The 68,703-nt window shown below is 42.8% G+C and overlaps 2 protein-coding genes across 3 annotated transcripts in view; one reads left to right on the top strand and one right to left on the bottom strand.

Annotated features, from left to right (window-relative positions):
• The first annotated feature begins 15,142 nt into the window (after positions 1-15,142).
• Positions 15,143-64,648, top strand: EDC3 (enhancer of mRNA decapping 3). Of its 2 annotated transcripts, none has more exons than XM_082841410.1 (7): positions 15,143-15,234; positions 31,472-31,682; positions 34,655-34,971; positions 44,104-44,439; positions 57,516-57,669; positions 61,299-61,516; positions 64,029-64,648. In XM_082841410.1, exons 2-7 carry the CDS (start codon positions 31,519-31,521, stop codon positions 64,361-64,363), a joined length of 1,524 nt encoding a protein of 507 aa, XP_082697536.1. In that variant the 5' UTR covers positions 15,143-15,234; positions 31,472-31,518; the 3' UTR covers positions 64,364-64,648. The 2 variants fall into 2 exon arrangements, with proteins under 2 accessions (XP_082697536.1, XP_082697537.1); XM_082841411.1 differs by lacking the exon at positions 15,143-15,234 and adding an exon at positions 15,906-16,042.
• Positions 64,649-66,811: 2,163 nt separating this feature from the next.
• Positions 66,812-68,703, bottom strand: part of CLK3 (CDC like kinase 3) — a 14,294-nt gene continuing 12,402 nt past the window's right edge. Inside the window, exons 11-13 of the mRNA XM_082833997.1 lie at positions 68,231-68,310; positions 67,949-68,039; positions 66,812-67,281 (exon numbers count right to left, since the gene is read on the bottom strand). Of these exons, the coding sequence (XP_082690123.1) occupies positions 67,105-67,281; positions 67,949-68,039; positions 68,231-68,310 (348 nt within the window). The 3' untranslated portion in view covers positions 66,812-67,104. The remainder of the gene's footprint in view (positions 67,282-67,948; positions 68,040-68,230; positions 68,311-68,703) is intronic.

The following is a 68,703-nucleotide window of genomic DNA, read 5'->3' as shown; positions in this document are numbered from 1 at the left end:
CTGCCTCTTACTATGCTCCTAGGGTTTTTTAAAATAAAGCAACAAGGATTCTTCACTTCAGGAAGGACTAAAATTCTTAATGATTATCATGTAAACTTTTATTATGTTTATTTTAAATATCATTATTATCATTCTGATTAATGAGGTAACGAAGATAACAACTTATTCCTTGCTCTTGTGGCTAATCTGTTCTAACAACATTTTTGAGATTGCCTTTCCAAAATTCAAGATAATGAAATATTAAGTCTTTGGGATAGTGATTGATGATTATAAAACATTGTGAATGCACTTAACGCCATTTAATTGAACCCTTAAAAAAGGCTAAAATGGTAGACTTCATGTTATATATATTTTACCACAATTTAAAAAAGAACAAGAGTCTTTCCTATCTAAACTGACTTTGACGTTTCCCAGATGGTCACTGGGGAACCACAGAGATTTGCTTCTTCTCATGAAAGGAGGAATAATAGGTTTTTTGGGTTGTTGCTAATTTCCATATTTTATTTAATTCAACATAGTGAGAAAATTCTTTTGTTTTCCATAACCATGATGAAAAGAAATTAAAATCCGACACATCAGAAGTTCAGTTTTGATATTAATATAAATATGTTCACGGACTATGTACTTTTTAGTTTGAGAATAGGCATTTTCATGTTCACCTACAACAACTGAAACAATAACTGTACACAAATTAATGAACAATTTTTGTTTCTAAGTTTAAATACCTGTTTCTATTGGGAACAATCATAAAGACACTTGATGCTATAAATGACTGGTGAAAGCTTTATAGATTGATGTGTATTATTCTCAACAGAGAGTCCACTTTCCTCATTGTATTGTATTACTAGTTTTGTTATTATTAAAATAAGTTAGCCAAAGTCATTCAGTCTTGCTGTGAGGCATGCGGGATCTTAGTTCCCCAACCAGGGACCAAGCCCGTGCCCCCTGCAGTGTAGTCCAGAGGCAGGGACTTCATGGAAGTGGACAGCTCAACTCCAAGACTTTTCAATCGAGATCATGCCTATGAGTAGGTCTACTGATCTACCTTTTAATTCTTTTAACTATTTTTAATTTTTCTGACCATCCTGATTCTAGGCCTAACTTTTTATATAGAAACAGCTCACTTTTTAGATTCAATACTAGCTAGCTCAGGAAATTTAACTCACTGTTGGATTTCCCATTTGGGTATCCAAGAATACTGGTGAGATCTCTTCTGTTAGTGTATTCTACTAAAGTTGCCACCAGCTGCAATTATGATTAGGCTCATTCATTGAAATTAATTTCTGTTTCAGATTGGTGCACAATTAATAACTTTAATGTAAAAAGAAGTACGTCATACAGGTTGATTAAATTGAGGAAATAAAACTAGTTATAATAGTTCAACAAATATTTCAGATACATTGCTTGTATTAAGCAGTCACTCCCCATTCCTTGTTGAAAATCAATTGACTATAGATATATGGACTTATTTCTGGATTCTCAATTATATTTCATTGACCTATATGCCTGTCTTTATGGCAGCACCACACTGTTTTGATTATTGTGGTTTTGTAGTAAGTGTTGAAATTGGAAAGTGTAATTCCTCCAACTTTATTCTTTTTTCTCCCCGATATGAGTTAAACAGCAAGTTTCTCAGGGTCTTACTATTTAAAAGAACAGTATTCCTTAGCACTGTCCTTGATGTTGGTATGATTTCAATGAACATGATTCCTAATATTATGCCCTTGATACATATAACAGAAGAAGCACCCTGTTTGTCCTTTTTAAAATCTACCCTCCACACACTTTTTTTTGGCCACATGTGGCTTGTGGGATCTTAGTTCCCTGACCAGGGATCAAACCCGGGCCTCTGGCAATGGAAGCTCAGAGTCCTAACCACTGGACTGCCAGGGAATTCCCTTAAAATCTCCCTTTTGATCTTTTTAAATCTAACATAAGAAAAGAACACAATCTTCTTTTTTTAAATAAGTTTTTTTCTTTTATTTATTTATTTATTTATGGCTGTGTTGGGTCTTCGTTGCTGCGCACAGGCTTTCTCTAGTTGCGGCGAGCAGGGGCTACTCTTCGTTGTGGTGCGTGGGCTTCTCATTGTGGTGGCTTCTCTTGTTGCAGAGCACGGGCTCTAGGCACTCGGGCTTCAGTAGTTGTGGTGTGTGGGCTCAGTAGTTGTGGCTCGTGGGCTCTAGAGCACAGGCTCAGTAGTTGTGGCGCACAGGCTTAGTTACTCCACGGCACGTGGGATCTTCCCTGACGAGGGATCAAACCTGTGTCTCCTGCATTGGCAGGTGGATTCTTAACCACTGCACCACCAGGGAACACAGTATTCTGATTCATGTTCCCAGATCTTCACAGCACTGTATATTCCTTCTTTCTGTCCCGGTGATCATCAGGTGTTTAAATTGACTTGATGCCATAACTGATCCATTTGCTTTCTCTGCAATGTCATTTGATGAATCAGTTTTCAAAATAGTGGCTGTACAGTAGCTTTCAAGACCCTGAGGTAAAAATACCAATTAGAACTATAATGAGGGTGTGAAAAGCACCTCTAAACCATAATTTAAGGTTTTTCCAAGACCTAACCATGAGAATTGAGTTCAAACCTCAGCTCCTTCATTTACTATATGATCCTCAGTAAGTGACATGAGCTCCTTCAGTTCACATTTTCTTAATTATAAAATGAGGTATTTCTTCTTACCTATTCTAAGAATGTACATACTGGATATAGAATGGTAAAGTTGGTGAGGCCACAGGAGGAATCAAGAATAAGGCTTGAAAGAAATGTTTTTTTCCCCCATGGTCCCAGAGAGGGGGTCACTGCATGCCATGCAAGGCCACAGGGGAGGTGCCAGGTTTTGGTCAGGTGCAGAAGACAGAAACAAGAGAAAAGCCTAGGCCAGAGGCTTTATTTTTGTTTCCAGGGAAAAGACAAGTCAGGACAAGGTAAACATCTTAGGAATGCCTAGTTTGAATAATTCTGGCAGGCTCTGAGGCATAGAGTGTTCTCCAGTTGCCTAGTACCTGGTCCTGGGATGCTTTAAGGCTGGAGAAATACTTGCTTGGTGTGTGAGAGTTAGATAAGGAGTTGGTTGTGGGATATAGACTCTGGATTTGTTGGTTTGTATGTAAAAAGTGTGCTTTGGTCAAGCCCTTTGCTATCTGGAAGAATTGACTAGCCCTGGGAGGGGCAGTATTTCCCAGGGTCTGTAAGGCTCATAAATGTCAGAGCATAAAGGATACGAAAAAATAAGAAAATATAGTTATTGTAATTAACCAATAGAAAGATACAGCATCTAAGAAAACACAGAACAATCGACTCTGTGGCTATTCGGCATCATTTTAAGGGAACTTTTCAGTAATGATAATAGAGACTTTTAGATAGCAGGGCATGAGTTGCCCTAAGCAGCATAGAAAGCCTTTTATTATGGGGATAAGAAAAGAGGAACACAAATAGAAGTGTAAGGAATCCTTGTAGGCTGGCCATAACTAAGTTTCCCATTTGTATGACATTAGCCAAGAAAATAGATCTGAAATTTTTGGAGTTTCTAACAATATCTTGGTGGAATTATAGAGTGTGTTAGAACTATGCTCAGTTCAAGGTGGTAGGTCTGGCAGTTATGTTGTTGGAGGATATGAACTCATAAGTTAGAAAGGAAACATAAAGATTAGTGGTATTGTGTGTAACCAGGGGATGGAGTAGTTGTGATGGCTGTGGTGGAAAAGTTGTGGTCGAAAGCTGGAGGAGAGTAGTAGGAGAAGGCACTGCAGAGGGAGTAGTCCTCTTCCCAGGGAGGCCCTGGGGTTGACTGACCGAAGGCAGATGCCTCCATAATGTCCACTAAGTTTTAGAATGGCACAGATAGTATTAACTTCTACCAGATTTCTCTTTCATCTTGAGAGTTGTAGGGGTGTGTTTTGGCAAGGAATATACCAGGATCATGGGCTAAGCAGACAGAAAGCTTGGGAATATAATAGCGTCTCTAATATCAAAGGAAGAAAACCAGAAATGTCCTGTGTCCAATATGAATTTTAGGAGAAGCAGTCCATAAGCTTTGCTGGGGTGGAGGTTTTAGTGTCTGGGGTGAAGTTGTCTCTGGCACAGGAGGTGAAGACATCTCCAACTTTGAGGTCTTGGACTGGGGCAATGTCACCTCCAGCAGTGAGCTCTCGAGCTCACTGGGATGTAGAGCTTGGAGTATCCTTTCCAAGTGGGTGCCCCCTTGAAAAGTAGGTGTTAGCATTTTAACAAATTTGACTGAAACAATGGCTTAGTTGGCTGTTTTGGGCGTCTGGGTTATAAATCAATAAAAGCACCCAGACAATAGCAATAAGACCCTATGGGCATAATAGTGAAGCTGCACATGAGTGGTTGCTACTTTGACTTCTGACTAGAAGCCATGTCCAGGTCTAGGCCTGGGACCTGGTAAACTTTCCCCAGCACAGAGTAGCCCTTAGCCATTTACTGTTTTGTTTTGCTTGTTACTTCTTATGAGTTTTCAGTTAACAGTGGTCCGATTTTTCTTTCCTTCCTATATCTATTTCCCTTACGAAGTGACTTTATACAACTCCTCCTGTAAAGAGATATAGTCTATTTCTGCAGCCCTTGAATCTAGGCTGGTCTGTGACCAGCTTTGGTCAACAGAATGCATTGGAAGTGATACCCAGGCCTCAAGAAACCTTGCACACTTCTGTCCTCTCTTGGAATCCTGTCACCACCATGAGAACAAATCCGGGTTAGCCTGCTAGAGGATAAAAGACCATATGAAACAGAAAGCAGTTAACCAAGTCAAGGTCACCTTAAAGCAGCCAGACCCTAGTCAACCTTCCTTGAGTGAGTCCAGCCAAGATCAGCCAGGCCTAGCCCAACTAGCAGAACGATCCAACTAATCCAGAGAGTAATGAGCTAAATAAGTGCTTGTTATTTTAAGTCACTAAATTTTGGGAGAGTTTGTTACACAGCAATAAAAAAATTGATACACTGTGTTAATTTGGTTTCCCTGGATGAACAGTAACGGCAGGCCTATTTCTTTGTTGCCTCCATCCCATCTTCTAGCACTGGGGCTGAGCACATGGTTGGCATACCATAAATACTTGTTGATTAATCAGGCCTTCCCTAATAACTTTATGGGTGACTTGGAGCATCTCGTTTGCCTCTCTGGGCTTACTTTTCTCTTGTTCACACCTCTGTCTGATCTTTCCAAAGGATCTGATGATTAGTAAATAAAGATATGTTTACCTGTTGGGATTTTTCCTGAACATCTCTTAGTGGGTCCTCCATAGAGTACTCTGAATCTATTAAAAAACAGAAGAAGAAGAAGAAGAAGAAGAAGAAGAAGAAGAGGAAGAAGAGGAAGAAGAAGGAGAAGAAGAAAATGCACACTTGCAAAACAGCCCAAAGCATTCTTGGGTTTATCACTTTGTTTAAATGTTTTTACACTGTATGTGAAATTATTCATTTACTTCCCACTTTTCCCAGCACTTCTCTTTTTTTAAAAAATAAATTTATTTATTTATTTGTTTTTATTTTTGGCTGCATTAGGTCTTCATTGCTGCGCACGGGCTTTCTCTAGTTGTGGCGAGCGGGAGCTACTCTTCGTTGTGGTCACGGGCTTCTCATTGCGGTGGCTTCTCTTGTTGCGGAGCACGGGCTCTAGGCGCGTGGGTTTCAGTAGTTGTGGCACGCAGCCTCAGTAGTTGTGGGTCACGGGCTTAGTTGCTCTGCGGCACGTGGGATCTTCCCAGACTAGGGCTCAAACCTGCGTCCCCTGCATTGGCAGTCGGATTCTTAACCACTGCGCCACTAGGAAAGCCCTCAGCACTTCTCTTGCAGGGGGAACATCGGATATGTCAGGATGTGGCTCTAAGGTGAGTGGTAGTGTAGGAGGAGAGCAAGGGAGCAAGGAGAGATCCAGCTTGCAGTATTCACTTAATTGGGCCGTGGGGAACATGCACAAGTGTCCTGAACTCCTAAACATTTTGCACAGTAGTCTGACCCTTGAGATATGCTTGGGGAGGACACCTAGCTTCCAAGCCCCCAGGAGCACACTGCACCTGGAAGAGAGCCCAGGCTCTGGGCTATTAGCCATGGTGAGCTAGGAGGCTTTCCCATCCAATCCTCTCCCCACCAACATCGGGGCTTCTGTTTGGTCCACCTATGTGTCTGCACAGTGAGATCACCTCTCCTGAACACTTTAATAGCTAGCTTGCAGGTCCAGCTGAGGAAAATCAGGAGCTTCTGTGTCTGCACGCAACCCTTAAGGCTTGCCTGGGAACCTGAGAGTTGTGACGCTGACATTGCTGAAACTAAAGTCCCAGGACTGGAGTAAGAAGTGGCAACTCAGAGGCAGCATCTGAAAAGCCTAATTGTTGCTGAACCGGTTTCTCTCTGAGTATCCGAGGGGAAGGAGAGGGAGGACACCAAGGCTGAGCGGCTGGAGCTGGGAGAGGCCTCACACCTGAGGCAAGTCTACTGCCACGCCAGTGACAGTTGTCGTCTGTTCTCTCCTTGGACATCTTTTCAGACAGGCAACACACCCTCCCCTATTACCCAGCACAGTTCTAGGTGCCCTTTGTTCTTTGCTCAATATCTATCCCTGCCCCATTTTAAAAATTAAGATAATTCTCTCTAGTTTAGACACTGGGAAAGAAGCTTGAAAGAGAAAACCAAGGACGTGGTAAAGATTACAGGGTGTGGGGGGAGAGGTATAAGAGAAGAGAGGACATTGCATTGAGGGAGAGAGGTTTGTTGCTGTGGCTGGGTGGACCACAGACTCCTTGGGATGACCCTTCAAGTCCAACCTCATCTGCAGTGATTCAGGAGCCCTGCTTACTGCACAGACTACGGTTTCATGCCTAAGTTGATTTCACCAAAATGAGATACAAAGGGAAGGCAATTCTCAGATGATTTCAGTCAAAAATGCAAAGCTATCCCTTGACAAATCTGGGTTCGTTTCTTTGGAAATTTCTTGTTTAATGGGATGAGAAAACTGCAACAAGTTTGATGGCAAGGCAAGATTCTATGAGATAAATCCATTTCCCCATTAACTTCCATGATAAAATTGATGGTGTCTATCAAGTACTTTGCCCATTTTTAAATTCAGTTGTTCATCTTCTTGTTGTTGAGGTGTGAGTTCTTTATTCTGGATACTAGATCCTTATCAGATATATGATTTGCAAATATTTTCTCCCATTCTATGGGTCATCTTTTACTTTCTTGATATGTCCTTTGAAGGCCCCAGATTTTTCATTTTGACGAAGTACAATTTATTTTTTCTTCTGTTGCTCGTGTTTTTCGTGTCATATTTAAGAAACTCTTGCCTAATCCAAGGTTATTACTATTTTTAATCCTGACCTTGGTTTAGCATTTTATAGTCTGGGACCTGCTTTCATGTACGTTACCTCTCATAGAATGACATGTAAGAGTTTAAGACACATAAACCTTTGAGATCACATAAAAGAAAAATAAATAAATAAAAGCAGGTGATAATAATTACTATGAGTAACAGGTGTGAACTGGGACTGTTTTAGGAAAACTGGGACATATGTTCTCTCTACATATAAGTAATGGAGACCTGAGTCCCAGTGTTGAATCCACCATTAATTTGCTAAGCCCTCACCCATACAATGGGACGTGAAATACATAATTTCGTTATTTTTTTTATTTTTAAATTTTTTTATACAGCAGGTTCTTATTAGTCATCAATTTTATACACATCAGTGTATACATGTCAATCCCAATCACCCAATTCATCATACCACCATCCATCCCCACCCCACGCGGCTTTCCCCCCTTGGTGTCCATACGTTTGTTCTCTATATCTGTGTCTCAACTTCTGCCCTGCAAACCGGTTCATCTGTACCATTTTTCTAGGTTCCACATACATGCGTTAATATACGATATTTGTTTTTCTCTTTCTGACTTACCTCACTCTGTATGACAGTCTCTAGACCCATCCACGCCTCAACAAATGACTCAATTTCCTTCCTTTTTATAGCTAATATTCCATTGTATATATGTACCACATTTTCTTTATCCATTCGTCTGTCGATGGGCATTTAGGTTGCTTCCATGACCTGGCTGTTGTAAATAATGCTGCAATGAATATTGGGGTGCATGTGTCTTTTTGAATTATGGTTTTCTCTGGGTATATGCCCAGTAGTGGGATTGCTGGATATGGTAATTCTAGTTTTCGTTTTTTAAGGAACCTCCATACTGTTCTCCATAGTGGCTGTATCAATTTACATTCCCACCAACAGTGCAAGAGGGTTCCCTTTTCTCCACACCCTCTCCAGCATTTGTTGTTTCTAGATTTTCTGATAATGCCCATTCTAACTGGTGTGAGGTGATACCTCATTGCAGTTTTGATTTGCATTTCTCTAATAATTAGTGATGTTGAGCAGCTTTTCATGTGCTTCTTGGCCATCTGTATGTCTTCTTTGGAGAAATGTCTATTTAGGTCTTCTGCCCATTTTTGGATTGGGTTGTTTGTTTCTTTACTATTGAGCTGCATGAGCTGTTTATATATTTTGGAGATTAATCCTTTGTCCATTGATTCATTTGCAAATATTTTCTCCCATTCTGAGGATTGTCTCTTCATCTTGTTTATGGTTTCCTTTGCTGTGCAAAAGCTTTGAAGTTTCATTAGGTCCCATTTGTCTATTTTTGTTTTTATTTCCATTACTCTAGGAGGTGGATCAAAAAAGATCTTGCTGTGATTTATGTCAAAGAGTCTTCTTCCTATGTTTTCCTCTAAGAGTTTTATAGTGTCCGGTCTTACATTTAGGTCTCTAATCCACTTTGAGTTTATTTTTGTGTATGGTGTTAGGGAGTGTTCTAATTTCATTCTTTTACATGTAGCTGTCCAGTTTTCCCAGCACCACTTATTGAAGAGACTGTCTTTTCTCCACTGTATATCCTTGCCTCCTTTGTCATAGGTCAGTTGACCGTAGGTGCGTGGGTTTATCTCTGGGCTTTCTATCCTGTTCCATTGATCTATGTTTCTGTTTTTGTGCCAGTACCAGTCTTGATTACTGTAGCTTTGTAGAATACTCTGAAGTCAGGGAGTCTAATTCTTCCAGCTCCATTTTTTTCCCTCCAGACTGCTTTGGCTATTCAGGGTCTTTTTTGTCTCCATACAAATTTTATGATTATTTTTTCTAGTTTCATAAAAAATGCCATTGGTAATTTGATAGGGATTGCATTGAATCTGTACATTGCTTTGGGTAGTATAGTCATTTTCACAATATTGAGTCTTCCAATCCAAGAACATGGTATATCTCTCCATCTGTTGGTATCATCATTAATTTCTTTCATCAGTGTCTTATAGTTTTCTGCATACAGGTCTTTTGTCTTCCTAGGTAGATTTATTCCTAGGTATTTAATTCTTTTTGTTGCAGTGGTAAATGGGAGTGTTTCCTTAATTTCTCTTTCAGGTTTTTCATCATTAGTGTATAGGAATGCAAGAGATTTCTGTGCATTAATTTTGTATCCTGTAACTTTACCAAATTCATTGATTAGTTCTAGTAGTTTTCTGGTGGCATTTTTAGGATTCTCTATGTATAGTATCATGTCATCTGCAAACAGTGACAACTTTACTTATTCTTTTCTGATTTGGATTCCTTTTATTTCTTTTTCTTCTCTGATTGCTGTGGCTAAAACTTCCAAAACTATGTTGAATAATAGTGGTGAGAGTGGACAACCTTGTCTTGTTCCTGATCTTAGAGGAAATGGTTTCAGTTTTTCACCATTGAGAACGAGGTTGGCTGTGGGTTTGTCATATATGGCCTTTATTATGTTGAGGTAAGTTCCCTCTATGCCTACTTTCTGGAGGGTTTTTATCATAAATGGGTGTTGAATTTTGTCAAAAGTTTTTTCTGCATCTATTGAGATGATCATATGGTCTTTCTCCTTCAGTTTGTTAATATGGTTTATCACATTGATTGATTTGCGTATATTGAAGAATCCTTGCATTCCTGGGATAAACCCCACTTGTTCATGTTATCTGATCCTTTTAATGTGTTGTTGGATTCTGTTTGTTAGTATTTTGTTGAGGATTTTTGCATCTATGTTCATAGTGATATTGGTCTGTAGTTTTCTTTCTTTGTGACATTTTTGTCTGGTTTTGGTATCAGGGTGATGGTGGCCTCGTAGAATGAATTTGGGAGTGTTCCTCCCTCTGCTATGTTTTGGAAGAGTTTGAGAAGGATAGGTGTTAGGTCTTCTCTAAATGTTTGATAGAATTCGCCTGTGAAGCCATCCAGTCCTGGGTTTTTGTTTGTTGGAAGATTTTTAATCACAGTCTCAATTTCAGTGCTTGTGATTGGTCTGTTTATATTTTTTATTCCTTCTTGGTTCAGTCTCAGAACGTTGTGCTTTTCTAAGAATTTGTCCATTTCTTCCAGGTTGTCCATTTTATTGGCATGTAGTTGCTTTTAGTAATCTCTCATGATCCTTTGTATTTCTGCAGTGTCAGTGGTTACTTCTCCTTTTTCATTTCTAATTCTATTGATTTGAGTCTTCTCCATTTTTTTCATAATGAGTCTGGCTAATGGTTTATGAACTTTGTTTATCTTCTCAAAGAACCACCTTTTAGTTTTATTGATCTTTGCTATTGTTTCCTTCATTTCTTTTTCATTTATTTCTGAACCGATCTTTATGATTTCTTTCCTTCTGCTAACTTTGGAGTTTTTTTGTTCATTCTCTAATTGCTTTAGGTGTAATTGCTTTAGGTTATTTATCTGAGATGTTTCTTGAGGTAGGATTGTATTGCTATAAACTTCCCTCTTAGAACTGCTTTTGCTGCATCCCATAGGTTTTGGTTTGTCGTCTTTTCATTGTCATTTGTTTCTAGGTATTTTTAAACTTCCTCTTTGATTTCTTCAGTGACCTCTTGGTTATTTAGTAGTGTATTGTTTAGCCTCCATGTGTTTGTATTTTTTACAGATTTTTTCTGTAATTGATATTTAGTCTCATAGTGTTGTTCGAAAAGATACTTGATACGATTTCAATTTTCTTAAATTTACCAAGGCTTGATTTGTGACCCAAATATGATCTATACTGGAGAATGTTCCATGAGCACTTGAGAAGAAAGTGTATTCTGTTGTTTTTGGATTGAATGTCCTATAAATATCAATTAAGTCCATCTTGTTTAATGTGTCATTTAAAGCTTGTGTTTCCTTATTTATTTTCATTTTGGTTGATCTGTCCATTGGTGAAAGTGGGGTGTTAAAGTCCCCTACTATGATTGTGTTACTGTCAATTTCCCCTTTTATGGCTGTGAGCATTTGCCGTATGTATTGAGGTGCTCCTATGTTGGGTGCATATTTACAATTGTTATATCGTCTTCTTGGATCATTATGTAGTGTCCTTCTTTGTCTCTTGTAATAGTCTCTATTTTAAAGTCTATTTTGTCTGATATGAGAATTGCTACTCCAGCTTTCTTTTGATTTCCATTTGCATGGAATATCTTTTCCCATCCCCTCACTTTCAGTCTGTATGTGTCCCTAGGTCTGAAGTGGGTCTCTTGTAGACAGCATATATACGGGTCTTATTTTTGTATCCATTCAGCCAGTCTATGTCTTTTGGTTGGAGCATTTAATCCATTTACATTTAAGGTAATTATCGATATGTATGTTCCTATTACCATTTTCTTAATTGTTTTGGGTTTGTTATTGTAGGTCTTTTCCTTCCCTTGTGTTTCCTGCCTAGAGAAGTTCCTTTAGCATTTGTTTTAAAGCTGGTTTGGTGGTGCTGAATTCTCTTAGCTTTTGCTTGTCTGTAAAGGTTTTAATTTCTCCATTGAATCTGAATGAGATCCTTGCTGGGCAGAGTAATGTTGGTTGTAGGTTTTTCCCTTTCATCACTTTAAATATGTCCTGCCACTCCCTTCTGGCTTGTAGAGTTCCTGCTGAAAGATCAGCTATTAACCTAATGGGGAGCCCCTTGTGTGTTACTTGTTGTTTTTTCCTTGCTGCTTTTAATATTTTTTCTTTGTATTTAATTTTTGATAGTTTGATTAATATGTCTTGCCATGTTTCTCCTTGGATTTATCCTGTATGGGACTCTCTGCACTTCCTGGACTTGATTGACTATTTCCTTTCCCATATTAGCAAAGTTTTCAACTATAATCTCTTCAAATATTTTCTCAGTCCCTTTCTTTTTCTCCTTTTCTTCTGGGATCCCTATAATTTGAATGTTGGTGCATTTAATGTTGTACCAAGTGTCTCTGAGACTGTCCTCAATTCTTTTCATTCTTTTTTCTTTATTCTGCTCTGCGGTAGTTATTTCCACTATTTTATCTTCCAGGTCACTTATCCGTTCTTCTGCCTCAGTTATTCTGCTATTGATTCCTTCTAGAGAACTTTTAATTTCATTTACTGTGTTGTTCATCATTGTTTGTTTGCTCTTTGGTTCTTCTAGGTCCTTGTTAAACGTTTCTTGAATTTTCCCCATTCTATTCCCAAGATTTTGGATCATCTTTACTATCATTATTCTGAATTCTTTTTCAGGTAGACTGCCTATTTACTCTTCATTTGTTTGGTCTGGTGGATTTTTACCTTGTTCCTTCATCTGCTGTGTGTTTCTCTGTCTTCTCATTTTGCTTAACTTACTGTGTTTGGGGGTCTCCTTTTTGCAGGCAGCAGGTTCGTAGTTCCTGTTGTTTTTGGTGTCTGCACCCAGTGGCTAAGGTTGGTTCAGTGGGTTGTGTAGGCTTCCTGGTGGAGGGAAGTAGTGCCTGTATTCTGATGGATGAGGCTGGATCTTGTCTTTCTGGTCAGCAGGACTGCGTCCGGTGGTGTGTTTTGGGGTGTCTGTGACCTTATTATGATTTTAGGCAACCTCTCTGCTAATGGATGGGGTTGTGTTCCTGTCTTTCTAGTTGTCTGGCATAAGGTGTCCAGCACTGTAGCTTGCTGGTCCTTGAGTGGAGCTGGGTCTTAGCGTTGAGATGGTGATCTCTGGGAGAGATTTTGCCTTTTGATATTACTTGAGCCAGGAGGTCTCTGGTGGACCAATGTCCTGAACTTGGCTCTCCCACCTCAGAGGCACAGGCCTGACACCCGGCCAGAGCACCAAGACCTTGTCAGCCACATGGCTCATAAGAAAAGGGAGAAAAAAAGAAAGAAAGACAGAAAAAGAAAATATAGTTATTAAAATAAAAAATTATTAAAAATTAATAAAAAAAAAGAAGAGGGCAACCAAACAAATCCACCAATGATAACTGTAAGGCCAACTGGTCCGAGGCAGGGGAACGCAATCAGATACACAGGTTGCATCAGACCGAAACTTTCCGGACCACCCAGTTCCAGAAACTGACCTGGAGACTTTCCACCCGGCCCAGCCTTCCCGCCTTTTGAGGGGTGGGACTAACGGTCCCAAGACTGATGCAACCGGCACCGGATATTGCCACGATACCCGAAGAGACCACCAAATAAGGAATAACCTGCGCCCTCCCGGATTCACCACACCCCTTTCCCTTCTTCCCCTATAAATTTTGTTCGCGCCCACACCCGGGTGCGACTTCTCTGGCCCCTTTTTCTCGGACCGGTGAACCTCGCCTGGGAGTGTTCCCAAATAAAGCTTGTTTAAGCTCTCCTCCGTTTCTTGGTGCCGTTCCTTACAATAACAAGCGCTAAAAACTGTACTAAAAAAAAAAAAGACAGAACCCTAGGACATATGGTAAAAGCAAAGCTATACAGACAATCACACAGAGAAGCATACACATACACACTCAGAAAAAGAGAAAAAGGAAAAATATATATATCTTTTGGGAAGTCTGAGGTCTTCCACCAGCGTTTAGTAGGTGTTCTGTAGGAGTTGTTCCACATGTAGGTATATTTCTTATGTATTTGTGGGGAGGAAGGTCATCTCCACGTCTTACTCCTCTGCCATCTTGAAGATCTCCAATCTCTCCTGTGAGTTTAAAAAATCATTTGGAGTGGACTATAGAACCATAGAACCAAAGGGAGGCGTAAGAGAATTAACCACCTTTTTTTTGGACTATCAATCATGCTCAGGTGCACATTATCTCATTTAATTTCACAGCAACTTTGTTAGCTATTATCTCCAGAGTTGCACAGCTCGTTTGTAAAATAATAACTAAAAAGAAAAGGTAGAGCAAGGATTCAACTCTGAGTCTGATACACCAATGGTTCCCAAACCTGGGGTGTGCTAAGAATTGACTGGAAGGAACCTTTAAAATAATAGATGCCACGCCCCCGCCCCCCCCCCCCCCCCCGACCTACTAAAATGGAATCTCTACTGATGGAGGAAGGGAAGGGAGAGTTCCTGAAAAGAGAAAAAAATTTTAAAGTTCTTAAACTGATTTTGCAGAGCCAGATTTGGAACCACGGCCTTACTCTATGCTGCCTGACCAAGCCGGGGTTCCTAAACCAGGTGTCAGGCTTCAAGATAACCTTGCAACTTGCTTCAAGATAACCTTGCAAACTCAAACTCCAAAATTCCTCATTACACTGTCTTGGCCCTAAACGCCTGCTCTTTTCAAAATCAAGACTACCAAGACTCTAAAATGCCACGGGAAGGAGAGTGGCACTTTCCTGTGTACGGAGTACTGGGGGTGGGGGTGGTGGAATGCAGCCAAGCTCAGACTGGCTGACACTAGGCCAAAAACGAGCTGAAGCTAATAAACTTTGAAGACCAACCACGAAGGGAATTTTTTGTTTCCTTTAATCCATCACGGGGGCCTACTAATTGCACCCCACAGCTGCAACTGATCAATAATGGGGGCCACGTGACCAGGCGCCCTCCACGCCGAAGTCTTCCGCTCTGGTTCGGCTATTAGCCCAAGAGGGACTGGAGGGAAAGCCGGAGCTTTTTATCAAGACTACGCGAGAGAGGGGAGCTCCCCAGGAATCTGAGCCGAGGACGGGGGACAGGACTCCAGCTCGAACGCAGACTCCCCCCGATATAAGAAGGCGGGGAATGCAAAATGGAGAGCAGGTGCGGTTCTGGAAGGCCATAGAGTTGACCCTAGTAGCGCTCTTCCCAAACTCTCACAATTTCTCAGGCGTCCCGCCCCTCAGCGGCCGGCCCTCCGGTTTCCGAGGCGTCGCGCCGGAAGTGACCTCATGGCGGCGGCGTGGGGTCGCGGGCGCTTCCGGCGGCGGCCGCGGTTGTCGGGGTGGATGTGGAGAAGCCCCGTGGTCTCTGGGTCCTGCGGTGTTTCAGGGCCGTGTTGGTGTGGTGTGCGCAGGAGGCGCAGGCCCGGCGGCGTGGAGGTGGGAGCGAGGGGCAGGCGGGTGACTAGTGGGCGCTCGTGGGAGGGGGCTTCCGGGGTTGCCAGGAGGGTTTGCTTTTAGGCTTCGTGGTTCCAGGCCTTGCAGACCTTTTTAGAGGCGGGCACGAGCTGGGGGCCGCTTCGGGTGCGCAGGGGCCCCATTACTAAGGCTTGCCTCCGGGGTATGGTTTGAGGTGGGAGGCCGAGCGGAGCGGGATTTTAAATAGTAGAGGAATTGTGGGAGGTGTGAGGCATTAGCCGCCTAGCCTCTTAGTTTAGCCTTGCTGATGGTTCCTGCAGCCCGCCCACTCATTGCTCCTTGCTTCAGTTTTCTTTTGCACAATGAAGTACGGTGGCAAGGAAGAGCGCGAGTGCCACATCCATGACTGATAGCTGGAGGACAGAGGTGAACTGGACTCTGAGAGGGAAGGGTGGCTGAGAAATAATGATACCTGCTAGGGTGCAGCTTCTGCTGAATCCTGGGGACTTCCCCTTGATTGTTTACTGCAGTTCGTGTTAAGTCTTAGCTTCTTATTATCGGTAGTCTTTGTGCGATATTAGTTGACTTGATCAGTAATTGACTTGTTGAATGGTTCAAGTTCAAGTGTTTTGGTGTGTGGGAGGCATAGTCTTCACCTGCTTGGCCAGGTGGTTGTCAGTAAACCTCCCAATTCTGGAACTAGGAGTCTTAACAGTCCTCTCCTGTGGTTACAGGTGAGGAACTCGAGACCCAGAATGGTTTTTGTTCTCTTCCCTAGCCACAGGCTAAACTGATTTCAGTCTGCGATCTGTCTCAATCCCATCAAAACGTAAGTGACTGTCCCTGAGCAGGTCACTGTTTCAACTGGAAACCTCAGATGGATTCTAGGCTTTTTTTTATGAATGGCAGATAAAGGGTACTGAACACAGAATTCCTATATTTTGGTTTCTCTGTATAAAACGGAGATGGTTACAAATAACATAACAAAAAAATTTTCTTTTTGAATTTTATTTTATACACCAGGTTCTTATTAGTTATCTATTTTATACATATTAGTGTATGTATGTCAATCCCAATCTCCCAGTTCATCCCCCCCCCCCCACCCAATAACATAACTTTTTAATTGCTAAGAAGTTTCTGGTGGAGCTTTCTTGAGGGGTCAGGGCTGTGGGACTAGCAGAGTATCTCGCAAACTTTTTGACCTGTGACCCACAGTTAATGTATTTTAGATGCTGACCCTGTGTGACCCCTGCATGCACAGAGTGTGTACACACACAGGAAACAAAAGTTTACCCTTTCTATATACGATGCCCTCTGACATTTTCTATTTCATTAAAAGAAAAAAAAAGTTGATTGCAACTCACTAAATTGACTCTGACCTTCTAAAGACCTGTAGTTTGAAAAACATTGGACTAGAAAATGTTTAATTAAGATTCTTGAGATTCCTGAGATTCTGTAAGTAATGCAAGGTGGAAAATATATCATTTTTCTCTTCTTATCAACCAGAGGAGCAGGGTTACTAGAGTTCTTCACCAGAACAACAGGACAGGACATTCATATCGGTATCTCAAAGGAGGGCAGTATCCATAGTGATAATGTGTCCGAATTTTGGCAAGGTGTTTGAGTCTTTTCCGATGACCTGGTGGGTGAGATGGGGGGGGATTTGCCATATAGTGGTAAAATTAGATGACATCATGACTTTGAGCATCTATGTCTGTAGGGATTTGATTTGTGGGCACAACTTACAGCTGGGCTTTTGGTGATCAGTGTTGAGGCTCTGTCACTTTCTTTATACACAGTGTGTATTTGAAGGCTTATCTAGAGAGTGTGCTTATCAATTTGTTGCCTTTATGAAGTGAAGAGAGAAAGTATCATCTGGGTATTCTCAAGATTTGCCCAGTGCAGTCTAATGAAATGGAAGGGTCATCAGAAATTTAAGTAGTTTAAATATTTAATTTTAAATAGTTTAGGATGTAAATTATTTTTTTTTCTTTTTAAAACTTATTTATTTATGGCTGTGTTGGGTCTTTGTTGCTGTGCGTGGGCTTTCTCTAGTTGTGGCGAGTGGGGGCTACTCTTCGTTGTGGTGTGTGGGCTTCTCATTGTGGGGGCTTCTCATTGTGGTGGCTTCTCATTGTGGAGCATGGGCTCTAGGCACGCGGGCTTCAGTAGTTATGACACATGGACTCAGTAGTTGTGGCTTGCAGGCTCTAGAGTGCAGGCTCAGGAGTTGTGGCGTACAGGCTTAGTGCTCTGTGGCATGTGGGATCTTCCCGGACCAGGGATCGAACCCAGCATTGGCAGGCAGATTCTTAACCACTGCACCACCAGTGAAGTCCCTAGGATGTAATTTCTGACAGGTTGTAAATATTGACTTTTTAAAAATAAATACAAAGTTTCTAAATGTAATAGCAAGTTGATGTTTTTAAAATATACAGATATATTTATTTTTTTTAAATATTTATTTATTTGGCTGTGCTGGGTCTTAGTTGCGGCACGCAGGATCTTCATTGCGGCATGCATGATCTTTAGTTGTGGCATGTGGACTCTTGGTTGTGGCATGCGGGATCTAGTTCCCTGACCAGGGATCAAACCCGGGCCCCCTGCATTGGGAGCGTGGAGTCTTAACCACTAGACCACCAGGGAAGTCCTCAGATAACCTTTTTTTATATTAAAAAAGCCCTCTAGGATATGGATATGTATAAATGGTGTCTTACATTACTTGATTTTCAGATGTTAAGCCAATCTTGTGTTCCTGGAATGAATCCCATTGAGTCGTGGTGTATAATACTTTTTATATGTTGCTGAATTCAGTTTGCTAGTATTAAGAATTTTTGTTGCATAGCACAGGGATATCAACTCGGTGCTTTGTGACCTCCTGGAGGGGTGGGATAGGGAGGGTGGGAGGGAGGAAGATGCAAGACGGAAAAGATATGGGAACATATGTATATGTATAACTGATTCACTTTGTTATAAAGCAGAAACTAACACACCATTGTAAAGCAATTATACCCCAATAAAGATGTTAAAAAAAAAAAGAATTTTTGTGAACATCTCTATGTTCATGAGGGATATTGGTCTGAAGTTTCCTTTTCTTATGATATCTTTGGCTGGCCTTAGTATTAGAGTAAAATTACCCTCATAAAGTGAGTTGGGCAATGTTCCTCTTCTTCTATTTTCTAAAAGAGTTTATGTAGAATTGTTAATTATTTATTTCTATGTGTTTTATAGAATTTACCAGTGAAGTCCTCTGGGCCTGGGCTTTTCTTTGTAGGAAGATTTGGAATTACTAAATCAGTGTTTTTACTTGGTATAGGTCTACCGGATTTTCTATTACTTTTTGAGTCAGTTTTGGTAATTATATCCTTCTGGGAATGTCCATTTCATATTTTCCTTTTCCTTTTTGAACTTGTATCCATTCTATTTATCCCACAGAATTTTATCCTAAAACAGGAGTCAGCAAAGTTTTTCTGCAAAGGACCTGGTGGTAGGCTTTGTGGGCCATGTGGTCTCTGTCAGTACTGCTAAGTTCTCCCATTGTAGTGCAAAAACAGCCACAGACCATAAGCAAACAGCTGTGTGGGGTTGTGTTCCAATACAACTTTATTGGTAGTGGGCCAGATTTGGTACGTGGGCCGTAGTTTTCTGACCCCTGTTTTAAAATAATAAATTTGATGCCTGAAAACCTTATTTGATAATCCAGTTATCTAGGCAGATCAGGTTTATGAAAGAGTAAGGTGGAAATGGATTCCCTTGCTTGCATATCTTTGTGTACCCCTAAGGATATGTGTATTCCAATTTGTAGTTTTGTTCAGGTGTGATGGGAGGGGCCCTCACAGTATGATTTTCTAGGACCATAACTCGAATCCCCTATCTGGCCAGTATTCTTTCTGTGAAAAGGAGGTATCTGAGGGACTTCCCTTGGTGGTCCAGTGGTTAAGACTCTGCGCTTCCACTGCAGGGGGCACAGGTTTGATCCCTGGTCAGGGAACTAAGATGCTGCATGCTGCGCCCCCCCCCAAAAAAAACAGAGACATTTGAAATAAAATTTGTTGTATCGTAGAAATTGTATAGATTATTTCATTTAATCTTCACAATGGTTCTGTGAGGTGGTGGTATAATTGGCATACAGTTGACGCTTGAACTATTGGGCCACCAACCCTCTGCAAAGTTGAAAATTCGAGTATAATCTATAGTTGGCCCTCCATATACCTGGTTCTTCTGTATCTGCGGTTCTGCATCTCAGATTCAACCAACCGCCCATCGTGTAGTACTGTAGTATTTAGTAAAGAAAATTGGCGTTTAAGTGGCCTTGTGCCATTCAAGCCCATGTTGTTCAGGGTCAACTGTAATTCCCATTTTATAGTTGAGACGATTGAGACTCAGATTAGGATAATTTGCTTGTAATTCTGGCCTGTAATGTCTGACTTCAGAAGTCCGTGCCCTTTTCACTATGTTGCCTTTTGTGGAAGATAGGGGCCTAGTACTAGGGTTGTACTAGATGTTTTCTTTTCAGATCTCTGCCATTCCCAAGCTTTTGATTCTACAAACACCTTTCTACATAGATGTGTGGAAAAATACCTAGTTTTTCAGAAATCCATAACTAACCACTCATCCGTAACTGTTGATTTAATTGTCCTTAGCAGACCAAGGGATTGCTTCTTGGATCTGAGTGCTGTGAGTTCTGTGTGATGTGGCAGATGAGATGGAAGTTTGTAGGTCTGTTATGGGCAAGTTGTCTTTGAATCATTTTGGCAACTACCTCAGTTGCATAATGGGTGGAAGACCATTTAGGTCTACCTGACTTATGTTACAAGAGAAATGATTCAGTAAAGTCTCATAGTGTGGCATTCGGTAGTCTGGAAATCCTGATAGCATTTGAGCAAAATCATCCCATATCTACTTCTGTGTGTGGTATGCCCAGCATAAATGGGTACATTTGTCCACCACAAAGACATATACAAAAATGTTTAATTTTTTATTCATAATAGCCCCCAAACTGGAAATAATCCAACTGTCTATCAGCAGTAGAATGGATAAATATACTGAGGCATAGTTATATAATAGAATACTACATGGTGATGAATCTCACAGATGTAATATTGAGCAAAAGAATCCAGACACTTTAAAAGAGAACCTTTATGATTCCATTTGTATGAAGTTCAAAAACAGGCTAAATGAATCTTTTGTGGTAGATATCAGAATAATGGCTGCCTTTGTGGGAACACAGTGGAATCTTCTGGAGTGTTCAAAATATTGTGTCTTGATTGAGTGGTGGTTATTTGGGTAAATTAATATGTAAAAATTCATTGAGCTGTAAACTTAAAATATGTAGACTTACTATCTGTGTAATACCATGATAGAAAAGTAGAAGATAAAAAACAAAGATTGGTCTGCTTGGGAATTCCCTGGTGGTCCAGTGGTTAGGACTCTGCACTTTAACTGCTGAGGGCGAGGATTCGATCACTGGTCCGGTCACTAAAAATCCGCAAGCCACGCAGTGTGTCCAAAAAAAGAAAAAGATTGGTCTGTTTGTAGCTCCTAGATCATCTTCAGTGGTAGCTCTTCTTTTGACATGAAGGTGTTAGCCCTGTAATTGATGAAGCCTCCTCGCTTAGTGTGTTCATCTGATTAGAAACCCAGATGTTGGCATTCCACTTGTTTTATTTATTTGTTTATATATTCAATTAATTTTTGGCTGTGTTGGGCCTTCACTGCAGAATGCGGGCCTTCTCTAGCTGTGGCAAGCAGGGGCCACTCTTTGCTGCGGTGTGCGAGCTTCTCATTGCAGTGGCCTCTCCCGTTGTGGAGTATGGGCTCTAGGCACGCAAGCTCAGTAGTTGTGGCGCACGGGCCTAGTAGCTCCGTGGCACGTGGTATCTTCCCAGACCAGGGCTCAAACCTGTGTCCCCTGTGTTGGCAGGCAGATTCCCAACCACTGCGCCACCAGGGAAGCCCCTCCACTTGTTTTAGATTTACTGTTTTCATTTAATAAAGGAATTTTCTTTAAAACTATTAAAATTCTATTTAGTTATTATTAACATAATATAAACTTGAATGTTTAATATCAGTGTCTTAAAGATATATGTTGAATGAAGAAGTAAAGAGTCTTTTCACATCTGATTAATTTCTGGTATTTCTAAAATTCTTATTACAGCTCTTCATTCTGCATCTATCTAAAATAAGCATCAGGGACTTCCCTGGCGGTCCAGTGGTTAAGAATCCGCACTTCCACTGCAGCGGGCACGGGTTTGATCCCTGGTGGGGGAACTAAGATCTGGCATGCTGTGAGGTGCGGCCAAAAAAAAGAAAAAGGCAAAAATAAAATAAGCATCAGAGTAGGATTATGATGGAATATAGATGATAGGAAAGGAACTACATACTTTTGAGACATTAAGTAGACAAAGGCCAATCAGGAAGGGGAAAATAAGCATAAAACATGTGTTTTATGTGCCTTTTACCATCATCAGTGTTGAAATTGTGTTGCATTAGAAGTTCACCTGATCTCTTAAATTCTTTGAGATATATTGATAGCTGTTGCAACTCAGTGATGGGTATGTGGGGATCATTATGCTGTTCTGTCTATGTTTGGATATGTTTGAAATTTTCTATAATAAAATGTAAAAAAAAATTGATGGATGAGCCTGCTAATGTATTGTTTCTTTTATTTTCTGTTCTGTCAACACAGTTTTGTGATACTTGCTCAGTTAAATACTACAGAACTACCTGAGTTTGTCTTTAGGTTTTTGTATTTCTAATGAGACATACTTTTTTTTTTAACCACAGGAGTGCCTTTTTTGCTCCTTTAAATATATATATATATATATATATATATATATATATATAGCTATTTTTCCTTTTTTAGACTCTGTTTTCTGTAGGTATATTTCTGAAATTAATATTTGAAAACTGTTTAAAACGCTATTCTATTTCTTTTCTATTTTTCATGGGAAACACTAAGCCAGTGTTTCATTTTATACTTAGTGTTGTATGTTATGTTTATATACTCATCTGCTGTTTGCTGACTTCCTTCTGTGTGTAGGGCAGTGTTAGATTTCATATCTTACATAGGATTTTGCATAGGATATGCTTAGGGATATTGTATTTTTAGAACCATTTCCAAGGAGAGCCAAGGCATTTAAATCTAGAGTATTTAGATACTCTAGATTTTGAGTGATTAACCTCTGTCAGATTTATTATATCTAATTCATTCATTGATTGGATTAATATTTATTGAGTTCCTCTTCCATTCTAGGCAGAACAAAACAGACAAGGTCCCTTGCCCTGGTGGAGCTTACATTCTAGTGGGGTAACACATGCAACATAAACAAATAAAATAATTCATATGGTGAGTCATTTTGGAATCATAACAGAAAGTGTTGGAGAGTGATGGGGAGTAGCTGCATTAAATTGGATAGCCAGGGAAGGCCTCTTTGGGGTGGTGACATTTTAGCAGATACCAGAAAGAAAAGATAGAACTAGCTGTTCACAGAGCTGGGGCAAGAGTGTTCTGAGAATACCTGGTGCAAAGTTTTGGAGGGAACAAACTTGGTATGTTTGAGGAAGAGTAAGAAGGTTAGTGTGTCTGGAGAACAGGGGGAAGGGAGTGGTGAGAGATGAAGCTGTCTGTAGAGGTTAGCAGAAATCAGATCATGTAGGGCCTACAGTCCATGGAAAGGAAGTTATTAAGCAGAATCATGACAAGTGATTTACATTTTAAAATTTGCTCTGGCTGCTTTGTAGAGAAAGAATTGGAGGGGCAGAAGTGGAAGCAGAGATACTAGTTAGAGGTTTCCTGTAATTACGAGATGATGGTGACTTGGACTAGGAAGGTGGTAGTGGAGCTGGAGAGAAATAGACCTATCTTTGAGGTGGTGACAATAGGATTTGTTGATGAATTGAAAGTATGGGATGAAGGACAAGAAAGGAATCAAGGATGACTTCTGACTCTTTTTTATTTCTTTTTTTGCCTAAGCAGTGTAGTGGATATTGGTGCCATTTATTAAGATGGGAAAAGCTTGGGAAGGAACAAATTGGGGGATGTTGAGTGTGGGGCTAAAGAAATCAAAAATTCTATTTTGGGCATTTATGAGATGCCTGACAGACATCTTTGTAGGAACTGTCCAATGTGTGAGTTTTCATCTTTACGTTTATGGAAAACCTTGCTAGGAAGTTAATCTTACTGGAGGAATGGCTAAATATTCTGTGGCATTATATAGTGCTTATGTTGGCTACATATACTTTTCCTCCTTTTTTATTGAGATATGGTTTACATACAATAAAAATGCACAGACGTTAAATGCCCAATTCAGTGAGTTTTGATAGATGTGTACATCCTTGTAACTACTGCATCAGTAAAAACATAGAACATTTTCATTTCAGGAGGCACAGAAAGAGGCCTCTGTGCCTCTTTCTAGTCAGTTTTCCACCCTATAGGCAAACACGTTTGATTTTTCTCACTATAAAGTAGTGCATCTTGTAGAAATTCTTATAAATAGACTCATATAAATGTATCTGTATGACTTCTTTCAGTTTTTGAAAATCATCTGTGTTGTAGCATAAGTAATTTGTTCCTTTTTATTGTCCAGTAGTGTTCTGTTGTATAATTACACCATCATTTGTTTCCTCTCTTCTCCTTGTTTCCAGTTTTCGGATATTGTGATAATGTACTTTGTACATGTGTGTACAAGTCTTTTTGTGAATATATGTTTTTATTTCTCCTGTGTAAATCCTAGGAATGAAGTTTTGGATCACAGGTGTGTGTTTAATATTGTAAAAAACTGCCAAACTTTTCCTAAGTGCTTGTATCATTTTACACGGTCAGCAGTGTAAGAGAGTTCCAGTTGCTTCACATTGTCATACACATTTGGTGCTTTCAATTTTGATCCATACTAGTGGGTGTAGTATCCTCTGTTGGTTTTTTCCCAATTTAATTTTTTTTTATTGTGGTGAAGTATACATAAAATTTATCATTTTAACCATTTTTAAGTGTACAGTTCAGTGACATTAGGTGCACTCACATTGTTATGCAACCATCACCATCATCTGTCTCTAGAACTTTTTCATCATACCTAACTGAAACTCTGTTCCCATTAAATAGTAACACCCCGTTTCCTGCTCCCCCAACCCCTGGCAAACACTGTTCTACTTTCTGTCTCTGTGAGTTTGACTATTCTAAATTCTTCATAAAAGTGGAATCATACAAGATTTGTCCTTTTGTGTCTTATTTCACTTAGTATAATGTCTTCAAGGTTTATCTGTGTTGTAACAGATATCAGAACTAACTTCCTTTTTAAGACTGAATGATATTCCATTTTACGTGTATAGCGTGTTTTGTTTATCCATTGGTCCATCATGGATGTTTGGGTTGTCTCGTGTGTGTGTGTGTGTGTGTGTGTGTGTGTGTTTAATATTTATTTATTTGGCTGCACCAGGTCTTAGTTGTGGCACGCGGGATCTTCATTGCCACGTGCGGGATCTTTAGTTGTGGCTTACGGGATCTTTAGGTGCGGTGTGCGGGAGATCTAGTTTCCTGACCAGGGATCGAACCCAGGTCCCCTGCATTGGGAACACGGAATCTTAACCACTGGACCAGGGAAGTCCCTCATTATATTTTAATTTACATTTCTCTGATAATTAATGATAATTGAACAGCTTTTCATATGTTTATTGGCTATTCATATAACTTCTTTTGCCTACTTTTAAAAAAATGTGGTGTTTCCTTTTTATTCCTGATTTGTAAGCATTCCTTATATATTCTGGATACAAGTTCTTTATCAGATATATCTATTGTGAATATGTTCTCCTTGACTGTGACTTACCTTTTCTTTTTTTTCTTTTCTTGTTTTGGGGTGATTGTAACAGAAGAGGGCAGAAACATCTTTTTGCCATCATAAATTTGAGAGTTTTCTTGAAATGCTTGGCTGCCAGGGAGGTAGCCTTCATTGGAATGATTTTGAGATGGGGCTAGATTATATGGAATACCTTCCTAAATATTTTATTACAGTACCTTTGTTTTAAATTTATGACTGTCTTAACCCATCCAGAGAATGATTTGGTTTGGAAAAAAGTGGAAAATAATTTGGTTTGAAAAAAAGAGTTTTCTGCTCTGGAGTATTGTAATGAAAGCTAGATGGCTTTACCTTTTGACTGACTGAGGCTCTATCCTGAGAAAATTATTTAAGACAAGCACTGAATGAAATTGATCATTGCTGCACTAACTATAATTGTGAAAAATGGAATTATCTAAATGCCCATTGAGAAAAAAACTGTGATATGTGAATGCAGTTTAATATGTACAGCATGCAAAATATGCCATTGTACTAAGAAGCTGCCTTTATGCTCTGGTTACAAGTATGTAAAATATCCATTATAATCTCTCTGTTGTAAATTCCCCATCTGTAAAATGGAATAGTAAGGTAGCTGCCTCATAGGGTTGTCATGATGATTGAAGGAAAGAATGCCCCTAAAGTTTTAGCTCGTTCCTGAGACATAGTAAGTGTGCAATAAATGCTAGCTGCTGCTGCTCTTACACAATATGATGGTATGTGTATAAAGGCTGTGGGATTATGTGTGTTCCATTCACCTTTTGTTTTCTTAATGGTGATTCCCCCCCCTTTCTGTTACCTACTATATTAAATCATCACCAAATTTAAACCATCACCTATATAGGTTTTGAATCTGTCATCTTCTTTCCATCTTCATTGCTTCTGCCTATGCCAGCTTACCGCCATCTCTTAAATGGGCTGCTCTAGTTGCCTCCCAGCTGGTCTCCTGCATCTTTTTTTACCTCTTCCAACTTGTATTCTTTAATGATGACTCATATATATCCAGTTGTTCTAGCACCGTTTCCTGAAAAATACTTTTTGATTTTTCCATTGATTTATCTTGGTACCTTGATCAGAAGTCAGTTGACCATGTGTGTGTAGGTCTATTTCTGGACTCTGTTCTGTTGATCTAGTTGTCTGTCCTCGCACCAATACCACACTGATTTTCTATAGCTTTATAGTAAAACTTGAAAGAAGACAGTGTAAAACAACTACCTCTGTTTTTCTTTTATATGATTATTTTGGCTACTCTAAGTATTTTGCATTTCCATATAGATTTTAGGACCAGTTTTTCAGTTTCTCCAAAAAGGCCAGCTGGGATTTTTATTAATATTTGTATTTGATCCACAGATCAACTTGGGGAGAATTGACAACTTTAAGCTCTTCAGTCTGTGAATGTGGTACATCTCTCCATTTATTTAGATCTTCTTTTAATTTTTCTCAGCAGTCTTTCAGTTTTTATCATAGAGGTCCTGCCCATTTTTCATTAGATTTATTCCTAAGTATTTTGGTTTTTAATACTATTATAAATAGTATTTTAAAATTTCATTTTCAGTTGTTTGTTGCTATTATATAAAATACCGTTGTTTATTTTATATTGAGCATGTATCCTGTGATCTTGCTAAAGTCATACTAGTAGGATTTGCGGGGGGGGTACATTCCTCAGGGTTTTCTACATGCACAGTCAATAATACAGCTTACAAATAAAGATAACTTTACATCTTCCTTTCCAATATTTATGCTTTTTATTTCTTTTTCTTTTTTTATTTCACTGGCTAGGACCTAAATATAGTGTTGAATAAGAAGCAGAAGTGGCGAGAGTGGACATTCTTGCCTTGTCCCAGTCTTGCGGGGGAAAGAATTCATTGTTTCACCATTAGTATGATGTTAGCTTTAATTGTTTTGTAGATGCCACTGCCCCTTTTTTATATCATGGATGGATGTTGAATTTTGTCAGATTATCTTTCTACATGTATTGACATGACCATCCATGATTTCCCATTTACTTTGTTAATGTGGTAGAAGACGCTGATTTTTTAAAAAAATTGACCTTTTTATTTGAGGTAACTGTAGATTCATATGCACTTGTAAGAAATAATAGAAATTCCATATACCCTACCTGTTTTTCCCCATTGGTGACGTCTTGCAAAACTATAGTACAATATCACTACCAGGATATTGACATTGATATGGTCAAATATAGAATGTTTCCATTACTACAAGGATCCCTCATGTTGCTCATTTATAGTCATCCCTGTTTTCTTCCTGCCTCCCAGCACTTCCCTCACCCCTGGGAACCACTAATCTCTTCTCCATTTCTATAGTTTGTTCTTTCAAGAATATTACACAAATGGAATCATACAGGATGTAATCTTTTGGGGTTGGATTTTTTTCACGTTTTTTCCCTGGCATGAATATACCACAGTTTGTTTCACTATTCACACATGGAAGGTCATCTAGGCTGTTCCAGTTTGAGGCTTTAGGAGTAAACCTGATATGAACATTCATGTACAGGTTTTCATGTGAACTTAAGTCTTCCTTTCTCTGAGATAAATGACCAGTCGTGCAGTTGCTGGGTCACGTAGGAGTTGCATGTTTAGATTTTTTATAAATTGCCAAATTGTTTTCCAGAATGGCTGCACCATTTAGTAGTCCTGTCAGCAATGTGTGAGTGTATGAGTAAACCAGTTTTTCCACATCCTTGCTCGCACTTGGTGTTACTGTTTTTCATTTTAGCCATTCTGGTGGATATGTAGTGATATCTCATTGTGGTTTTAGTTTGTATTTCCCTAATGGTTAATGATGTTGAATATCTTTTCATATATTTATTTACCATCCGTATATCTTCTTTGTTGAAACGTCATTTTGTGTCTTTTACCCATTATGGATTGGATTGTTTGGGGTTTTTTTTACCATTGAGTTTTGAGAGTTCTTTTTTTTAAAATGTTTATTTATTTATTTATTTGGCTGTGCCGGGTCTTAGTTGTGGCACATGGGATCTTTGTTGCAGCATGCGGGATCTTTAGTTGCAGCACGCAGGATATTTAGTTGCGGCATGCAGGATTTTTAGTTGTGGCATGTGGGATCTTTAGTTGCAGCATGAGGGATCTTTAGTTGCAGCATGCGAACTCTTAGTTGTGGCATGTGGGATCTAGTTCCCTGACTAGGGATCGAACCCGGGCCCCCTGCATTGGGAACACGGAGTCTTAGCCACTGGACCATCAGGGAAGTCCTGAGAGTTCTTTATATATTCTAGATACTAGTCATTTGTCCTTGTCAGATAATGCAGTTTGCAAATATTTTCTGCCAGTCTGTAACTTGTCTTTTTTATCCTCCTAACAAGGATCCTCTTGCAGAGCAAAAGTTTTTAATTTTCAAGAAGTCCATCTGATCAGTTTCTCTTTTAATGGATCAAGTTTAAGAACTTTTTGCCTTACCCTAGATCCTGAAGGCTTCTCTTCTGCTTTTCCTAAAAGTTTTATAGTTTGACATTTTACATTTAAGTCCATGACCCATTTTGAGTAAATGTATATATAAATTATGAGATTTAGGTCAGTGTTCATTTTCTACTGAAGGATATCCATTTATTCCATCACTGTTCGTTTGTTTTAACAACAAAAGCAAGGTATAATTGTATTCTTTCACTGGAGGATATGAAGCCTGATATAGTTATTAAATTAAGTATCTATGTTATTTTATTTTAAAAAATATTTATGTTCTGCTGCTTGAGTCATCAAAGAAGATTGTTTAATTCTCTTCTGTTGACTTAAAAAATTATTCTTGAATTTTTTTTTTTTTTTAATTTTTTGGCTGCATTGGGTCTTTGCTGTGTGAGGGCTTTCTCTAGTTGTGGCGAGTGGGGGCTACTCTTTGCTGCAGTCTGTGAGCTTCTCGTGTGGTGGCTTCTCTTGTTGCGGAGCATGGGCTCGAGGTGCGTGAGCTCAGTAGTTGTAGCATGCGGGCTTCAGTAGTTGTGGCACGTGGGCTCAGTAGTTGCAGCATCTGGGCTCTAAGGGCTCACAGCCTTCAGTAGTTGTGGCGTGTGGGCTCAGTAGTTGTGGCTCACAGGCTCTAGAGCTCAGGCTCTAGCAGTTGTGGTGAACAGGCTTAGTTGCTCTGCCAGCTGTGGGATCTTCCCCCGTGTCATGTGGGATCTTCCCAGCCCAGGGATTGAACCCGTGTCCCCTGCATTGGCAGGTGGATTCTTAACCACTGCACCACCAGGGAAGTCCCTATTCTTGCTTTTTTTTTTTTTTTTTTTGCGGTACACGGGCCTCTTGCTGCTGTGGCCTCTCCCGTTGCAGAGCACAGGCTCTGGATGTGCAGGCTTAGAGGCCATGGGCCACGGGCCTAGCCGCTCCGCGGCATGTGGGATCTTCCCGGATCGGGGCACAAACCCGTGTCCCCTGCATCGGCAGGCGGATTCTCAACCACTGCGCCACCAAGGAAGCCCTTGAATATTTTATATACTTGTTTTATAGTCTATTTACCTCTATGGAGAATTATAGTAATATGTATTGTTTGTGAGTTGTACCCTGTATGTATGGACATGAATTAAATAAATCTCTTTCTGTGTTTTTGCCTTAATTTTTAATGTTTTTTTTGTTTTTTTTTTTTTTGTTTTTTGTTTTTTTGCGGTACGCGGGCCTCTCACTGTTGTGGCCTCTTCTGTTGCGGAGCACAGGCTCTGCTCCGCGGCATGTGGGATCTTCCCGGACCGGGGCACGAACCTGTGTCCCCTGCATCGGCAGGCGGACTCTCAACCACTGCGCCATCAGGGAAGCCCTTGCCTTAATTTTTTATGACATTTCTGTTGCAACCCTTTTGTTTCTTTTCTCTTTTTTTTGGCCACGTTGGGTCTTTGTTGCTGCACGCAGGCTTTCTCAGTTGCAGCGAGTGGGGGCTACTCTTCATTGTGGTGCACAGGCTTCTCACTGCGGTGGCTTCTCTTGTTGGGGAGTATGGGTTCTAGGCGTGTGGGCTTCAGTAGTTGTGGCTAATGGGCTCTAGAGCGCAGGCTCAGTAGTTGTGGCACATGGGCTCAGTAGCTCTGCGGCATGTGGGATCTTCCCAGACCAGGGCTCAAACCCGTGTCCCCTTCATTGGCAGGTGGATTCTTAACCACTGCGCCACCAGGGAAGCCCAATCATTGGTTTTAAACCTTTCATCTTTTCTAATATAAGCATTTATATTAGAAATAGATAAATATATAAATTTTCCTTCAAACACTATTTTAAGTGCATCCCATAAATGTTGATATGTTATATTTTCATTTTCATTGAGTTTGAACTGTTTTCTGTTTTTTGGCCACGTGGCATGGCGTACAGGATCTTAGTTCCCCGACAAGGGGTCGAACCCACGCCCCCTGCAGTGGAAGCGCAGAGTCTTAACCACTGGACTGCCAGGGAAGTCCCGAATTTGAACTGTTTTCTAACTGCCCTTTTGATTTCTTCTTTGACCCATAGGTTATTTAGAAATGTCTTGCTTAACTTCCACATATTTTGGGATACTTGAAATATCTTATTATCAACTTCAAATTTAATTCTGTTATGGACAAAGAGCATACTCTGTCTGATTTCAGTCCTTTGAAATGAATTGATACTAGTTTAAGGCCCAGCATGTGTTGGTGGACTTGAAAAGAATGTTATTCTGTAGTTAGGTGTAGTGTTCTCTAATGCCTTCAGTCAGCTTTTTTAAAAAAAAATTTTGTCCACAATTTTTCATTGTCATCAGCAAGAGGGTTAGTCTGATATGAGCTACTGTGACATTACCAACATTATTTTTTTATATATTATTTCTCATTTATTCTCTTTGAAAACATTCTGCTGGCAGATATATTAAAATATAATGTTATATGGGCTTCCCTGGTGGCGCAGTGGTTGAGAGTCCGCCTGCCGATGCAGGGGACACGGGTTCGTGCCCCAGTCTGGGAAGATCCCACATGCCACAGAGCTACTGAGCCATGTGCCACAACTACTGAGCCTGCGCTCTAGAGCCCATTAGCCAGCCCATTAGCCAGTGGCCCATTGGCCACTGAGCCTGCGCGTCTGGAGCCTGTGCTCCGCAACGGGAGAGGCCACAACGGTGAGAGGCCCACGTACCGCAAAAAAAAAAAAAAATATATATATATATATATATATATATATATATATATATATATATATATATATATATAATGTTATAAAACAAGTGATAGTTTTTGTGATATGATGTCCAGGTAAATATCCAGTGCATGTGGTTTAAAGCAGTTGTAAGATCTATATATATAATGGTATTGCTTATTCATTACTCCTACTAAAAAAAAAAGCTTTATTTTTTATGCTTTATTACCTCAATTAAGGATATGATAGAATATATATTATTAAGAACACCTGGTACAGACCTGGTATAATGTTTGGTGAATTTTATTAAAGATTTATCTTTTTCTCAAGGTACACTACATTGTTCCTTCTCTCCACGGTGGTCTCACATCTGAAACATGGCTGCGGATTGGCTGGGCAGTATTGTGTCCATCAACTGTGGAGATAGCTTGGGTGTCTATCAGGGAAGAGTATCAGCAGTGGATCAGGTCAGCCAGACCATTTCTCTCACCCGGCCTTTCCACAATGGAGTGAAGTGCCTTGTGCCAGAAGTCACTTTCAGGTGAGTATCCTGATTCTTCCAAATCCAGTCTGGTGATCTGTGGAGCTTGACCTAGGTCTCACTGCCAATATTCTCTTGCATAGGGCTACTTTTGAGTAGAGTCTTATCAGGGGTGAGATTTTGCAATCTTAGATCTTATAGTTCTACTGTTTCAGCAGAGACTTCGTGTCATAATTAGCTTTCAGCTAATGATTCAGGGTTTGTGAAACATTTTTCTTATCTCTGCCAAACATGCAATATTATATTTAAATGCGTCAAATTCAGAATAATATTTCTGGTTTCAGATTTCCTTTCTCAGTTTTGTATTATTTGTGCTTTCTTACATCTAAGGTCTTTATTGATCCCCCCACCCCACCATGTAACTATCTCTCTTTGTAGATTTATATTATGATTTATCTCCAGAGGCACACTGTAGCCAGTAGCTGAAGTTCTTAGCTACAGGAATGTATTTTTCTTAGTGTTTGCTAACAGATCTCAACCTTAGATGTCTCCACATTCCTCTTTTCACAAGTTTGACAGAAACCTCCCTTTCTTATATATATATATATATATATATATATATATATATATATATATATTTTTTTTTTTTAAAAAGAGACTGTCTGGCAAGAGCTTCCTTGACTTCCTAAACAGCATCCACATGTAACCTTTTCTGTAGATGTATCCATTCTTATTGCTTATCTCCTCTGAAGTCTTCATGGAAGAAATATCCTTTGTGTTCAGGGCTAACCTTATCGCACGTATGCTTTATGTGCTATCCTTTTCTATCTCCTTTGAGGCCCTACTCCTTTTCTTTTGTGTCCTCACTTGCAACCTTTATACTGTCTCTTTTCTCTTTGCTTTCTAACATTCCCAGGCCTCCCCCATAGTAAAAACACTCCCCCCGCCCCCCCTACACACACACCTTGCATTTGCCACTAGGTATTGCCCTGTCATTTCCCTTCTCTTTGTACTCATAATTGTTTTCAGAGCAAAATACAGTTGACCCTTGAAAAATGAGGAGGTTAGGGCGCCAACTGCCTGCGCCATCGACAGTCTGGGTATAACTTTACATTTGACCCTCAGTATCCATGGTTCTGTCTCTGCAGATTCAACCAACCATGGATCATGTGGTACTATAGAATGTGTTTAGTGGGAAAAAAAAATCCATGTATAAGTGGACCTGCACAGTTCAAACTGTTGTTCAAGGGTCAACTGTAGTCTGCTTTCATTCCCTTTATGGCCTAGTCCCTCTAGGCCCTCCCTACTCCACCATTGTCTTTTTTCCAACTTTACCATCTTGCTGAAGTAGCTTTTGCCAAGTGCCAAATTCAGTGGAGTGTCTCAATTCTGATCTTATTCAAATGTGTCCTAACTGTTGGAATGGCCTCTTCTTTTAGTTTCTTTGTCACCCTTTGGGTTTTCTTGCCATGTATTCCTCCATTCCTTTATACACCTTCCCCCACCCGACCCCAGATTCCTTTTCTTCTCAGTTTTTAAGATGGGGTTAGTCAAAGTTCTATCTTTGGTTCTTTTCTGAGTCTGTATTCTCTTTAGACAGTCTTATGGGTATCTTCTTACACATTAGTGAGATCCCAAATCTTTAATTTAGACCCATTATGTGAGTTCCATACACTTTAATTTAATTGTCTACTGGTCATTTCCAGGTGGATATCCCACAGAATATCCTAAATTTAAGATTTTCAAAGCTGAGCTCATTATGTTATCTGCAGATTTCTTCCTCCCAAGGTGTACCCTTAATTAGTGACTAACGACACCTTTCACCCAAGTTAGAAGCTTAGGAGTCATAATAAATTCTTTCTCTTGATCCTCATGTTCAGTTAGTTACCAAATTCTGTGGATTCCAAATGTTATTTGGTTCTGTCCTCCCCTCTCTCTTTGCACTGTCACTTGCCCTGTTCATCCCCTCTTATTTCTTGCCTCATCTCCTAACTGGTGACCCTGTGTCTAGTTTCTCCACCTTCCTTACAGCCACCAGGAAAATCCAGTGTGATTATGATCTGATCCCTAATTTCCTCCACAGCCTTAGCTCCTAATGGCCCTCCATAAGCATTCTACTCTTTAGTAACACTGTGACATTTGCAGGTCCTCAAATGGCCCACATTTTCTCAATCTCTGAGCCTTGGCCTAAGATGCCCCTCTCCCTACCATACTCTGCTTGGCCAACTCTTATTTTCCTTCCCCCACCAGACTTAGCTTAAGTGCTTCATCCATCTCTGCCAGAGTCGCATGTATTTTGCTTTGGGGAGCTCTAGTCCCCTGTACATACCTCTGTCATAGTATTTAACACTTTTGATTACCTACTTGAATTTTCTGCTGACTAGACTGTGAGTTCCTTGTGGGCATGTAATGCTTTTTATAGCTATATACCCCACTCCTAGTACAGGGCTTAACATATAGTAAGTACTCTGTGTATACCTATCGGATGAGCAGGTGAGTGAATGAATGAAAAAAAACTATTAAGCAGTCTAGAAATCTAAGATGTTAATGATAGTTTTGTGATAAACAATAGGTCTCTATATTTTTTACTGAAGTATAGTTGATTTACAATGTTGTGCTAATTTCTGCTGTACAGCAGAGTGACTCGGTTATACATATGTATACATTTTTTTTTATATTCTTCTCCATTATGGTCTATCCCAGGACACTGAATATAGTTCCCTGTGCTTTACAGTAGGACCTTGTCCATACATTCTAATAGTTTGTATCTCCTAACCCCAAACTCCCACTCCATCCCTCCCCCTCCCCAACTCCCCTTTAACAGTAGGTCTCTTTAAAGGCCAGTGCTGTGTCAGTTGAATGTCAGTGGCTGAGCCTTGTGTTTAAGTGCTCTACTACCTTTTCTAGGTTTTGCCTCTGATGACTCATTGAAATGCAGCCCTGCAAAGGTGTAGCTGGTTGCTGTTGATCCCAGTTACATCTCTGTTATCACTATTATAGTGTTGAGACTTGGACTCTTTTGTATATTTCAGGGCAGGTGACATAACGGAATTAAAAATTCTGGAGATACCAGGTCCTGGAGAAAACCAACATTTTGGAGACCTTCATCAGACAGAATTAGGCCCCTCTGGTGTTGGGTGCCAAGTAGGTATCAATCAGAATGGCACGGGCAAGTTGGTCAAGAAGCCAGCCTCTTCCAGCAGTGCCCCTCAGAACATCCCTAAGAGGACAGATGTGAAGAGCCAAGATGTTGCAGTCTCTCCCCAGCAGCAGTGCTCAAAGAGCTATGTGGACAGGCACATGGAATCCTTGACTCAGTCCAAAAGTTTCCGTCGTCGGCACAACTCTTGTAAGTTGGATCAAGTTAATATTTCTTCTTAACCTGATGTTTCCTGTCCACTTATCCACTTCTGTTCTTTAAATAAGTCATCTATTACCCTAATAAAAAAAGGATGCTGGCAGAGCTTCGCAAAAATATAGCATGTTTCTTTTCTTCTGGATCTAGTGCCTCAAGATATTAAAGGGAAAGGAAATGAGCTGTTAGAGACTCACACCAGCTCCCTGCCCTCTCCCGCCACTTCCCTTCCTTCTAAAAAAGTCAGTGATCTGCCTAGAGTTCACATAGACAAAAGTGATGTTGTTTTTAATCTGGTGACTGGTGGTAGTAGTGAAGTCTGGGTTGAACCTGCACTAAAGCTGTTCTGGGGATTCTTGAATAACTTCTCTTTTTGTGATTTGACTCCCATCCTCAGAGGAGAGGAAGGGATGGGCCTAGGCATCTCTGTGATCTTACAGTTTCTGACAGATTGACAGTTTTAAATTTGCTGTGTTCACTGTCCCTGCCGGCACACCAAGGAGGGCATACACTGGTGTGTGTTAATGCCCAGTTTTGTTTGGTACTGACAAATTGTTGAATGTCATTTGCTCATTATAGAACCGTAGTTAATTCACAAGAATCAGGTATGCTCTTTAACATATTGAATATTTACTAGAATAAAGTTATAATAGTGAATTATAGAAGATTCACTAGAATCTGTGTGGCCCTTCAGAAGCCAACATTTTTAAGTTTTGAAAATGCCTGATTCTGTGACTAAACTATTGGAATTTTGAGGGAAAAAAAGGTATTTCAAGGCACTTTTCCTTCAGTGCTTCTTAAATAACTATCTGAATTGACAATGATTGAAGATCTGAGACTGAAATTGAGTTGTTAGTTCTTCTGTATCCTTTGAAAAACTGTAGAATTATTGGATACAAAATGACTTTTTCCATTTAGACTTCAACCTTCTGTACTTTGCTTTATTTTCTCTTTAAGAAAAAAAAAACAAAACCTTTTTTCTAAATAAATAGAAAAGGGGCTTCCCTGGTGGCGCAGTGGTTGAGAGTCCGCCTGCCGATGCAGGGGACGCGGGTTCGTGTCCCGGTCCGGGAGGATCCCACATGCCGCGGAGCGGCTGGGCCCGTGAGCCATGGCTGCTGAGCCTGCGCGTCCGGAGCCTGTGCTCTGCAATGGGAGAGGCCACAACAGTGAGAGGCCCGCGTAATGCAAAAAAAAAAAAAGAAAGGTAGAACCAATGTACTGAGCTTCAAAAGTTGATGTACCTGCCCTTTAAAAAAAAAAAAAACGTTTTTTCTTTACCAAAAAATTGACTCTTTGTTAAGTTTGAATGTTCAAGCAGTTTATAATCTCATGTACTTGTAGATAATCTTCATTAGCAATTTGTAAATTACATTTTTCACACATATTTTCCCCTTTATTAACATCTTAACATTACTATGATACATTTGTTACATTTAATGAACCAGTGTTGATACATTAACCAAAGTCTATATTTTATTCAGATTGCCATAGTTTTTACCTCATGTCCTTGTTACAGGCTGTCATCCAGCATACCACATTACATTTAGTAGTCATGTCTTCTCTTGGCTCTGACGGTTTCTCAGACTTTCATTGTTTTTGATAACCTAGACAGTTTTGATGAGCACTGGTCAGCTGTTTTGTAGAATATTCCTCAATTGGTATTTGATGTTTTTCTCATGATTAGACTGGGGTTGTATGCTTTTGGGAGGAAGACCACAGAGAGAAAGTGTCATTTTCATCACATCATATCAAGAGTACGTACTGCCACCATGGTTTATGACTTTTGATGTTGACCTTGATTGCCTGGCTGAGGTAGTGTGTGTCAGAGTTCTCCTCTGAAGTCAGTATGTACAGCCCACACCTAAGGAGTGGAGACTTATGCAGAGTATCTACATAAGTTACTTGGAATTCTTCTGCACCAGAGATTTGTTTCTTCTCTCTCATTTGTTTTTATCATTTATTTTTATCAGTATGGACTTATAAGTATTTATTTTATACTTTGGCTTATAATTCAATACCACTTTATTTTGGTACTCAGATTGTTTCAGCTTTGGACGCTGAGAGCTCTTCCAGTTGGCTACTGTGTACCTTTGACATGCTCCCATCATTGTGGGTGGGGTTTTTTTTTCCCCCATTACTTCCTTACTTTCTGGCACTACAAGGTGCTCCATGTTTATCTTTTATATTTCCTGCCCCAGCCCTAGAATCAGCCATGTCTCCAAGGAGCCCTGTTTCCTTTTACTGGAGAATGGTATTACAAACCACAGTCTAGCCACTAGATGTGCTCGTTGCTACTGGGTGTCACCCTTCAGCTGACAGAGCAGGAAAATATATATGTGTATACTCAACCAGTGTATGTACACATATCTGTAAATACTTCTTTATGTAACCTTCACTACTATAATATTAAGCTAAATATAAGTTCATACTGATGTGTGCAAGTCTAATCCATTACCACATGGATCATTCTAGCCTCTTCCTTATCTGTAACCTCTCCCTCCAACTGTGAGAAACCCATACCATCTGCCATCCATTGACTTAAATTATTCAATTCCAATATACAGTATCAGAATTACTAACCCTAATCCATACTCCCACCCCCTTCATTGACTTGTTTCATGTATTTGTAACAGATTGTTTCCCTACATTCAGCATTTCATCCTTGGACCCTCCAACCTCCTCAGTGATTTTTTAAAAAATTTGCATGCATTAAGGCTCACTCTTTGTGCTCTAAAGTTCTGTGGGTTTTAACAGGTACATAGTATCTTGTATCTCTCATTACAGTACTCTGCAGAATCCCCTGTGTTTCGCCTATTCAGTCCTTCCCCTTTTCCCTCAGGGACTGCCCACCGCCCCCCTCCCCCAGCAACTACTGATCTTTTTACCCTCCACCTCTGTAGTTTTGCCTTTTCCAGAATATCACATAATTAAAATCACATAGTATGTAGCCTTTTCAGACTAGCTTCTTTCACTTGATACGTATTTAAGATTCATCCATGTCTTTTTGTGGCTTGGTAGCCCATTTCCTTTTATTGCTGAATAATTTTCCATTGTATGGATATATCAGGACATCTTGGTGGCTTCCAGCTTTTGGTGATTATGAATAAAGCTGCTGTAAATATTTGTGTGCAGGTTTTATGTGGACATAAGTTTTTAGGTGAGTTGGGTAAATACCTAGGGGGTGTGATTGCTGGGTGTTGTGATGAGACTGTCAGTTTGTTTCTTTTTCTTTTCTTCTCCCGTTACTAATGATTATAGCAACTCTCTTGGAAGAGTACAGTTAACTTCAAAACAAGTAATTTGTTTGATCTTTAACAAGTCTGATATAGTAAAAAGTGGGGTCAGTCTCAAAAGTATACTCTGGTTGGGCTTCCCTGGTGGTGCAGTGGTTAAGAATCCACCTGCCAATGCAGGGGACACGGGTTCAAGCCCTGGTCCGGGAAGATCCCACATACTGTGGAGTAACTAAGCCCATGCACCACAACTACTGAAGCCTGTGTGCCTCGAGCCCGTGGTCCACAACAAGAGAAGCCACTGCAATGAGAAGCCCGTGCACCGTAACAAAGAGTAGCCCCCGCTCACCGCAACTAGAGAAAGCCCGCGCGTAGCAACGAAGACCCAACGCGGCCATAAAATTAAACTAAAAAGTTTTTTAAAAAAATTTAAAAAAAAAGTGTACTCTGGTTGATGCTTCTTCTGCTTTCGCTGTTTGATCCATTCCCCTTACCTATATTATTAAGTGCATGTAAATAAGGTCATGGACAGTAAACTGTTAGACTCTCTTTTCGAGAATTTCTTTTGAATCCAGATTTGTGTGGAAGATGTCTGTGGCCTGGGAATTGTATGATGTGATGTGGCTCAGAATTGGTTTGTGATAGAAAACAGAGTTACATTTATTTATCTGATCCGTGAACCCTGTAAGATAAGTAGAAAGGTCTGCCGGAGATTGACTGACTTAGCATTTATGTAACATTTTAAGGATTCCAAGGAAGTAGATTGGTTTCTTCCTACCACAGTTGTAATGTAGATTATTAATGTTTGTTTCATGGATAAGTGAGAAATGGAGATTAAGTATTTTTCTTATTAGAGATCTGTAAATCAAATTTTCTCTGGTATATGTACATTGATGTTGAGACTAGTAGATTGATAAAGCTATAGGAATATAATCTCTCGTTGATTCTGGCTTTTAATTGTTCTTTCAGAGTTAGTAATAAGTTGTTGACGGATTTGTTGGTTCTAGTTACCTAATCCAACACTGATGAGAGCTTCAGCACAAGCAGATTTTAATCTCTTCTTTTAGATTGTAAAAGAAGGGGGGGGTGGGAGGGTGGTTATAAAGAGTAGTTCCTGTGACTTTGGTCGTTGAACTGACCACTTAGAATATTTGTCAAGTGGATGAATGGAGCGTCAGTCCCAGGGAGCAGAGGGAAACCTCCTGAGGCCTGTTATATGGTCTGTTTAGTGTAACAGTGATCCCACCATCTGAGGCCTTAAAGTTATTTTTTGCTAAGTTTTCATGATCCTTCTGCGGTTCTAATGTGACTTCTTAACCTCCTTGGATGTGCTTCATTTATCCACCAGACGTGAAAAACCTGGTGCTGCTGCTGGAGCCCAAGAAGTTGACTGATTACCAGGGCCTGGAATTTGGGAATTGAAAAGAAGGTACCAGATACTCTCAGGAACCTGCTCACAAAGCCCATTGAGTCCGACACTAAAACATTTGTAATTTGACCTTCATGTGCCCTTTAGCGTGCTGTAAGTGCAGGACAAAGTTCCCCTTTACAATATGTGTGTGACAAAAACCAATAAATAAGTGGCACTGAGTGTTACACAACAATGGGTTTGTTATAAGTTGTCCTGGCCAAAGGGCCTCTGTGCCAAAGGCTGGCAGCAAAATGGCACAGGAAGGCAGCCAGCCTCTAGTCTTAACACACACTTGGCCCTTGTAATTGAAAGGTAAAGAAATCTGGGAAGCATTGTTTATCTTTTCCAGAGGAAGTGCTTTTCTCTCCTAGTGGCCAAAGGCCAGTTTAATACAGAGCCAGGCCCTTTGGGCTGAATAAGCCAAGTATTGAGACAGCTTATTCACCCAGGACTTCCCAATATTTGTTTTAAAGTATGAGGAAAGGGAAGAATAAGAGACAACTGAGAATTTTAGCCTGCCTTTCATTTACTTTATATTCTCTTACCTTTTTCTTGCTGACCTATGGTGTCAGTATTTCCTCTTGGAAATTTTTTCACTTTCTGCTTTTCCTGACAGTATTTGGAACATAGCTGATCCTTAGTGTATCTTTGTCAAATGAATGAATGGAAGATCTTTAGTCAGAGGGAGCATGAGAAAATGCTTGATACTTTCTAAAGTCAGAACTGTGGGTTTGTAAGTTATGTTTGTAGAGTCTGTGGCCAAGCCAAAAATGATTTCCCGTTTTGCTTCTTTTACTGTCTTCTCTACCATTGATAAACTGCTTGTCTTCATCTGTCATTTTGATAGGTCCAGGATAGTTCATTGTCAGTTCATAATGGACATGACTGAACTGCTTTCCTGTGAAGCCCTTGCCTCATACTGCCTCTTGTATCATTGTTGACTTCATCTTCCTGTCCTTTTCAGTCACGCAACACACTTGGCATAGTTTTTGATGGTTCCCTTTCTTTCTCACAGTCTCAAGTTGTCTTTTTTTTTATAACCTCTTTAGAGGCTTTTGTTGTTTGGGGGTTTTTTGTTTTGTTTTGTTTTTTGGTATGTTTTTTGGTATGTTTTGATTTCATAATTCAGCAGAGATTCTTGTTTACTTATGGTGGACCAGGCATAGTATTGGCTGATAGGTCTGAATGACAAGTGACACACTTAACACCTTGAATAGAACAGAGATTCAAAGAATTCTGGTTACATTCAGTTAATTAAAAAAAATTTTTTTTTATTTTAATGGCAGTCATAGTTGGAGAGAATACCGGTGAGAGGCATGATGTAGAGCAGACTGAGCAAACTTTTTCTGTAAAGGATCAGATATTAAACAGTTTAGGCCTTGCAGGCCATAAGGTCTCTGTTTCAAACATTTAACTGTCTTTGTAGCACATAAGGAGCCTTAGACAATATGTAAACAAATGAATGTAACTGTGTTCCAGTAAAACTTTATTTACAGAAGCAGGCAGTGTTTGGGCTGGATTTGGCCCCAGGGCTATGATGTAGAGTATACACTTAGGGTGAAGTTAATCAGTGGTAGTCCATATGGATTCATGTTTGGAATAACCTTGATTACTTTTTAATTTGGAAGGCTGTCTTCTTAGATCTGATTAGATTACATTTTTAAAACAGTCTGGTTAAAGAAGCCTATAAGAGAAATAGAGGAAGTGTTATGTCTGCCATTCTCTTGTTCACTTATAATTGCATTATCAGTATTATCTTTAATACATAGCTGCTTTTTTTTTAATAGGAATCCTTTAAAGCCACTTACTCATTTTTGTATGCTTTAGTAGTTAAAAATGTATATAGTTGCTTAATGTGAATGTACTTAATGTCATCGAACGGTACACTTAAAAATGGTTTAAATGGTAAATTTATGTTATGTATATTTTACCACAATTTAAAAATTCTGATGTAAATCCACTTGCATGGGCACACTTCTTGTTATGGAACCTCATTCACTCCTCAGATAGTTCAAATACTGGCAGTGACTGGGTGGCATGAAACCTCATAGGGTGCCAATTTCCATCTGTACATTAAGTTCATAAGGCTTAATTTCTTCCTGTTTTTAGTTAAAAGAAAGTAAATAAAATATTCAGTATCTTCTCCCTGCATCCCAGTGGATCATCCTTTGCACTCCTGGGTATGCACACAACCACTGGAGAGAGACCCCTGGGCCAGAGACCTATTTCCTAATAATCTTGATTTAATATTTTTTATTTTTTTTAAAAAATTTATTTATTTGGCTGCGTTGGGTCTTCATTGCTGTGTGTTGGCTTTCTCTAGTTGGGGCAAGCAGGGGCTACCCTTCATTGCGATGCACAGTCTTCTCATTGCGGTGGCTTCTCTTGTTGTGGAGCGTGGGCTCTAGGTGCACGGGCTTCATTAGTTGTGGTACATGGGCTCTAGATCGCAGGCTCAGTAGTTGTGGCGTATGGGCTTAGTTGCTTTGCGGTGTGTGGGATCTTCCCAGACCAGGGCTTGAACCCGTGTCCCCTGCTTTGGCAGGTGGATCCTTAACCACTGCGCCACCAGGGAAGTCCCTGTTGATTTAATATTGAGGCAGTACATTGATAATCCTGCAAACTGGACTTTTTTCTCTAGTTCTTCCCTCGCCTACATACATTGCTAATGGTGTTATCCTGACCTTGTATTTTCATTCTTGCTCTCGCATTCCTAATCCAGCTCTGTTTCTCATCCATATTTCTGTAGCACTTTATATAAACTTCTATTATAATTCTCATTATATTGTATTTTAGTTATTTGCTTATATATCTCTCCTCCTTCCTTTTTGGGTAGCATGTCTTGGTTATGTACTGTATTCCTGGTACCTGGCTATGGCACACAGCATGCTCTCACTAAATGTTTTTATCAAATTATCGGAACTAGAACTTAACCCAGACTTTGACAAGCTTCTCAGTGGTTCGTAATCTCAGCTGTTTATGGTGACTCAGCCAGCTCTTCCTCCCCTTCATAATTTTGGTCAGCCTTAGGTTTTTTTCAGAGGCCTAAATCTCATCCTAACTGCCAGTATAGCCCTTTTCCATACCAATATTTGGCATTAGGAAGACTTAGACATGAGTTATATTTTGCACAGTATACATCTTTCAGAATAATTGTTGTAATTGATCTTGCTGATGTTGACTGATAACATTAAACAAATATTTATTGACTGACTGCTATGTACTAGAAACCCTGCTGGGGGTACCACAGTGATCGTTTTACATACAAGGAAATTGAGAAGTTGGGTGATAGGTATAAGATTATACAGCATGCAAATAGATCCTAGGTCTCGTGACTCACGGTCCATTGGATAGAAGGGAGTTGCTGTGAGTAAAGTTAGAGCAGTATAGTTGGGAAGATATGTGTGAGGGGGTTTGCTCATGATCATTCTAACCTCTTCTTGAGTATTTTCAATAATTGAGGAGCTTGTTCTCACAAAAGGAAGTACATTATGTTTATCCAGACTATGTTGGCAGTTCCATTTACCATACCAGTCACCTGGTCCATCCTTTCAGGATGATCAGATGGGGATCAAACTATTAACTCAGTTCAGGATTCTCTGGGAAGGGATGGTTTGGAGAATTCTGTGGGGTCTTCTGTCTTGGCTGCTAGAGGAGTAGTTGGCTGATATGTGGTGGCCAAATAGAGTTTCAGAGACAGAGAATGACTGACTGCTGTGGTGTTAATATGCATCTTGGTGTGCCCTCTACAGGATCAGGTCAGTATGGTCCTTGTCATCATTTGATGGTTCAGAAATTGCTTACCCAAAAGTGGTAAAATTTTGAGAAAAGAGATCACCTTAACCAAAAGATCTAAAAACAGGCCTGTAAATCAAAATATATCAACTTATAGTGGTAGATGTATATCTGGCTCAAGGTCTGGAATCTGTCTAAACCCAGGGATTCCCTCCTACTGGGGTCTAGCCTGAGACTGAGTTAAAAAATCAGAAGATTGCTTGCTTGGTAAGCATGGAATTCAGAGCCACTTGAGTAAGGTCTTCCTATGAGCTTCAGGTTATGAGGATTTGGCCTTCTTTTACTCTGGGGGTATTTCTCTGTTAATTAACTGCTGGACATTCAGAATCAAACCACCCAGACCTGTGGGAGGAGACTGCTGTATTCTTGCCCTTCCACTTTTTTGATATATTCAGTTGTCAAAAAAGCCTCGGTCATTACTAATTCCCTTATGAAGAGCAGAGCTTAAGATTTCCAGGAGTACTGCTTATTTCATATTCACTGTTAGTTGGGTAATGTACGAAATCTATTATTCCATGAGATTTGTGGTAATTTTTTCTACTTAATGGGTTTAGGAATAGCTTTGCCTTATACCATTTTCACATTGATTCCTGTACCACTGTCCACAAAGGACTAATGTATTTTCCACTTATACTGAGCACTTTCTGTGGGCACACTGACTTTAGTCCCTGTTTTTTTCTCCAGGGTCGTCTAGTAGCAGGCACCCAAATCAGGCAACTCCAAAGAAAAGTGGCTTAAAGAACGGCCAGATGAAGAATAAAGATGACGAGTGCTTTGGGGATGATATTGAGGAGATCCCAGATACAGATTTTGATTTTGAAGGGAACCTGGCCCTTTTTGACAAAGCAGCTGTGTTTGAGGAGATTGATACTTACGAGAGGAGAAGTGGTACCCGTTCCCGGGGCATCCCAAGTGAGAGGCCTACTCGGTACCGCCATGATGAGAACATCCTGGAGTCAGAGCCCATCGTCTATCGTCGGATCACAGTGCCCCACAACATGGGCAAGGAGTTCTGCACAGGTAAGTTAACCCCACGTCCCACTGGATGCTCTTCCTTTTTTTTTTTTTTTTTTTTTTTTACTTGAAACAGAATGACCCAGATTCTGAGTCAGAGTCTTGTAGTAGGAATTAACTCAAGGGGCATGGTGGTTGGCCCATTATATTGTCTTTTAGAGACTGTGGCCATCCTACCTACCACTAGGTTAGGGTGGGGGCTGATTTCTCATGTCCATTTATATCCTATACCTGGCAGGATCTGGTCTCCTGTTAAGTATGTTATGGTTAACAACTAAAGGCATAGAGGCTGACTATCTAGATTGACATAGTCAGCTCTATTTTCACTTTGGCTTCACTGTTACTGCCTGTAGATTTTACCAGAAGTTCAACTCTGTTTCACTGGTTGTTTGCTGGGGTAAGAAATAGAGCTGAGTAGTTGAAACCATTGGCTGAAATTAGGGTTTCAATAAATTACATTTGTTTACTACACTGTCCTCATCTCCTGCTAGCCCTGGTCATTGAGGGTTGGCTAGTCATAATGCTTATGTGACAGTGTAGTGCCTTGGTAATTAGGTAGGTCACTGTGTATGATAGCCTAATCTGTTAACTCAGTGATTTTTAATTTTGCGGTTTTGTTTTTTCTTTTAGCATTTGGATCTTTTCTTCAAACATGGCATTTGAGGCAGCTGTAGGACAGGTGGTCTACCTCATCCTTGTCTCTGTCCCTTCCCCCCAAACTTATTAACTGGGCTTCTTAGATTACAGATTGAAACTATTGTTGTTAAATGATCTTAGGAGCTAAAGGAGGAATCAGTCATTTTAATGAGTATAATAATCATCTGAAGTCTTGGAGTCTTGAATATAGGGAATATAAACCTTGAATGCTAGTAGCAGTTACAGGGAGATTTATGGAGACAGCTAAGTTACATATGGGGGAAAATCAGAGATATGGCATGGCATTTTTGTAAACATCAGTAGGGCTCTGTTGTATTTGGTTTTGCTGAGTGTAAAAGCTTCCATGTGAAAAAAAAGAAATAAACAGATTGTCAGGTTAAGAAAGACTACTAATTTCTGTCTTTCACTATCAGACTCTGGCAGGCACGCCTCTTTACTAAGGTAGTTTCCTTAAGTGACACTGACAGTGTGAGTTGCTGAACTCCTTTTATTTTTATCACCTATGTTAAGGCAAACAACCTAGCTCAGAATCAGGCTTAATTTAAATTGCCAGGTTTTAAGCTTTTCAAAGGCAGCTATCGTCCATCAGGTCTGGTCGTATACTCAGATCCTGCTGTCCATCCACTTTTTTTTTTTTTTAACATCTTTATTGGAGTATAATTGCTTTACAGTGGTGTGTTAGTTTAACAAAGTGAATCAGCTATACATACACCGTCCATCCCCTTTTGACTGCTCTCCTTTTTACTGCCCTCAGTGGCAAAATAAGCTGCCTTTACAGGTCACTTTCTGGAAGCTGAGGTGGTTGGGTCGTGCCCTGTGTGATTTCCCTGAAATTCCTGAGCTTGGGGAGATTATAGCCTGCCTTGGAGTGAAGTGGCTAACAGGGAGAGAATAGCAATAAGAATCAGGTAAGATTCTCAGATCTAAAAGAGCCTAAGAAAACATTTGCCAAAGTAGACAACAGGAGAGGTGGGAATTTTTTCTTCCTACATACTCTGTCTCCCCAGCTTAATGTTCGCATTTTGTTTAATGACAGAAGTGAAAGTTCCCTCCTCTCATATTTTTCCAGAATTGCCATTAACAGACATACTACAAACCACATGTGCTAGGCATTGGCCAAGAACTCGGGTATGGCGGCTTGTGGTGTGTAGCAACCAGTTGCATTTCACTGAAGCATGACAGTGAGGGTACAAGAGGCCCTGTAGCCTCACGCCATCTGGTTTTTCTCTTTGTTCTCAGCAGTGATAAGGAGTGGGAATGAAGTCCTTTTGCCAAGCAGGATCTATGCTGGAAATAGAGCAAGCAAGTAGTTATCTTGCTGAGCAGCTTCTACAGGTGATTTTGTCTCTGCTCCAGCTCCAAGGCACAAGTCTCAAAGCAGGTTTTTACTCAATGTTATTCACGTAGTGCCTGGCTGGGGACACTTTTCCAGTTGGATTTACTATCCAAACGTTAGTATCGGAATGAGGCAAGCTATCTGGAATATGTGGGGAAACAAGCTAGAACAAAAAAAAATGTTAGTGTTAGGTTACTTGATCACCTAGTATAATATTCTCATTTAACAGATTGAGGACATTGAGGTCCAGAGAGGTAAAGTCTCTATAAACCTTATCGATCACATTTCCTTTCCTTGTCTGAATACAGATATGTTAAAGAGAAAGAAGGATATAAGAAGGGAAGGGCAGTTTAATGGCCGTTAGACTACATAGTCTTTTCTCTTTAGTATTCCGTCAAGAATAGACCAGCTTAGATCTGCAGTTGTAGAGAGTGGTTTGGCTGGCTCCCCAATCTAGCCTTGTGACATTCATGTCCTAGAACCCCAAATACTTATTTTCTGCTAATTCCCAGAGTAGCAAAAGAACAACATGTTTACTACCCACTTGGCAATGGCTTGGGTTTCGGGATTCTGGCAGCTTGCTGCTGGTATCCTACACATTGACTGCATGCTGAGTGGTGTCAACAGTTTCTAAGCTGTTACTCTCTAATTGCTCATATTTCTCTTGGCAATACTCTTTGCCAACTGTGTGCATGGGGGGGGCAGTGTTATAAAAGGTCTATTGATTGGGAAAACACATTCAGGAAGCAGCTAAATTTAGCTCTTTGTCTAACCCAAATCTTTTCTCTCTGGAAGGCCCCTTTGGGTCCTTTAACAGTGCTACTATCTCCAACAGATGGTCAGACATTCCTCCAGCTTGGACCTATGCTGCTAAATAATTGTATCCTGTGGTTGCATACATGTTGGTTAAGTTTGCCTATAAAATGCTAGATGCATGTGAGCACTCTGTGTTCAGAGGTGAGAGGTCCCCAAAGAACACCGGTTAGGAGAGTGGTAAGGCTTCAGAGAAGAATCTTTGCTCAACATACATAATATTCTAAAAGTAATTTTTAAGACAGTGTGGGCCAGTCGGAACACTGTGCTTACTACATGTAAGTCACTCTAAGACAGTCCTTGCATCCAGGTAATTAAGATGTACTAGGAAATGGAAAGATACCATATATGCCTGGAGTCCAGTGAGAGTGTGGATGTTAAATGCATTGGGTGTTGAGGGGCATGAGAGGTCCTGAAGGCTGGGCTGATCAGGGAAGGCTTCACAAAGGGAGCAGGACAGAAGCCTTGAAGCATGGGCAGGATTTCACCAGAGAGGAAGAGGAAGATACTTATGGGTAGGCTGGGCAGGTGCTGTGTAGTGTGATAAAGGGCTGTGTGAGAGATTGGCTAGTGGCTGGTTTGGCCAGGGCAGAGATTTTTGTGTGGGGGAATAGCAGGAATTAAAAATAGCTTTAGACCAGAGCACAGAGAGCCTGTGTGCTAATGCTGTCCCTTGTTTTATGGCCATCAGGAGCAACTGAAGGATTCTGAAAAAGACATGATCCCAAATCTCCTTTAGGAAGATTTGTTAGTCTTTAGGAATACTGGTCTTATGATAGAATTCAGGGTAGAATTTGAGGAGAGAGACCAGAGCAGGAAGATAAGTTAGACTGGTGACATAACTAATATGCCAGGGGTTTGGACCTCTGAATGGAAAGGAAGACAGAGATGTGAGAGAAGTGACAAAGGGGAATTTGATAGGATTTGATGGTTGAAGAGGGTTGAGTGAACAACAGAATTCAAAGGCATTGAATCTGTGGGGTGTGAAGAATGGCAGCGAGTCCAGTTGTAGTTAGATTGCATGAGGTTTTAATGGGCCAAGTTTTTGTGATTTTCTTCTTGCATTGCTTTGTGGCTGAGCCCAGAGAAAGCAATTAGTAGAGTTGCCACACTGAGGGACTTACTAACTATTCAATATTAAAGGCTTCAATGAGGAGGCTTCTGTAGGGTCAGAGAATTGAGTTATGTAGCCACGTGGGGACTACTGAGCCTGTTTCCTTGTCTGTAAAGTGGGGTAATATTTGGCAATTAAATGAGATCATGTGGAAAGTAGCGAGTGCAATGCCTGGCTTATAATTATTATTCAGTCAATATTTGACTTTAATGTGAAGTGCAAAGGCTGTCTCAGTAAAGTTACTTCAAAGCATCAACATTTATAAAATTTTTACTGTGTGCCAGGCACCGTTCTAGATGCTCTGGGTAAGTCATTGTCCATCACCTCGGGGGCCTTACATAGGGTAACCAGACAAATAATGGAAGTGTGTACAAGATTTAGAGGTGGCAGAAAAGGAAGGGTAAGTGCCTGGTTCAGGAGAAACAACATTATGATCACCGTCATAATAGTGCATGTTCATTGGGTATTTACTATGTCCTGGGCACCATTCTAAGCACTTCACATGCTTATCACAGTTAATTTTCATGGCATCTCTATGAGGTTGCATTGTTATCCCCTTTTTGTTATTATCCTCATTTTGTTGGAGTTAAGTGTTTCATTAAATCTTTCACCAGGAATGACTTTAAAGTGTCTAGAATTCTTCATTCCCTGGGTTCTAATAAATTCTTCTCAGGTTCATTTATTCAAGACCCCTTCATTTTAGGTAGAATTCTGATTTAATTTCTGCCATTTGTTTTCCACTGTGTAGCCTTCTTTTGTCTTCAGGTATATAGAAGCTGGATGGGAGGCAACAGGGTGCTATTGGTACAGGCACTGAATCTCCACAGTTGTCCCATCGGCTTTGCCTGAAGGATGTTCCTCAGCCTCCACCCTATGTGTCTGCTGAAGTTTGGGGAGTAGCAAGTATATGAAGATGACCTGAAGTAGAGTTACTGCTTACTGTCTTGCAAAAGGATCAAGTCAGAGTTTGAGTGAGGCACTCTGGTTTGAGCTCCCTTAGTTCAGCACCACTTACCCATACTCATTTTTCTCAGTAAAAGCAGTTCTAGTTCTATTCTGAAGGGGAGTAGCCGGTGAAGCCACAGTTGGTTTGTTTCTGCTGCTTCTGGCTTGCCTCTTTATTCTTCTCTTTGAGCTTCAGTAGCGATGTATCTTGCTCTCAGGACAAGCTCTGCTTTCACCATTCCAGGCTGTCAGTTGTTTTCCACAGCTGGCATTCCATTTCTGCCTCTGAGCCCTGTCTGCCTTCCTCTACTTCTTGTCCCCAGAGTCCCTCAAGATGTGTCCTAATGCTTTCAAGATGAGCAGTGTTTTTTACGTCCTGAAGAACAGGTAATCAGGAAATCTGTTTTGGGTTTGTTTATGTGTTCAAAAGGAATTCAGAAAGAAAGAAATCTTTGAGCTTAGAAGTGGCCATTGAAGAATTTTACCCTGAGGATAGTGAAGACTGCCTTCAGTGGCTGTCGTGCTCATGAGGAGGATCCTTCTCACGCGGAGACTCGAGTGTCTGCTGCAGTGGAAATGGTCATGATCTCATTGCTTTTTCAAACCATTGACCCAACCCACATGGGTTCTTCCTTGATCTCCCTTCAACCCTCATTCCCCTTCCTGTGTTTACAGATTAGACCCTGTGCTACAGGGATGCCATTCCCAGGGAGGCACCTCTTTTACATTTCTTATCCTAAGAGAGCCACAGGGGAGACATGAGGAGGTAAATTCTAGAAGGTGTTCTGGACCAGAAAACCTACGTTAACAATACCTGTGCTCCTGCACCAAGTGCCGCCACAGCTTTTCATTGAGCAGAGCTGATGAACCTGCTTTCTGAAATTGTGTCTCTGCAGGCAGACCTCCTTGACAGTGACTTGGTTGATTTTTGGGAACCTCAGGTTCTAGCAGATCCTCCAGTGCCAGGAGTGGAGGGAATAGTAAGTTCTTTTAATGTGGAATCCTTCAGAGTTTCTGGGCTTGGATAATCAGGTGGACGCTTGTCATCAGCCTGAAGGACTTGGCTGTAGTCCTTGGCACTCAGGAGGTTTTAGAGCAGTACTGTTGAGACAGGTGTCTTGGCTTAGACTCTTCCCCCAGTAATGAACACTTGTGCTTCCTACAGTCTCATGGCAACTTGCTGCCAGAGTTTTTTAATTTAAGAATTTAAACTCAAACTAAGGGCTGGGGGATCTGGAGCCAGCACATTATGGCCTGACACCTGAGTTTTGTTGAAGGTACCAATTGGTCATTTTAGAAACTTGAGTTGGTCTCTGCAAATGTGACTTTTTTGCTATTATGTGCCCTTTGCCGTTTCACAGCCACAGGCGTCTGGCCAGAGCAAGGAAGGGGTTTGATTTCAATGTATCCGTCATCCTCCTTAAATTCAACATATCAAAGCTAAGTCAGTCATTCACCCCCTCCCATATCTTTGACTCCTTAGCATTCCCATTTCTTTCAGTGGAATCACCATTTTTAAAGCGTCCAGCATGAAACTTTGTGGCCATCTTTGCCTCTTACTTCTCATAAAAATTCATGACTAGAGGGCTTCCCTGGTGGCTCAGTGGTTAAGAATCCGCCTGCCAATGTGGGGGGCACGGGTTTGAGCTCTGGTCCGGGAAGATCCCACATGCTGCGGAGCAACTAAGCCTGTGTGCCACAACTACTGAGCCTGTGCTCTAGAGCCCGCGAGCCACAACTACTGAGCCCATGTGCCACAACTACTGAAGCCCGCATACCTAGAGCCCGTGCTCCACAACAAGAGAAGCCACTGCAATGAGAAGCCTGCACACCGCAACAAAGAGTAGCCCCCACTTGCCACAACTAGAGAAAGTCCACGTGCAGCAATGGAGACCCAACGCAGCCAAAAAAAAAAAAAAAAAAAAATGACTAGAAAGAACCCTGGAGGCCATTTTTTTTCTAATTTAATAACACAGTGATTCCTTCTGACAAGGAGTTTTCCTTTATCCTTAGTATTCATTCTGACTCTGGATTCTCTTATTCCTCAGCGGTCCTTGAAATTGTCATGACCTTTTACTTTTTTTTTTTAAATTAATTAATTTTATTTTTGGCTGTGTTGGGTCTTTGTTGCTGCGTGCAGTCTCCCTCTAGCTGAGGCGAGCGGGGGCCACTCCTCGTCGTGGTGCACGGGCCTCCCACCGCAGTGACCTCCCCTGTTGCAGAGCACAGGCTCTAGGCACACAGGCTTCAGTAGTTGTGGCTTGTGGGCTCTAGAGCGCAGGCTCAGTAGTTGTGGCGCATGGGCTTAGTTGCTCCGCGGCACATGGGATCCTCCCGGACCAGGACTCAAACCCATGTCCCCTGCATTGGCAGGAGGATTCTTAACCACTGCACCACCAGGGAAGCCCGACCTTTTACTTTTTTATGCTACACCACAGGTTCCCTTTGTCCCTTGAAATCAATTCTACATGGCCTTCTGCCCTCATTTTCTAGCCCTGTCAACTTCATCCTGTATAAAACAACTTGGCTTTTAATGCCTTCTGAAGTCTGGCCCTGCCCACTACTCTAAACTATCCTTCATGTCAGTCTCTGGGCTCCAAGCAGGGTAGTTTTCATCTGCTCATGTCACACCCTTCCAGCCTCTGTAACTTTGTTCCTCCGCCACCTCCCTTTTCTATCATTGTGACTGTAATTCTGTCTGTCTTGCGAGGCATGGTTCAGATTGAGGATTTGACACTACCTGCAGCTCCTGGTTTGAAATTCCTATTTTACACTTGTGCTCAGGATAACAGTTTTTTTCCTCTGATATTTGCACATATATATTTTTTGTTTCCAGCTAGGTTGTAAGACTGGGAATGTGGTTTGTTTTCGTCTTCTTTTTATTTATTCTGTTTCCTGCCATTCCCCCCCCACTGGCTTGATGTATTATTACTCTGCAAACATTTGCTGATCACATTTGGAGGCACTTTACTCTTCCTTCTCTCCAACTTTTTATATTGAAAAAAAAATTCAAACTTTCAGAAAAGGTGCTAGAATAGTATAATGAACAACCATATGTCCTTCATTTAGATTCACCAGTTAACATTTTGCCACATTTACTCTATATAAATGCACACACACACACCCCTGAACAATTTGAGATTTAGTCGCACTCATTACATTTCACCCCTGAATACTTCCGTATGGATTCAGTAGGATGTTGCTCTCTGCAGGCACACTACAAGATTGCTCTCAGGAAATTTAAAATTCATACAAAAGTATTATCTAATTCCATATGCAGAGCTTTCCAGTTGTCCCAATCATGTCCTTTATAGTTGTTGTTGTTTTTTTTTTAACTCATTTATTTTTTGGCTGCGTTGAGTCGTCACTGCTGTGCGCAGGCTTTCTCTAGTTGCAGTGAGCGGGGGCTACTCTTTGTTGCGGTGCGCAGGCTTCTCATTGCAGTGGCTTCTCCTGTTGGCAGAGCACGGGCTCTAGGTGCACGGGCTTCAGTAGTTGTGGCTCGCGGGCTCTGGAGCGCAGGCTCGGTAGTTGTGGCACACGGGCTTAGCTGCTCCGCAGCATGTGGGATCTTCCCGGACCAGGGCTTGAACCCATGTCCCCTGCATTGGCAGGTGGATTCTTAACCACTGCGCCACTAGGGAAGTCCCTATAGTTGTATTTTTAATCAGCCATTGCATATTACATATAGTTGTCAGATCTCTTTCATTTCCTTTAACCAGGACAGTTCCCACAACTTCTGGTGTCTTTTGTGATATTGACATTTGTGAAAAGTCTAGGCCAGTTGATTTGCAGAATAACCATTGGTTTTGATTTATTGATTGTTTCCTTTTGATGTGATTCGCGTTAAACCTTTTTTCCAGGATTTTGGTGGGACTCTGTCTCTCTTGGAGCATTACATCATACAGTACACAGCGTCACTTTGTCCCATCACTGAGGCTAGTTTGATCACTTGGTAAGGTGTTGTCCAACAGATTTCTTCCTTGTAAAGATACTTTTCCCCTTTGTAATTAGTGAGTAATCTTGTCAGGAAGTCCTTTACCCCTTGAGTCCAAAGCTTGTTCCAGTAGAGCTTTAACCTGAGGGAATGAGGTCCAGTGTGGATAGGAGGTTGTTCTAGTTGTTAATGGGGGAAGGAAGAAGTGGGGAAAGAGTCAGAAACATCTTAGCCACACTTGCCTTTGGTTACAGCTGGACTCTTACCCAGCTGCAGAGAGGAATGCCCTGAGGCTGTTATACAGGTTTCCTTCACATTCATTCTTTAATTCAACACATATTTATGTAGCCCCTCCACTAGGCGTTGTGCGCTGAAGTCACAGTGGAGAGGAAGGAGATACAGCAGTGAACAAGACAGACACAGTTACTGCCCTCAGGGAGCTTACAGTTTAGCAAAGTAGATAGTCCAAAAGGAAAAAAGAGTTATTTACAAATTGTATTAAGTACAGTGAAGCAGGTAAGCAGCATGCTGAGACTGAGGGATATTTAAACTGAGACCTGAAGAATGAGGAACCTGCCATGTGTGGTGTCAGGGAGCATTGGAAGAGAGAAGAGAGTGCCGGAAGAGGGAAAGCATGTGAGGCTGGGAGGAACCTGGAGTACTGAGGAACCAGAAGGCAGCCCCGATGCCCAGAGCGTGGTGCAGGTTGAGGCCCGAGGTAAAGGGGCTGAAGTACACAGGGGCCAGATCACGGGATGCCTTGTGGACCCCAGTAAAGAGTACTAGGGGTATTTAGGTTTCTCGTAATAAATTCTTCTTTCAGAGGTACTCTTGACACCAAATTGCGTTTTGTGGCAACCTTAATATAAATCTGCAGGGGCTGTCTGTACATTGGGTCTAAAGGTATGAGTTTACCAGTTGTTTTATACTCCAAAAAAGAACTCGTCTGATATCGCCACCCAGTTGTGTGACCACCACAGAATGGAATCAGAATTCATAGTCTGGAGAAATCCCCATGCGCAGTCATGGGCTGTGCTCCTCATTGATAAGACATAGGATACACACAGCCTTTCCAACTAAAAGTCCATGCCAGTGTGAGGACTGAGTTTGGATTTGAGATGACACTTTGTTGTGGGAGCCTTGTTACACAACAGAAAGGCTGGGAGGTATGAAGGACAGGGAGGGAATGTACATGCAGAGGCTGCAGGGGAAGGCTTAGACGTGGTGCTGGAAGGTGTCTTGAGGGTGGGGAAGTGCGATGGAGGGTGTGAGGACATGCATATGTGTCCGTAAGGGAGGGAAAGGCCCCAAATAGTATGTACTGTAAGGAGCAGTGCGGAAGTGAGAAAGACATGAAGAAGGGGCAGCACACGAGGCTCCGTGGCCCTGCTTCAAGCTGTGGAATGAGCTGTGCGGGGAGGAGGCATCTTCTCTCTTGGCCTGTACTGGGTGTGCTTAAGCCGTTTTCCTTGATATCCTAAGATTAATCAGATCCTAAGAAGTGCTCTGCTTGTCACGAACTGGCTATAATTATATCTCTGTCTTGTTTCACTGACAGCTCTAAAGTACATATTAATATTAAGAGAAGCCCTACCAACTAATGTTACTGCCTTGGTTCCCAAACAATAAAGATCCACCTTCCAACGGAAACATGATTGGGCTTGGCCCACGTTCAGGCTTTGGTGATGTTATTGTCTGCAGTATACACGCTATGTTCTTGGTTCCCTTCCTTTGGAGTTTATTTTATTCCCTCTGCCTGTTTCTGATAAGCCAGTCTGACTGGTTGGACTCTGTGTGTAAATGTTGAAAAGGAACATTTTGTGGTGCTAGCATGTTCCTGTCAGAGATACAGAGTAGAATACAGTGAAGTCCTAGACCCTGCGACCGGCAGACTAAGCAGAAAGGATTCCTGGCCATATCTTTCCCTAGGCTACCAAACATGCCAGTTCATCAACAGGACCCCTTCCCTGCAGCACAAATCAGTGAGATGTAACAGACACACAGTTTCCAGCTGCAGCATTCAGCCAGCCAGAGTGGAGTAAACTCTCCGCCTGTGCCATGAGTTTTGTACCCCAAGACTGAGGAGAAAGGTAGCAGAAAACACTCAGCCTGCCCCAGAGAGCCCTCAGAACCGGAGAGGGGGTCCTATACACACAGCACAAGACCTAGTCCCAGAAAGAAAGTTTGATTAGTGGGGTGGCAGGCCCAAGACTCACTGCCCTGACCTGTTTCAAATTCACCAGGAAGGGAGTACGTAGGTGAAGAAATGCACGGACTTGAGGGAAAGCTCTCCCTTGCGTGACTCTGCAGGTGAAGAGGGTGTTTGAAGTAGGCAGGTGCATGACTTGTCTGACAGGTTTAGGGTTGTTAGTGGCTTAGGACTCCTGAGAATTCATTCAGCTTTTTCACACTGCTATCAGTGGTTCCTGATTAGTTCTGATAACATGTGCTTGTCTGGAGCAGGCCATAAGAAATGGCTCTTTTAATCAGCGGTTGACTTGCAAGGTCAGGGTCAGGCTACAGCCTCCAGCATCGGCATCCGGGATATCAATGACTAACATTTCACAAAGGGGGAGGGGAGAGGCAAAGCTCACCGTTCGTTGTCTGCCGCAGGCAGGAGTAGGACTCATACAGGTGGGAGGGGTCAATTAACCGACAGGATAGTGTGAATTTTGACATGGAGATGGTTTTTATTTTATTATTACATTAAGTTATTATTATTTTGCCTTCCCTTGAGAGGATACAGATGTGGGTGCTTTAAGTTCAGTCTTTATGCTTGGATTTGTGTTGTTAAAATGTACAGCCGCAGCCTAATTCTGTGTGGTTTTAAGAATCCATGTAGGAAGGATTGGATATCTGATACAAAGAACCTCAAGAAATTTCTCCCAAAAGGATCAGTGAGGAAGAAAAGTTTTTCTGTACAGGGCTCTGGAACCAACAGGATGATGACACACTTTCTGAAAACTTCTGCCTCAGAGTTAAGTAAGCCACACTAGAAATAGCAGTAGGTTTGCATCATTTATACGTTTGAGTACCTGATGAGAACTTGCCTCTATTGGTAAATAACTACAGCTGGCACAGTATAACTGAGGTGGGGGCTGAGGAGGTAAGAGGCTTATTTCCCTACTTTGAGGAGTTTACAGTCCAGTATAGATGAGGACACAGGATCTAAAAAGGCATGTGATCCAGCCAGACAAAACTAATTACATGCAATCCCACGATGACTTGCTGATTGGAATCTGTGTTTCTTGGTCTGCCAGTGAGGCCACATGGGGCTGTTTGGCAGAGGGTTTGCTCCCTTGGGGCCAGCCCAGTGACTCTAGCCTTTGTAAGATGGCATTAGTTGTCAAGGCAAAAGATCACAATTTTTGACTTTGCTGTTTCTTTCCTGTCCTGGTTTTCTGGGCCCTGAAACGGCACCTTGCTACTGATACGTATAATACTATGGACTCCTTCAAGTGTACCCAGCTGCTGCAGACTTTGACCTTGTAAAACCAGGTATCAGTACTTTCCATGGTGTACTTTCAATGACTGTGATTCTCCCTAACCTTTATAGAGTTCTGTTTGTTTATGGTGAGTAAAAGATTCTTCTGAGTAGCTTAAAGCAAGCCATAGGTTACTTTCCGTGTACTCTTTCCCTGTGGTAAGAGTATTGGGTTACAGTCACCCCAAATGGGGAGAAAATGACAAAATTATTTAAGAAAGCAAGTTCCTAGTTGAATTTCTTCAGCCAAAAGGAAGGGCTAAGTAGAGGACAGTAGGAGGAAGAAGATGTGGGGAGCAGATGGGATGAACAAGTCATCCTGCCTTGAAATTGGACAGCAGGGACCAAGAGGGTCAGGAGGGTTAGCTAGTGTCTGTTCCACTCTGGGGAAGGATAAGGGGTCTGCTTGTGAGGAAAACCTCACTGCCAGGAATGGCATTTCCCCCACTTTGAGAAAAGCATGTTTTCTTCTAATGTGGTTGATAGATTGCAGCCTTTTCTTGATAGTACCAAATACATCTTCATGGATTTGGCCTTTGTGGTCTAAAGCTACACTTCTAAGAGAGTTTAAGTTCATCCCTGCTCTGTGGTAACCTGAACGGGTTGTTACTTAGTTCCCCACGCACTGCTTGAGCTCTGTGGAGAGCTGCATAGCATGCCTAAGTCCCAGATTAGGCAGATGGGCTGGGGAGGGTCAGTCTTAAAGTCTTGGCTTTCACAGATCAACTACACCCATTTGTGGAGCTGGTTTCCTGTAATCACTTGCCCTTTTTCCTCACCTCCTTTCAAACTGCAGACTCTGGCCTGGTTGTCCCAAGTATTTCCTATGAGCTGCATAAAAAGCTGTTGTCTGTGGCTGAGAAGCATGGCTTGACTCTGGAGCGGAGACTGGAGATGACAGGCGTGTGTGCCAGTCAGATGGCACTGACCCTACTCGGAGGACCCAACAGGTAAATGCCTCCAGACCGGTGGGGGCTGAGTGTGGGGTGATGCTGCTCTGCCTCAGCACCACCACAGTGCGTCACACACAGAGTTCATCAGACCGTGGCCGCTCCTCTAACGTGAGTACCTCTGTGAAGTCACTTTCCTGGATGCTACAAGGTTTTTGTTTGCCTCTCTCACCCTTGTCCTGGAAGTCCTCATTCTTCTCCCAGCAAACCACCCTTTGATCCTTCCTTCGTGGTAACAGCTGACTCTCAGACTCCTGCTGACTACCAGAGGCTTGCTTTCTAAGAACCTTCAGAGACCCAGCCTTTGGAACTCGCCATTCACTCAGAGGGCTGGGGTAAAAATCAATCCTGAGTTCCATACCTGAGAGCTTCTAGAACAACCCTGACAACTGGGTGTAAGAGCTAGACTTTGGTACCTTTCCACTTGCCCTTTTAGGCTGCTATATCAGGGGCAGTGCTTAGTTTTGTGGATGTTTACTGATACCATGTACCAGACCTTGTGCTAGGGCTAGGGATACAAAGAATAAGAAAATACTGCTCCTGTCCTCCAGTAGCCTAGTGAGGTCTCCAGAAAGTCCAGTGCTGTGGTAGAGGAAACAGAAGCCTCTCCAGGAAGCCACATTTCTACTCCAGGCTGGAGAAGCCACTCACCCTTCCTAGAGCAGTGACATCCAAACTGAGTCCTAGAGAGCAAGGGGGAAAAGTAACAAGCGTGTGCCGAGGGCAGAAAGGATCAGGAGACCGTGGATCCATAAGTCATTTCGTGTGGCTGGAAAGTAGGGCTTTGGTACAGCTGAGAGGTAGGGAGCTGCTAAAGGGATTTCAGTAGTGCTGTAACATGGTTAGTCTTGTGTTTTAAAAAGGCGACTTTGGCCAAGTAGATTAATGGAGGAGGCAAGACTGGGGTCATGAGACCAGTTAGAAAACTGAGTCAGGGGCCAGGTGATGGTGGCCCCAAGCAGGGAAGTAGGGAACAGAGAAGTGGGTGGATGAGGGAATTTTTAAAGGTAAAATCAGCAGGGCAGGGTATTGAATGGATATGGAAGGTGACAGAAAGTGAAGTGTCAGTGATCACTGAACTTAAAGCGTTCTAGCATGGACATCTGGTTGGATAGTGATAGCATTCACTGTGATAAGGAACGTGGGAAGAGGAGCAGGTTTGGGGGAGATGGTGGATTTTGTTTTGGATATGTTGGGTTTAGGAGGCCTGTGAGACATCCAGTAAACCATTGGCAGTCGGGATCTGAAGTTTAGAAAAAGGTCTGAGCAGAAGATAAAGATCTGGAAGTCATCATCTGATACACGGTATAAGAAGAGGCAAGCTCCTCTAAGGAGAGAGTGTAAAGGGATGAAAGGGCCTAGGGTGGAATTCTGGGGAACATTAGCATTAAAGCAGAGTTAAGAGATGAGGAGCCTTCCAAACTAGCTAAGAAAGTTTAAAGCCAGAGAGGTAAGAGAACCAAGAGGGTAGTGTTTAAGAACCAAAGGAATGGTGTTTGAGGAATAAAGGGATGGTCAGCAATGGCGATGCTGAGAGAGCAGGCACAATTAGAGTTGATAGGTATCTGCTGTATTTGTCAATAAAGAGGAGGACTTTGGTAGCCTTGTGGGGGAGTGGTGTCTAAAGTGATCCACACTGGCTGTGAGATTTCCCCTCCTTGCCTCTCCTCTCCCCTCACCCTATAGCATTGTGTTCATTCCTCCTTGTCCCTTGATTTAGGCCTGCTTCCCAACCTGGTTCCCTGGCCTCTCCTCTGCCAGGAAAGAGCCAATGGAGACCACAAAGGCTAGGAAGTAGTGCAAGCTGCTCTCTGAAGGAGTATCCTGCCCTTGGGTCTGATGACCGTAGAACCTTCTCCCAGAGCAGCCATTGGGGCAACTTGAGGAATAACCTCTTCCTGGGAGTATTGAAGGCCATTAAGTGGCTTCCCAGCAGTTTGGGGGCAGGATCTGAATGTCCTCCCCAAGTCACATTCCTCTAGTCAGCTTCTTGGAGGTGGCTGTCCTTGTGCCTGTCTGTTCTTTCAGTGTCTGAGCTCTCAGAAGGGCCATCTCCTGTCGTTTGCAGCAGTTACCACGGTAATCAGTTTCATGTATGTCAAGTACCATGCATTTTTTCACTGCGCTTTCACAACAGCATTTAATTTGATCCTCATAGCTTCACCTCGAAGGTAAATAGTAACCCAGGTTTTAAGATGAGCAAAGCTAAGGCTCAGAGAGCAGAAAAACTTGGCCCACGTGACATTGCTGGTTCACGGTGGGGCCAGGTCTCCAGTGCCTATACTCTGACCCTGCCATTGGGTATGTGGGTGCCGTGGTCCGTTTTGAGTCCTCTGATGGGGATGCCTCTGTGAGAGGGAGAGTCCATTTAGGGAACAGACACGGGTGAGTCAGATGCCAGAACTCCGCAGTATCTGCGTGAAGGGAGAAGTACTCGTCATATTTCCATAAGATGCAAACATGGTGAGGGAAATGAATGACTCGGTGTATATGTAAAGTACATTACCAGATTGCCCCAAATTTATTTGGGGAGTGCGGGTTTCCTCTTTGGCTTGACAACATCTGTCTTCCTCTCTTTGGGGAAAAAGAGTAAGTGACTGTCACTGCTCCGCCCCTAAGCAGGGGCCTAAGCCTCTTTCTTGCTGTTCATCTCCCCTTCCCTTCCTGCCCTGGGGGCAGACTGAGTCGGGCACAGCTCTAGGGCTAATCCTCTAAACCTCCTTACTTGTGGCTTCTCTGAGACCAGAGAGGTCTCAGCTTTGAACGGCAGGAAGCTGGAAGTGACTTCATCAGGAAGTGGGTGTCCAAGGCTGCTACCAGCCTAGGAGGCCGGGAAGCCCCTAGCCTGCCTGCTGCCTCCTCTGTGACCAGTAGTGTAACAGTGCCAGCATCGATTGAGTACTTTGTGTGTCGGTTCCTGTTACAAGTGCTTTACATCCATTCATCCACCCAGCGTCCTATGAAATAGGTACTATTAGTATCTACACCATTGCCCTTATTAGCTTACTGGCAGCTCAGTAAAGAGAACTTGGACTGGCAACTGATTGAGGATGATTTAGAACTACCGTCTTTGGTACTTGCTGTGAGTGTCTTAGGAGTTGAGGCAGAGTAACCGTAAAAGGGGTGGGTCAGAGTTTCACAAGTGAAGGGGTTTCTGGGCAGGGGAAATAGGTTGAGCAGAAGCAAGAAAGAACCTTACACGTGCAGCAGAGAATGATGAGACCAGTGTTCCTGCAGTGGAGCAGGCATGTTGGGGAAGAAGAGCAAAGAAGGCTGCAGAGGTAGAAAAGCCTCTTTGCTAAGAAGAGTTTGGACCTAATAGGTCATACGGTGAGAACAGTAAGTGTTCTTGGTCAGAAAGCAATGTTCTGGCAACAGTGTTATATGGAACAAGATCTGGGTGAACTACCTAATGAGAGGACCCAGCAGATGACATGACACCGGTATGTGGGACAGTGGGAGTGCCACCCTGTAAACCTGGCCTTCAGTGGGTTTTGTCCATCCCCCTCTGGAACCTGGGACTGGCGAGAACTCTGAGAGCAGTAGGTGCCGAGACGCACTTGCCTGGTATATGATGCAAGGGATTGGCAAGTCTGCAGCTGATAACGCTTCTTTGCCTTCTGTTCCAGGTTGAATCCCAAAAATGTTCACCAGAGGCCTACGGTGGCCCTGCTATGTGGGCCCCATGTGAAGGGGGCTCAGGGTATCAGCTGTGGGAGGCACCTAGCCAACCATGATGTCCAGGTCATCCTCTTCCTGCCCAACTTCGTGAAGATGCTGGAATCCATTACCAACGAACTCTCTCTCTTCAGCAAGACCCAGGGCCAACAAGTGTCTAGCCTCAAAGGTGAGCACTTGCACAGAGCTGGGCTGAGGCCCTCTCCGTCCTCGGTGCTTTCATTGGTCTGGCGGTGCCGCCCAGTGGTGACAGGTGGAAAAGCACAAGTGTAAAGAATGCTTTGCCCGTAAGTAGTCTTAGTGTCTAAGGAAATAAATACCTTTGGTGTCCACTTGCCTACTTCCTATCCCTTTCACTCTCCTCCTTCTCCCACTACTCAAATGGAGAGGTGGGGACCTATTTATTCATTTCACAGATATTTACAGAACGGGCACTGTTTTTGACACTGGGGATATGGCGATAGATTTTTTTCCTAAGAAAATATTTATTTATTTGGTTGCATTGGGTCTTAGCTGTGGCAGGCGGGCTCCTTAGTTGCAGCTCGCTGGCTCCTTAGTTGTGGCATGTGAACTCTTAGTTGCGGCATGCATGTGGGATCTAGTTTCCAGACCAGGGATCAAACCCAGGCCCCCTTGCATTAGGAGCATGGAGTCTTAACCACCGTGCCACCAGGGAAGTCCCAGATTTTTTTTCTTAATCCATGCTTCCGTGGAGCTTACATTCTGGTTAGGACAGATGACAAGTAATCTCTCTTTCGGGTCACATGGCAGTAAGTGTTACGGAGACAAATAAAGCAGGGAAGGAAGACGGAATGTTGGAGGGTTGGGTGGAGGGTAGCAGACTTAGACATTTCAGGGTCCAGTCATAAAGGGCCTGTGGATCACTGTGAGGGTTTGAAATTTTACTCTGGGTGAGATGGAGAGTCACTGGAGGAATTAGAAGAAGAAAGATATCCCAATCGGGTTCCAAATGATCATTATGGCTGTTGTTTGAGAGCAGACTGTAGGCTTACAAAGAGAGTTATTAAGGCTATTGTGATAATTGGAGAGAGAAATGTTGGTGGCTAAGACAGCTATTGTGATAATTGGAGAGAGAAATGTTGGTGGCTAAGACAGCGTGGAAGTGATGAAAGGTGGTCAGTTTCTGAAGCAATATTGAAGATAAGAGTTTACAGATTGGGTGTAAGGGACGAGAGAAAGAGAAGGGTTAAGAATGACTCCAAGGTTTTTGGCCTGAGTAACTGGAAGGATGGAGGTCCCATCACTGAGATGGGAAGAGCTGGCGGGGGAGATTTGGGGAAGAAGAGCAGAAGCTCAGTTAGAGATGCCTGTTGGATATGCAGGTGGAAATGTTGATTGATGGAGAAGAGTCTGGAGTTAAGGGATCTGGTCTGGAGTTACAAGTGTGTGGGTGGTATTTAAAGCCATAATGAGCCTGGATAAGATGTCTCCTAGGAAGAGAGATTAGATAGAGAAGTTGTTAGACTGAGTTCTTTGTATAGAAGTCAGGGACTTGAGAGACCAGCTAAGGAGACAGGGAAAGAGTGGTCAGTGAAGGAGAAGGAAAACCCGGAGGGCCTGGTACCTGAAAGGCAAGTAAGGAAAGAACGGTGTGTTCAGCTATGTCAGCAAGCCATTCTAGGTTGCCGTTACTCTCAGGCCAGGCTCCTCCTGTGGGCATGCGGAAGATAAGATGCTGCTCCCACTCTTGAGAGCCTCAGGGCCCACAGGGACACCACCACCTCCATCCATAGTGGCCTGTTCTGAGTAAGAAAGCCATCAGTCTCTAATTGAGATATGTCATTACTTAAGGCTGAGACCTGGGGAGGGGTTCTCATATGTGGGTCCCCCCTTGAGATCTATAACATGATGCCCTTTGCCAGGCAGTTGGTTCTTCCTCTAGCTGCCCACAAGCCTTTCTATCCCAACTGCCCCAGGAGGCAAGTCTGAGGATGCTCACCTTTGAGTTTGGTCTGATTTCCACTAGTCTCAGTTTAACCTCTTGGGCTGGTCAAGACTTACATACTTGTTGAGATATCTGTTCTTACACTGTCCCAGAGGCCTGGTTAGAGCAGAGAAGCCTTTTAAAACACCTGAGAGAAGTGATAGATTCCTTCCCCGTTCTTAAGGTTGGGCTGCAAGGAGGACTTATTTCCATGATAGTGAGAGGGGCCAGCAAGGCCAGGCAGTCTGAAGCAGGACAGCCTGGTGTAGAATGAGCATGCTCTTGCCTGCTCACACTTCTTGGGCCAGACAGCAAATGGCAGTCAGCCCATTTCTCCTGAGCCCTAGGCACGGTCTCCCTGTGAGGGCTGACATGGCAGTAGAGCCCACCTTCCCAGAGCCTATAATTTACCAGGGAGTTAGTCAGATATGCAGAGGAGGCAAGGGCCTTGTGTCCTGAGAAGCTCTGCACACCCAGCAGGACAGTGCTTCAGCCTGGGAGCTCCATGAGGACAGTGGTCCATCAGGCTGACACGCCCTTGGTCTCTAGCACCCGGCCTAACCAGGCCTTGGAACTTCCGGGGCCTGAGTACTGACCCAGCCTTGAGAAGGCTATTCTCTGGAGAGGCATTGGAGTGGTGTCTGAACAAGACACTCTTGGGGGCCACCATGGTTCTAGTCCCAGCCTGGGCTGCTACTTTATAGGGGTTTTCAGATGGCACTCTTTCCACCTACAGATCTGCCCACCAGCCCTGTGGACCTGGTGATCAACTGCCTGGATTGTCCCGAGAATGCCTTCCTGCGGGATCAGCCCTGGTACAAAGCAGCCGTGGCCTGGGCCAACCAGAACCGGGCACCAGTACTCAGCATAGACCCTCCTGTGCATGAAGTCGAACAGGGCATCGATGCCAAGTGGTCACTGGCTCTGGGCTTACCTCTGCCTCTGGGGGAGCACGCAGGCCGTGTCTATTTGTGCGACATCGGCATTCCCCAGCAGGTATTCCAGGAGGTGGGCATCAGCTACCACTCACCCTTTGGCTGCAAGTTTGTCATCCCACTGCACTCTGCCTAGAAGGGCTCTGGGCAGGCTGGACCCTGCGGTCCCCTGCTGCTCCTGCCAACGAACGCCTTAAGGATGTGAAGCTTCATGGACCTTGTTGTTTTTTCTCTTTTTGGTTTCTTTCTTTGAGAGAACAGCTCATATTTAAAACAGACCTGCCACCTGCCCTTAGCCAGGGAAAGCTTTCTTACTGGGTGTGCGGGGCGAGTGGCAGGCTCCGCGCACAGTGGCTCCAGGCATTGCTACACTCGGCCCCCTGCGTGATCAGGTGGGGCTTCGTTTACAGACATAGGCAGCTCACAGACTGTGTGTCACGTTTACAGCCTCTGGGCCTGGGCGAGCGCCTCGCGGGGTGGGGCAGCCCTGTTTGGGGCCTGAGCTGGCTCTGGTGCCGAGCTTGTGGCTCTGTCTCCCTTGCTTCCCTCACAACCCCAGCTAAGCGGCCCTTCCTCAGATCATGTAGAACTGGCTGCACTGCAGTTGTCCACTAGAGGGCAGACTTGCAGTCTCCGTTCCGTTGAGGGCTTTGAGGCCTTCCCTCAGCCCCGCCACAGGTTGATTTGGGGGCTTTTGACCCTTTCTCTTGAGCTGATCCAGGTTTTATGCTGGGGTTTTTTTTTTTTTTCACTCCATCACTCTGGGAGGCAGGGAAGGGGAATGGCATCAGAATGGTGTTACTGTATTGGGATTTTTTTTTTACTGTTTTTCTGTTGTCTTCAGCACAGGTAGTATAAGGTTATGTTACTGTAGAACCACAGTGCCCATCTTGCCAGCAGTGCCCCCCAACCCCATACTCTATAGCTGGGGGCTGAGCCTTTGCCTGGTCTGGGGCCAGACCCCTCAGGGTGCAGCTTTAATGTTCAGTATTGGGGAGGCCCCTGGGGGAGCCTGGTGCTGAGCCAGAAGAGGCTCCCTGGTGCTTCCGTCCTAAGCCACCACTCCCCACCCCTCCTTGCCTGCGCACACCCCCCCTACGCTCTTCTGCCCCCTCTGCCCTTCCCCTGAAATAGTCCCCAGCAGCTGTGATCCCAGAGCAGGGCGCATGTCCCTCCCATGTGGGCTCTACCCCAGCTTTTACAGCCTGGGCCTTGAACCCTTTGATTGTTTTCTCTAGATGAGTGGGCTCAGGGCCAGCACCCTGTCTCAAAGATGCCAAAATGAGGCTAGTTCTGGATGAGCTAGCTGGTGGGGCTCAGCCTTAGGAACACACTGCTGCTCAGATCCTAAGGCACTAAGCCCCCAGATGTCCACAGGCCCAGGCCCTGAAGGCTGGTAGAACAGGAGCCATGCCCTGAAGTTCTTGAGAGGGGCCCTTGCAAAAGGCTTGTGCTTTAAAGCCTGTTTCAGGGCTTCAGGCTTCCTTCTGCTGTGCCCACCCACTCTGGTTAAGGGGGTGCATCGTGGACACAGGGTAGGCCCTGGTACCATGGGTTTCAGGCTACTTACCACTTTTCTTATAGGAGCATAGGCAGGAGCCGATGAGGCAGGGGAGAGAGGGCTGGTCCCTCCTTTCCTCTCATCTTCCCTCAGATGTTAAACTGTCTCCAGCAGCGGAAGGCCAGCGACTGTGAATCCCGTGCTGTGTATCCTTCCTGAGCCTCTGCTCACTCTCAGGGCCAAGGAGCTCCCATAATGGGGCCCTCTCTTTAGAGGCAGGGCCATAATCTGAGGAGCAGTGCTGGATTACAGGCATTTTAGTAAGCAGCCATTAAACAGGTTCTGGCTGCCTGTTGATGCAGTGAGGTCTCCTAATTGGGCACAGTGAGAAATGAGCTAGAAGAACCCTGGCCCAGAAGACTGTGCTTGATCCAGTAAGTCACAGTGACCCTGGGGGTGATGGCCTTGTGTTGAGGGGCCACTGGGAGTTGGTGCCCAAGCCTCTCCCTGTTTTCTCCCCAGGTGGCCCTGAAGCCTCTTCCTGCCCTCAGCCTGGGCCTTCCCCAGTGGTGGTAAAGATAAGCATGATTCTTCTCTCTTCAGCTCTTTTCAGAGGCATCCTGCCCACAGTGCCCAGTCCTAGGGAGCCCCCGTCAGGTGGCCAAGACGATCACTCATGCAGCTCTTGGGGAGCCAAAAACCAGCACGAAAATAAAGCTGAATGACGGAGTCCTGTGCTCTGTGGTAAATTGCTCGGTATGCTGCAGTGAAGTACTGCATCGCCAGCCCTAGGAGCCTGCGTTTGCTTCTCACACTTCATTAAAGTTATCGGGCACATAACAGTCTAAAGTCCCAGCCAAAGACAGGGCCGGAAGGATAGGTAAAACCAGTGGGCCATTTCCCTTATACTCCTTGGGGCTGAGAGGTACAGGGGCCTGCAGTCCCCTTTTAGGACTGTTCAGCAGACCTACCACTGCTCTTCTGGGCCCAGAGGGATACCGGAGCTTCTGGCTAGCCCTTCTGTGCCTGGCCCAGTTCACACGTAGCTCTCCACAAGCTGAACTGCTAAGAAAGACTTTATTAATAAGGTGGGGAAGGGAGAAGGCAAGGAGCCTGGAGATGGACACACTGGTACCAGGGGGTACAAACAGTAAGAAACACTTTATTATAACTTTACAACATATAAATAGCTTGGGTCAAATCTGTGCTTTCTGGCAGCTGGGCACCAAGTCTCCTCCCCTGTAGGCTCCTGCCTTCCTTCACATTGCACTGTTCATTGGGTGGCTCTGGCCCTGGGGCCGGTGGTAGAGCTTGGAGAAAAGGGGCCGGGCAGCCCAGTTCTGCTCTCCATCTCCCAGTGTGGTGGCCTGCACCTGTCATCTGCTTGGGTTGCGGCTGGTGTGTAAAGACCGCTCCTCAGGGGTCAGACCAGCAAAGAAGGGATGCAGCAGGGCCTCCGCCAATGTGATGCGCTGGGCAGGGTCAAATTCTAACATCCGTCTCATCAGGTCAAACAGCTGCACGTGCTCCGGAGAGTCTTGGAGCATATAACTCTGCTCAGGGACACAAGGTGTCTCAGTGTGATGGCAGGGTCGTGGGAAGCCACAGCAGGTCCCCTTGCCTCTGGGAAGCCTTGCTGCGTGGCTGAGGAGGCAGGGACGCCTCCCTGGAGGACTACTTCTCCCCTCCTGGACAATGAGCAGCTCTTTTCTTTTTGTGCCTGTAATAATGTTTGCTCTGAACTTGTCAGGCTACTGGGTGTCTTGCTGGCTTGGTGACTCTGCCCCCACGTGCAAAGTTCTGACAGGTGGGTAGAAATCACCTCTGTGGAATTCACTTGTCCAAGCACCAAATGCAGTTGACAGAGGCTTCCTGGCCATGTCTAGGTCTTCCCTACCCCTCACCTCAGTCCTGCCTAGTTCTTCCCAAAATTGAGAGAAGATGGGGCAGGAAGTAGCACGGTCTCTGACATCTGGCTCTTCTGGTGTTCCCCAATTACATTCACAGCCACCCTGTGGGGAAGGGGTAGAGCTAAGGGCCCCTCTGGGGCAGTTTGCAAGAAGCCCCACTGCCAGCACCCAGCAACCTTAGGCACAGCCTCCCATAGGGCCGGAACCAGGAGGCAGCCTGTAGCTGCCTGGCCTGTCTCTCTGCTGTGTGTCTGCCCAGTGCCTGGGGTCTCCTTGGCATAAGTTGAGCTGGGGGAAGCCAGAAACTGACCTTAAGAGGTTTGCAGTTCTCCTTCACATACCGGCCGTCAGAGCTGTTCTCATCCCAAACCAGGCCCCCTTTGTAAAAATATTTCTGCTTCCTGAAAACAAAGGACAGGAAGGGTCAAGTCTTAAATGGGAAAGACAGTGGCAGCCTGAGGAATGGCAGCAAAGCAAGGCAGGGGATCCTGGCCTGACCCAGCAGGAAGGTCTCGGCAACAGGTTTGCCAGGTCATTCCAAGATGGGAAAGGCCCCTAGGCCAGCCCTGCGGGAGCAACCGGGACTTCTTACCTGGTACGGTGGATCATGTGTGATGGGATGGGCCCTAGGATCTTCTCCATCATCACCAAATGCTCTCGGTTTTCGTGCGTCTGTGGAAGGTTAGGGACACAGCAAGTGGGGGTCAGTGCCAGCCTCTGCCCCCTTAGGGTCCCTCAGGGAATAAAGGACAAAAAAGATGGGCAAGTTCCCTTCCTGCCCCGGGAGATGCAAACCCACCAATGGAATAGCAGTCCCAGCCTTTCTGACCTGGTGGCAGCCTGGGACCAGGGATGAGGCCAGCCTGTTCTCTCAGGGTCACGGTCAGACTCCTTGACCCTTCAGGTGCACTGTATAACTACACACCTCTTTTTGGCTACGTTCCTCACTCTCTCCCCAGAAGGTGCCCTGCCCCAGCCCACCTCCATGCCCTCACTCAGGCGGTGCCCCTTGCCTGGAATGCTCACTCCTCCCACCCCAATCCTCCATCCTTGATGGCTGACCAC

This window comes from Leucopleurus acutus (assembly GCF_964270905.1).
Source record: "Leucopleurus acutus genome assembly, chromosome: 1".
Classification (NCBI taxonomy): domain Eukaryota; kingdom Metazoa; phylum Chordata; class Mammalia; order Artiodactyla; family Delphinidae; genus Leucopleurus; species Leucopleurus acutus.
This window is presented reverse-complemented; position numbering and strand designations above follow the sequence as displayed.

Coding starts and splice junctions, on each gene's coding strand:
- EDC3 (XM_082841410.1), top strand. CDS start 31,519: ATGGCTGCGGATTGGCTGGGCAGTATTGTGTCCATCAACTGTGGAGAT. Junction 34,972..44,103: donor CCGTCGTCGGCACAACTCTT/GTAAGTTGGATC, acceptor TTTTTTCTCCAG/GGTCGTCTAGTAGCAGGCAC. Junction 44,440..57,515: donor GGGCAAGGAGTTCTGCACAG/GTAAGTTAACCC, acceptor TTCAAACTGCAG/ACTCTGGCCTGGTTGTCCCA.